Here is a 68,093-nt window from a genome sequence, read left to right as displayed (position 1 = left end):
CCTGCACCTGGGGCCTCCTGGGGATGTGGCCGTGGGGGTGGGCGGTAGCCGAGGAGCAGGGACCTTCTGCCAGCTTGCTTCTGGGGCCTCTCTGACCGCACATGTGGGTGTATTTGGGTGAGGCGGGTCTCAGAGCAACGTCTGTGATGAGAAGAAGTGCCCTTTCCTGTGAGGTCTGGCACTACCTATGGGAGACCACTGGGGTCCCCCCTCCCCGGACCACTCCACCAGCGTGAGCCCCCAGGCCTCACCCAGGACCGGCTCTACTCTCAGGTTCCAGCTTCCTGGGACCTGGGACCTTCCCTGACTCCTACCCGCCCGCCACACCCAGCACCCCGGCCCTTCCTGAGTTCACCGCGGGGCTGCCCCCCAGCTCCTATCAGTCTGACCTTCCCAGCAGCCTCCTGACACCAGAGAAGTCTGCCCCCTGTCTCCCAGGGCAGGTCAGTGCCGGCAGAGGGTCGGGGGGCCAGCTCCCAGGGAGGGGGGCCCAGGGCCATCTGACCAGGTTCTTCTCTCCTTCCTCAGATGGCACCAGCGGGTCACCTGGACCCGTCCCACAACCCCGGGCCACAGGGGCTGCATGCTCCCAGCCTTGGGGGGCCCCCAGGGCCCCAGCTGCACCATCCAAACCCTCCCCCAGCATCCCGGCAGCCCCTGGGCCCAGGGAGCTCGGGCCCCATCGGCGAGCTGGCCTTCAGCGCGGCCACAGGCGTGATGGGGCCCCCCATGTCTGGGGCAGGGGAGGCCCCGGAACCAGCCCTGGACGTGAGTACGGGCCCCATGCTGGGGAGCACGTGGGAGCTGGGGCTGGGGAGGACGGCATGCACATCGTCCCCAGGGTCCACATGCTTCATAGAAGGGAGAACGCCGCCGCCCCAGTGACTTCCAGAGCCAGGAGAGCTGGGCAGGTAGTATCAGCCCCAGCGAGAAGGTCGGGCACCTGCCGTAGCCGCGAGGTTGGCTCTGGGGACTGTCAAGCGCCCAAGAAGACTGGGCTTGGATCTGACCACACCGGCTCGGGGTGCGGGCTGGCCTGTCCAACACCCCTTGCTGGGTGAGCCAGAATCGGTGTGTGAAACGCAGGTAACCAACCATCCTCGACCCGAATAACCCAAACTCCCTGAAGTTTGGGTTATCCCTCATGCTGAGGGAAGTTAGAGCCGCTCCGAATAGTGAGTCGCGGGCGCCAGCGAGCCCACCCCCTGCATTGGCCCTGCCGGCACCACGCGTCCCTGGCTGGCCTTGGACAACCCATGTGCAATGATTCCTGCTCAAAGAACAGCCTCCGGCAGGGGGAGGCCCTGTGCAGGCTGAGGGTCAGGGTCCTATGCAGGGCCGTGGTGGGTCCGAGGCCGGAGCTGCTGATGGCTTTGCTTTGTCCCCAGCTGCTCCCAGAACTGACCAACCCAGAGGAACTGCTGTCCTACCTGGGCCCGCCTGACCTCCCCACAAACAACAATGACGACCTGCTCTCTCTCTTCGAGAACAACTGATCCTGTAGACCCCACCCAGCCAGCGGGGTCGCGCTGGCAGACATCACCGTGCCCCGCCCCTACCCACCTGTGGACCCAGAGCCAGGGCCGGGCCAGCCGCCTGGCCCCTGACACTGGAAGCATCTGCGCTGGGTGGGAGGGGGCCGCTGGTGGACCCCCGAACCCCCTCTCCAGTGCAGAATGGGGTTCTACTAGATGCTCAGCCCTGCCCCAAGCCACCGCCTGGCCCCACCCCCACCCCAGCTTTGCCCCGCCCACACACACCTGCTACCCTGGCCTCACACCTTGCCCCGGTGCCCCCGGTCCTGCCTGCTCCCACCAGCCTGCATCTTGTCCAGCACTGACCCTTCTGTCTCAACAAGCCCTTTGCTCACGGGCGAGGAGCAGGGCTACTCTCTCCTGAGTCCGAGCTCGCAGTGGGAGTGGGACCCTCTTCCCACTGGAGGCTCCAGGCTAAGGCTGCAGGGCGGGGCGCTCGAAAGCACAACGATGTACACAACGCAGGGACACTGCGGGTGTGGACGGCCCGTCCCTCCAGCGGGGGTGGGGTGGCCGCAGGCTTCGGCCCAAAGGGCCGGACGCAGACACCCGCTCTGTGTACAGATTCTCCAGCGGGCTGCTCCTCCGAGGTCCCCTTTTCCGTGAAAGTGAAGAATTAGTCCCGCTGTGTTTTTTAAAACTGCCTTTCCCGTGTCCACCCTGAGGCCAAGCCAGGTGGGGGAGGAGGAGCCACTGGCCCCACTGGCCCAGGGCCGAGTTGTGTCCCCTGTCTGCCCATCTCTATTAAAGGACTCCCTCACCGCGGGCCTGCCGGGTCCCTCCTTCGTGCCGGCCTGCGTTCCCCACGTGGGCGGGGCTCTGTTCCTAGCCCAGACCCAGCTGTTCCCGCCTCATGGTAAATTTCCCTGTCTCTGGAATTTTCCAAGTTGGCTTCTGCCAGAGAACTATTTTGTGACGTGTCACCAGGGCCAGGAGACACATCTGCCACCCTGTCACCTTGTGTGGGTGTGCCTGGGGCAGAGAGCCAGCTGTCGAGTCAGGGGCCTCAGGAGGGACCAAGGCTGAAGGCCGGGCTGGCTCCAGACAGCAGCTCCAGGAGGCCCATGGAGGGTGGCCCTGGGCTCCCAGGCCTGCACAGCCCCCTCCAGCTGTGTACCAGCTGCCTGGGTGGCCTTTCCCTCCTGGCCCAGCAGGAGAGGCTGATGCGCCTTTCAGGGGAGAAAGGGGGGTGCCCATAGAGCACTGGAAGCTCGGGGGGTGGGGTCCAGGGCAGGCAGGCCTGAGTGGCTTTACGCACTGACAACTGGGGACCCCAGATGTGGACCTTTGTGCCTCTGCAGCCTGTTTCTGGCTGAGGGGGCGGAAGCACGCTCTCAGTGCTGGCTGGGATTGGGGGGGGACGGACAAGGAGGCCCAGGGATGAGTAGGGCCTGTCCGGAGTTCTGTCGGTCCTCCAGAGCCAGGCTGGGGTTGGGGGGAAGCCAAGAACGAGTGCCGCACATGCTGTGGTCTGTGGACGTCCTCCTGGGTGCTGCTGGGCTCAACGGAGAAATCCGGAGATGAGCCAGCATTCACCCACAGGAGGGTGGACCCAGGCTACGACAGGACATCAGGGGAACAGGGAGCACAGTGCGGTGGGGAGCACGCAGTGAGGGAGCAGGATGCGGAAGTCCACGCATCTCAGTACAGCTTGACACCAAACACCGGTTTCCCAGGGGTCCCACGTCCGTGCCGCGGGTCAGGAAGAAGGTGGGGTCGTGGGTGGGCTGCACACACCACTTCCCCACGGGGTGGCACAGGGGTGCACTTGGGGACGGGGGAGGTGCCAGTGACGTTCGGCTCCTCAAGGGGAGTGCTGTCTTCTCAGCTGCCACCTTACACCCATCGGTCACATCCTCCCCTGCGTGCCGCGCGCACCACTTCAGACAAGCGGACCGCGGACGCGCTCGGGAGCCGAGCCCCGGCACAGAAATGGAAACCAACCATGTGTCAAGCCCGTCCCTGAGCACGAGGAATGAAGCTCGGGTTTGCTGACAGCGTCTCTGCAACAATGTGTCCCGTTTCAGGGAACAGTAACAGGAAGGTAAAGTTAAGCACTGGACAGCCTGGGGGTGGGAGAAGGAATCGCAGGTGAAATCAGGAGCCACCATGAGACGCAGCGCAGCGGCGCACCTGCCTTCAGAGGTGCTGCGAGTGCAGCGTCACGAGGACATGGGACAGCTGCGAGTGTGTGCGGTCCAGGAGTTCTCTTCACCTCACTGCCCACTGGAAGGAACTAGAAAAAACACATGAGGCAAAGCAGCAGAAGGAATGGATACACGGCAGGTGTGAGACCAGAAATGTGGCAGCGAATCCGGGCAAGCGAAACCTCGGTTTGACAAGTGACTCGGGTCAGAAGTGGGGCCGGAGCAGCTGTCAGAGGGACGAGAAGGGGGTCCCCTGTGAGCTGCCGGCGGTCAGACACGCCCCCCCGACCTCCCCCCCCCCCCCCCCCGACCGTGAGAGCACGGGGCCCCAGAGCACCAGCCCGAGAAGCAGTGGACAGCACGAGGAAGAGGGTAGAGACCCTAGCCCAGGACCAGATGCTACCAGATGTTGGGGCAATGTCTCTGTCCCCACGGCCCCTGCCCGCTGGCATCCTCACCTGGTCACCTCCCAAGCTGGGCCGATCACAGGGACCCATCGGGACCATCAGGTGGGGGACTCTGGACAGGATCAAGATGTGTCCGGGTCCTGGGACTACGGATGCCTTTGTAGTCGGGGTTCATCAGCCACTCGCCCCATCCGTTTGAGCTGAGGAGCAGTGAATCGCCCCGATGCCAAGTGCACTAGGCTCTGTGATGTCATGCGCCCATCCCCGTTCCCTGCAGCCGCCTCTGCCTCTGCCGCCAGGGGCTGGCTTCACGTGGTCTTGAACCCGTGAGTGGAGCTGCAGGGCTGCACCCCACCTTTAGCCATCGGCTACACCGCTGGCTGTGAGCTGTGGTGGGGGGTAGGATTTGTGGATGCCCCTCCGGGCCCCCGCCCCCTGCTCAAACCCTTCCCGTGTCCGCCCGCCTCAGCTCAGGCTGCAAGTGCCCACAGGCCGCTCACTGGGAGGGGAGGATTCAAGACAGCCATCCTGAAAGGGACACGGCCTTGGGGAAGGCCGGACATGGGCAGACACAGCTCCAGAGTGATAGGCCTGTCCCCTTGGAGAGCCTCACTGTCTAGAGCGGCTGTTGCTACGGAGCAGAGACCAGAGCCTCCGAGCCCTGCTCTCGCTGATGCTACCGACCACACACTCTGGTGGCAGCTAGGGGGCCCGCGGCCAGAGTGGGGTCGGGAGCACTCCCCAACACAGGGAACAGCTACCAGAAGGGGGCGGGGGCGGGTGGGCCCTAGGAGCGTTCCCCACCCTGCCCACGGCCCACCTGACCACCCTCTGGCCCTGCACCTGCCACACTGGCCACCCCTGGGGTTTTCCAGGGTCCTCCACATCCTACCCACTGCAGGCTTTGGCTGACTTGCCCCTGCTCCGGGGAGCCCTCTGCTTCTGGAATGAGCGGCTGCTGCTCCCCGCCACCCCTGGCTGCCTCCCTGATCCCCATCGCAGCTGATCAATCACAGCTCAGTAGTGATCATTTTCTGATGTTTTATTTAAAAACACTTGAGCCTTTGCACACAGCACAGGGAGCACCTGCACAAGCCCTGGGTTTGAGGATGGCCGACATTTTGCCAGCCCGGCCAGCTCCTTCCGTCTTCCCACGCGGCTGCACCTTTTACCCCCTGTGGGTTTAGTGGCCGCCGAGTGCCGAGTTGGGAAAGTCCAATGCAGATGAGCTGCTCAGCACGCATCTTGCAAAAGCAAAAACGTCCCCTTATGGGAGCACCCTCCTTACCGGGGCAGGGGAGCCGCGTTGCACGCCGTGCTCCTCCCGGCCTGGCGTCCCAGTGCCTCCCGCAACCGCATCCAACCCCAGACGCAGCCGGATCACACTTGGGGCTGGTTGTCATGTCTCTACTTTTAACGTGGAGAGTCCTTCGTGTTTTTCCCTTACACCGATTTTCCAGACGATTCAGGCGCGTTGCCTCGCAGCAAGTCCAAGTGTCACTTTCTCCTTCACCCCTGTGTGTCCTGTCCCCTGTCCCCTTAGAGCTTGACTAAACATTCTGGGTCAGACGAGCATTGTTACCTGCCTTTCCTACGAGACTATGAGCTCCATGGCAACAGACCTCTTTTGTGTCCTGATTTATTCCAAAACCAGCACGTTTGTCCAGGAGATTAACCTGGGCAGAGAGGGGCAAGTAGGAGTGGGCTGCCTGCGGTCAGCATGCAGGGGGCGCTGAGCACCCAGCACCCTCACAGGCGCCCCCGTCTGCACCTCCCCCCACACTCCCAGCCTACCCCGTTGCTGGCTGAGCACCTGTGCCCTGCATGGTCGCCGTTGGACGGTCAGCAGGTGTCCGGCAAGCATCTGCTGAGATGAGGACTGGCTCCCAGCATGGGCCCCCTGGCCCACTCTTGGAGACCCCGAGCAGGGTACCTCCCATCCGCTCTACGAGCAGTGGCCCTGCTCTTCTGCAGGACTCGCTGAGCAGGGGACAGGCTCCACGCCCAAGGGCCACCTTCCAGTGGAGGGACCCTGGTGGGAGCAGGCAGGATGGTGCTGCCTCTCCTTCCTGAGCACTGACTCTGGAGCACTCCCCTCATGTGCTGAGGTCAGTGGCACCCACACAGCGGGAGCCCGCCAGCCCCATGAGGTGATCTGTCGCAAAGCCAAACCAGGGCCTGAGGTCCTGCTTTACGGCCCTCCACCAGCCTGCTTTTCCAGCTTCCCCTGTCACTGGCCAGTGGGTGGCCGGTGGGTGGCCAATGGCCATCTGCCTGTGTGTCCATTGACCCATCCCCCTGTCCCCCTCTGGGAGCCCAAAGTAAGACGAGCCCACAGTGCCACCCATGGAGCTCACCTGCCAGAGTCATGGTCCCTCAGAGCTCCTTGCGACCAGGAAAGCCTGCTTCTGTACAATAAACACACTCTCATGGCAAAAAAAAAAGTAAAAAATAGAGCCGCCTGGGTGGCTCAGTCAGTTGAGTGTCTGCCTTCAGCTCAGGTTGTGATTCTGGGGTCCTGGAATCAAGTCCCGCATCGGGCTCTCTGCTCAGTGGGGAGCCTGCTCCCCCCATCTCTCTCTGCCTGCCTCTCTGCCTACTTGTGATCTCTCTCTGTCAAATAAATAAATAAAATCTTCAAAAAAAAAAAAAAAAGTAAAGCCCCAGAGCCGCAGGAGCTCTAGGTCAGTGCCGGTGGGAATGCCAGATGGGGCAGCCACTCTGCAGGGCAGTTAGTGTCCAAAAAAACCGCAGCCTCTTCCCATGCGCCTGGCAGTCGGGCTCCTTGGTATTTACCCAAAGCAACCGAGAACTTGTGTCCGCACCGAACCCGAACACAGGTGCTGACAGTGTTGGCAAAACTCGGATGCACGTGACATCCTTCGGCCGGGAGAGGGTAGCCCCTCCGCCCGTCCAGACAGGGGACTCCCAGCAGCGGGAGCACGGGGCGAGCCATCGCGCGGGGAAGTCGTGGAGACGCCGAAGTCCGGCTCCGAGCAACAGCCCCGGTCTGAGGAGGCTCAGCCTGCGGGATCCCAAGTCTGACCTTCTGGAGAACGCACAGATCCGGAGACTGCAGGGATTGGCCGGGGGTGAGCAGGGGCTGGGGGGCACCGAAAGGGCTCTGCGGTGGACACGGGCCAGACGTTCGCCCACACGTTTGTCCACAGGCACAGGGAGCCCTGAGGTGCGCCCCGGGCTCTGGGTGAGGATGACCTGTCCGCACGGCCCGTCCCTTGTCACCAGCGCCTCCTGCTGTGGGGACGTGAGTGGTGGGTGCAGGGGGGGTCTGGGGGAAAATCTCCATCCGAAGCTTCCACCCAGTCTTGCTGTACACGTGAAACTGCTCGAAAAATGTCTATTTAAAGAAATCTGCTCAAAAGTTGGCCTTTTACATATTATTCGTAATTCCCAAATACAATTCTCACGGATCGTCATTGACTTTAAAACCAACCAAATGGCCCCAACAGGCGGCAGTGGAAGGACACGTAGTACGTACCGCAGGGGCCCGGGTTCGCGCCATTGAGCATCTGATAAAGGGTTAATACCCAGAACGTGACCAGAGCCCGACACCTCGACAGTCAGAAAAAGCCCACAGGGCGCCTGGGGGGCTCAGGTGGTGAAGCGTCTGCCTTCGGCTCAGGTCATGATCCCTGGGTCCTGGGATCGAGTCCCGCGTCGGGGGGGGGGTCCCTACTCAGCAGGAAGCCTGCTTCTCTGCCCCTCCCCTGGCCTGCGCGCATTCTCTCTCTCAAATAAATAAGTAAAATCTTTAAAAAAAGAAACAAACAAAGAGCGAGCAAACAACCCAATGACAAAAATGGGCGGAGGACTTGAGCGGACGTTTCTCGGAAGAGGACACAGACGGCCGACCCCCTGAGAGGATGCATGGCGTCTGTGACCATGGGGACAATCCCAAACAAAACCACCACCTCGCCCCTCACAGCCACCAAATCAGAGAAACAAGCAGGACACAGCAGGTGCTGGCGGGACCTGGAGGACCTGGGTGGGTGGCCGTGGCCACGGGGCCACAATGGCAGGAAATAGCATGGCGGTTCCTGACAGAATGAAACCTAGGTTAGGGGCGCCTGGGTGGCTCAGTGGGTTAAAGCCTCTGCTTTCAGCTCGGGTCATGATCCCAGGGTCCTGGGATTGAGCCCCGCATCCATCGGGCTCTCTGCTCAGCAGGGAGCCTGCTTCCTCCTCTCTCTGCCTGCTTGTGATGTCTGTCTAAGTAAATAAATAAATAAATCTTAAAAAAAAACAAAAAAGACCTAGGTTAACTGTGTGGCCCAGTGAGAGCCACTCGGGGTCATGCACCCAGAAGGACCTACAGCAGGGACTCGGCCACGTTCACAGCAACCAGAGGCGGGAAGGGCCCCGAGTGTGCATCCACAGGTGAGCGGATGAACAAAAGAGGGCGTGTCCCTGCTGTGGGACATCACACAGCCACAAAAAGGAAGGACACCTGCGACACTGATTTGTCCCTGGGGACACGACGCAGCGTGAAATAAGCCGGTCACAGAAGGACACAGTCCCACCTACAGGAGGTATCCCAGAAGCTGCAGTAAGAGACAGTGGGCAGAGCGGGGGTGGGGGTGGGGGGCAGGGGATGGGGACTCCGTGTTGAGGGGGCACAGACGGAAAGTTCTGGAGATGGAGGGTGGGTTGGCGGCATGAAATGAACGCGCTCCGTGTGGCGGAGCTGTCCACACCGGCTGAAGCGGCAAATGTCCTATCGTGTGTATGGCACCAGAGCCTTCTGTCTGGTTTACTTCTGGGACCAGGTGTGCCAGCAATAAGCAGGGGACCTGGGGCCCAGGAGACCGGGCGTCACCCACCTCTAGCTCCTGCCAGCCTCTTGGCTTGCTGAGTCTCATCTCCCTGGGGAAATTACCAGCGTCCACTTCGAAGGACTGGTGGGAGAACTCCACACTGACCCCAAGAACGGCACCGGACACTCCCTAGAGCTCTGAATGGACTCAGGCCTCAGTCCCCTGGGTTTGGTTACTGTACCTCCTTCTCTGTTGGAGGGATTCCCCACCTCTTGAGTTCCGGTGGGAGGCCGTGGGAAAGCCCCAGACCCCAGCAGCTTCCGGTGACCTGGGCCATCTGGGATCCACGCAGCGGACACCTGGCTCCGCCTCCAAAACACAGCCCTGTCTGGAGGCTGAAGAAGCAGCTGGAGGGCCTCCCCCAGCCCTGGAGGGGTCTGGTCCTCTCTGTGCCACTTTCCCGGCTCAGGATGCCTAGTCCCTTGTCTGCTGCCAGCCGTCCATCTCCCCGGAGCGCTCCTCTCGCCACCTCATCACCAGCAGAACGCGGGGGGCTCGGTGGTGGTGCGCCCAGGCCCAAATATCCAGTTTCCTGGATTCTTGCACAGAGGGCGACCGCCTCTGGGCGGCTCGGGGGAAGCTGGGAACAGGACTGATAGGCGGCGGTCACTCCCAGCCTGCGATTTCCTTCTCTCCCCTTCCCTGGTCTTCCGGCAGCCCAGCCGGATGAACCAGGACATGAACTTGGGAGATACGGAGCGGGGGAGAGGCGCCATCTGGAGCTCTGAGCTGACCAGCCTGGGGACGGCAGGAGCCGAGTCCCCAGGGCCCTTGTCGTGCCCTTGTGGGCCCTATGGCTTCTCATGTAGGCTTGTGTTATTTTATTTTTACCAGCTGATACTTAATTTATTACATTTGTCTTTCTAAAAACATAAATCTAAAAACAAACTCGTAATTCTTTAGCTTGCAAACCATCTTAGTCTGCTTGTGAGTATAGCAGATTTGAAATTGTTCAAATACACCTTCAAATATTTCAACAGCCTTTCTAAATGTAATCTATCTGGTTTCCTTTTAAAGTCCTTATTTGGCCAAAAATAACAAAGAAAATCTCCCTGAGCATTAAATAAGATTGATGAACTTCTAAATATGTTGAACGTAAAGTTGTCTTAAATGTGAAGACACAATACATAACATTTGCAGGATTTCAATATGCAGGTCTGAACAGGAAATTTCAATCAACTTGTAACTACACATTTGAAAATGCAGTTTGGGGTTGGGGCAGCGAGTTCCTAAAAATGGGCACGAGGTCCTTTGGGGACGCATCCTTGCCTGCACCCCTTTGCTCACGGGCCGGGGGGACACACAGCATGCCATCTCACAGTTCTCTTCCTCTGAACCCCCGTAACCATGGGGCGCCTGGGTGGCTCAGTGAAGCGTCTGCCTTCGGCTCAGGTCATGATCCCAGGGTCCCGGGATCGAGCCCCACATCAGGCGGACTCCCTGCTCAGCAGGAACCTGCTTCTCCCTCTCTCTCTGCAGCTCCCCCTGCTAGTGCTCACTTTCTCTCTCTGTCAAATAAAGAAATCTTTAAAAAATAAATAAATAAGCCTCCTTAACCACGATGCAGTCCTCAGGTCCATAAATGTCTCCTCAGTATCTGGTGGCGTCTGTGCCTGCGGGGCAGCCAGAGGGTCTCCGTCTCCTTTCCAGGCCCACCAGCCCAGGGAGCGGGTGCGGACAGGGGCATTTCCCACGCAGCTCCCTGACTCCGGACTTCCCAGTCAGCTCGATCCCCTGACAGCATGTAGGCCCTGGGCTCTGCCCTAGACCCTCAGTGCCTAGACAAATTCCCCTGGGAGTCACTGTTGTGGGCATCCCCCCCTTGCTGTTGGCCTGCTCTGAACCGAACGGTGGGGTGGTCCCTGCGGCCCCGAGTGGAGGACCCTGCCTCATTCCCGGGGCCGGATGCCAGCCGCCACAAAGCACACAAGTGCGTGGGGCTGGTGAAGCAGAGGTCGGGGGGCCTGGGTGGGAGCAGCTCGAGGGGCAAAGTGAGGCAGGAGTCTGGGACGTGGCAGTGACAGCTAACCCTGCAAGCGAGTTCAGAGCGGTGGGTTGGGAGGAGGCAGGCCACACACGCAGGACGGGCCTGGACAGACAGCGGCCGGGAGAGGACAGACAGGTCAGGAAAGAAAGTGAGGGTGCTGGCGGCTCTCAGCAGCCTGTCGAGGGGGTGGGAGTAGAGGCAAGCCGCCCATCCCTCGACCACGTCCACGGGCACACTGACGGTCCAAAGCTGGGAGAGCTGGCTGACGCCCACGTGGGCGCAGGCCCAGGCCCGGCCGTGGGGGGGACTCACGGACAAGCCCACCGGGAGACGCAGCCAGAGCCAGCTCTTGTGGGCCCTTCCACTCAGCACACGGAACTGTGGGCCTTATCTGGGCATTGATTCAACACACCTTTACTGAGCTCTATTCTGAGGGGTGTTCTCAGGCACCCAACTCCAGGAGAGTTCAGGAAAGCGTCCCAGGGAGGACCCAGCACAAAGTGAGCTTTGCAGGTGGGGAGCAGGGAGGCCCTGTGTAGGCCAAGGGTGAGTCCTGCGCAGCCGGGAGGCGGTGCGGGGAAGCTCAGGGGGCAGGAGGACCGTCCGCCGCCGGCAGAACCGGAGCACAGGCCGGCTGAGATGCGGCCGTGAAGGGCTCCTTCCATCTGTCCTGTGTAGTTTAGCACGGGAGTTACAATTTCAGAGGATTTGAGAATGATCATTCTGGAAGTGTCTGGAAAAACTGGGGCCCAGTCATCAGGCAGGGCGCTGCTGTAGAAGGCCAAGCAGGAGCTGTAGCTGTGGGAAGGCCTGGGGAGGGAGGGAGGGAGGGAGGAGGAGGAGGAGGAGGCGGCGGCAGGGGAGGCAGCCTGGGGAGGGAGCTGTCTGTGAGCGGTTCATCCATGACGAGGAATGGCAGGAGGATCCATGGCATCTCTGGAGGGCGCTGTGGGCTCGGGGGCTGGCCTCGAAGCCTCCCGGTGATCTGAGCCTCGGGAATGGGTGAGACTGACCGGGGTGGGTGTGTAGGGAGCACCACCGAGTGGAACACAGAACTGTGACTCAGGAGCAATCTGAAGGAGTTCATGGGAGAAGGCAGAACTGGAGAGACGGTTGGGGGAGCCAAGGCCTCAGGGAAGCGGTAGGAGCTGTGGGGACATAGCTGACGCAGGGCAGTGTCAGGGAAGGGGGACCCGGGACAAGCCCTGGGACTGTGGACTCTGAAGTCGCAGCAGCAGCAGGAGGACACGGTCCACGCCAGTCCCTGGGCGAGAGGCATACAGGAGACGAGTCACCCTCTTCCAGAGTGGTCTGTTTCCTTAGTTTTCAGTAACCTGGTTTTTCTCCCATTATGTTCTCTGTGGCTCAGAGACATCTTGGGAGACGCATTCGTGCAGAACACGCTATAGGAACAAGGTCACAGAGCCGTGCTGGCAGGTTTAGAGCACCTGGAGCTAGTGGGATCAGGGAGCTGTCGCGGTCGGGTTTGCTTCGACTGTGATTCATCCAAACAAGGCAGGACAGCCCCGCATTCCTGAGGTTCTGGGCCGGCTGATACTTTACTCAGTTAGGAAGTCCAGTTCAGCTGATAATGCTAATTCGGGACTCCCTGCCCCACTGGCTCCTCTAGCACGCTCACCTTCTTGAGTGCACACACTGCACGCTGGTGTGAATGCAGGGGGCAGCTCCGGGACCGTGCTGACCCCGGGGATGTTTAGGAGGAGGCAGGACTTTACTGGGACGTGAGCATGAGCCAGGTCGCTTCTGCATTCGCAGGGTCCTCCCTTTCCTAGGATGGGTCCCTAAGTGCTGCAGGGCTCAGCGTGGAAGCCAGAGGGCCGCCCGGTGCGTTTAGTGCTGAGGGCCTGGGGCACTTTGTTTCAAGCAAAAGGGAACCCACAGCTTCCTCAAGGTCACCAAGCCCCAGGTGATACGGGAGAGAGAGAGAGAGGGGTAAAACGCAGTTTCCAGGTCTGGCTTTGGGAACACTCGCGGGCCGGTGACTCCGAGCAGCTGCTCACAGGGAGGAGCCTCACTTTGCAGCTCTGACAGCGGGGGCCGCGGGGCGGCCGGGCCGGAAAGCAGGGTCTGCCAGCCCAGCACACGCGGGCTCCGCACGCAGCTGCCGGGACGGCGCGGGACGCCCGCGGCGGGGCGCATCGAGCGGCTTCCCGGGCCGGGCGGACGACACACGACAGGACACCGAGACTGCTGCAACTGAGCGGCCGACGAGGACCTGACGACCCCCTTCCAGCCTCCGCGCGGGGGACGGGGTCACCGTCCGCGTCCGAGCCGGGGCGTGGGGGTGGGCGCCTTCTGGGGCGCGGCTCACTCCTGCTCCCCAGGTCGAAAGGGGGCAAGAGCGCGCGCCGCGTCTCTGCAGGTACGCGCCTGCCGGGCCCTCGCGTCAACGTCCCCCTCCCGGAGAAAGCTCGAGCGGACTCTGCAGGATATTTTCGGAAAGTGGGGCATTTGGAGGCATTTCGTAACCTCTGAGACGGGGGCGGCGGCGCCTCCCGTGTGCTGGAGAAGGGGGCAATGCCCGGGGCTACCCGGCGCCCCCAGCCGCGCGCGGGGTCGCGAGGTGCGGGCCTGGTGGGGCGCGGGCGACCTTGGCGGGCGGCGCGACCTTGAGGCCTGCGTTCGCCTCAGTTGCCCCCTCTGCGCAATGGGGACACGCCCTGGCCGCCGGGCTGCATAGGCCCGCCCGCGCCGTCGCCTCCGTCCCCCTCCCGCCCGGCGCCTCCTAGGGCTCCGCTGGCGCGCAGGGCCTCGGTCCCCACGCCCGCACCCCGTCCCCGACCGGGTCCCCACGCCGCAGCGCCGCGACGGAGCCCGCAGGCGGGAACCTGCCTGCGCCGTCAGCGCGCACGCGCGCCCCCATCCCGCCCCTCCGGCGCCGTCTCCGATCATAGGCCAGCCGCACCATCACTCCGGCCAGCTCGCGCTTGCGATTGGCCAGGGTCCGGGCGCGCGACCGGCCGTGGGCGGGGCCCGGCGGGCTATAAAAGGGACGGCGGCGCGGCTCGTGCCGCCTTGCAGACGCCGCCGCTCGGGAGCCGCCCTCGCCGCCCAGCCATGGTCAACCCCACCGTGTTCTTCGACATCGCCGTGGACGGCGAGCCCTTGGGCCGCGTCTCCTTCGAGGTGGGTGGGCGGGTGGGCGGGCGGGCGGGGCGCGCCGCACGGGCGCGGGCGGGAGGGCGGGCGCGGGCGGACGGGGGGCGGCGGCGAGCGGGGGCGCGGGCGGACGGGCGGCCCCGGCCCGAGGAGCGCGGGCGGTGCGGCGCCATTTCCTGACGAGGGGCCATTTTGGGCGGCCGGGGGCGGCGGGGGAGGGGCGGCGGCGGACAAAGGCGGGGCGGCAGGGGACGGGCGGCGCGCACGTGCTCGGGCCGCGCGCTCGGGGCGGGCAACGCCCGCAGGCGGGGCGCCGGGCCCCGAGGGGCGGCCTAGGGGACCGCGGTGCGGGAGCGGGGGGGCGCACTGCGGAAGCGGCCCGGCCCCGCCCGGCGGAAGCGCGCGGCGCCCCCGCCTTGCGCCGACGACGCCGGCCCCGCCCGCCCAACGGTCCCGCGGCGGCTCTGCGGGCGGCGCACGGGGACGCGCCCGGCCGCCCTCCGCACGTGGCGCGGCCTCGGCCCCTCCCGGGGGCCTATCTGCCGGGGGACGTGCGGGATCTCCTGGCGGCCTCCGGGGGCAGATCCCGACCTCCCCCGCCCCGAGGTCGGGCGGGCGGGGCTTGCGGGAGGCGCCTGCACCCCGCGGGTGGAGCTGCGGCGGGGGCTGCGGGGCGGGGGCTTCCTGGCAGGCGCGTCCGGAGCCCTGGCGCGGGCACGCGGCGTCAGTTACGTGTAAAGTGAGCCCCGCGCCCCGCGGGGACTCCCGGTGCAGGGCGGCCCCCGGGAGGCGACGGGGTGAGGCCGCCGCGGGGGTCTGAGCGCTCCGGAGCCGGTGCTCGGGGCCGCTGCGCGCGTTTGGAGGTGTGAGGCCCCCGACGTTGGGGGCAGGGAAGCCTCGCGCGGGCTCCTGGCCGGTGGCGGAGTTTGGCACGTCTGGGTCTCCTGTTGCCCATCCCGGCCCGGCGGGAGCCGTTGGTTGGTGGGATTCGCGGTAGTCACCGAAGAGGCGTTTCCTGTCGCGCTGCGGAGGCCCCGAGACGACCGCAGACGCGCGGACGCTCACCGCGCTCTGTTCTCTTGCAGCTGTTCGCCGACAAGGTGCCGAAGACGGCAGGTGAGTGCCCTCGGTGCGCAGCCCTGGCGTGCGGCCGGTCGCGACCCGGCGCGCCTGCGAGTGCGTCCGTGTACATGCGGGTCTGTGTTTTCTCGCGACAGAGAACTTCCGTGCTCTGAGCACCGGGGAGAAAGGATTCGGTTACAAAGGTTCCTGCTTCCACAGGATCATCCCGGGATTTATGTGCCAGGTACGGGCCGCGCCGCCGCGTCTCCCTGGAGAGCGAGCCACTGCGCACTGTGCTCCCACTTGACCTCGCGAGTCAGCTGGAGCCGCTGTTTCCAGGGTAGAGTTTCGAAGTTTGGGGCATCTTCCGATGGCGCTGCCAGGAGTGATGGGTTTTGCTCCTGTTCACAGGGTGGGGACTTCACGCGCCACAACGGCACTGGTGGCAAGTCCATCTACGGGGAGAAGTTTGACGACGAGAACTTCATCCTGAAGCACACGGGTCCTGGCATCCTGTCCATGGCCAACGCTGGACCCAACACGAACGGCTCCCAGTTCTTCATCTGCACGGCCAAGACCGAGTGGTAAGGGCACAGCAGGGCGAAGGCTGCCGAGGGGCGACAATCCCTCCCTTCCCTGTCTCATTTCCATCGAAAGGGCTGGGGGACGTGGGGAGCCACAGAATTCCGTCCTGTGCCGCAGAAGGCAAGATACTGGGGACGCCTGGCTGGCTCAGTGGGTTGAGCCTCTGCCTTGGGCTCAGGTCATGGTCTCGGGGTCCTGAGATCGAGTCCCGTCTCAGGCTCCTTGCTGGGCAGGGAGCCTGTTACCACCCCCCACCCCCCGCCACCCGACACCCCCATGCATCTCTGCCTACTTGAGATCTCTGTCTAATAAATACAATCTTGAAAGACAGACACTGGAATAGCGAGAGGGTGCTCAGCGGAGTGAACGGTACTTCGCAGGAGGGCCGAGTGCTTGATCTCAGGGTCGTAGGCCCCGTGTCGGGTGTAGAGCTCGCTCACACCAAGGGAAGAGTGGTGCTCTCTGTGGTCAGCGTGTGCTCGTGGGCTCCAGGGCCTGTGGGCGCACACGAGCTGGAGGAGGAGCAGACTCCCCGCTGAGCAGGGACCCCCCCCCCCCGGGCCCCTGAGACGATGACTGGAGCCGAAGGCAGGCGCTTAACCCACTGGGCCGCACGGGCGCGCTTCAGGGTCTGTTTCGAGCAGAGCTCGGTCAGCTGCAGTTGAGAGGATTTTCACCTTCTGAGGCCGATTGGTAGTCACCGTGGAGTTGCCGTTTGTTCAGCTAGACGGATGCGTGTCGGGTCAGCGGGCGCTGGCGCTATAAGGCCGAGTGCGCTCCCTCCTGATGTTCTCGGATGTACTCTGTTGGGGTGTGGGGCCCCCGCTCCCTTACCTGCGCAGTGCGAGCCGCTTGGTCACCGGCCTCGGCGCTGATGCCACCTGTCCTGTTGTAGGTTGGACGGCAAGCACGTGGTCTTTGGCAAGGTCAAAGAGGGCATGAACATCGTGGAGGCCATGGAGCGCTTTGGGTCCAGGAACGGCAAGACCAGCAAGAAGATCACCATTGCTGACTGTGGACAGATCTGATGAGTCTGACTCGTGTTTTATCTTAACTACCCAACCATTCCTTCTGTAGCTCGGGAGAGCGCCCCTCCACCCCTGCCTGCTCGAACTACCCCACAGTCTCCGCTCGCTGCAGTTCTGCGGGTTCCATGGTTCCTTACCCCCAGGCCTAGCTGGATCTCAGAGTTCAGTTTATGATGAAATAAAACCTAAACCATAGCTGTCTGTCCTTGCTTGGGGGGGCGGGGGGTCTGTACAGCTTTCCCTTGCAGCAATGGGGTGGTTTGCTTCCCTGACCCAAGAAATAGCCGTCACGAGGTGTCCTCGGAGTTTGTAGGGGCTGGGGGTCCACAGGCCGCGACTTGAACAGGAGGTGACTCATGGTGGACCAGAGCTCTGGAGCGTGGGTGGGGACCGCTACAGGAAGTGGAATCCTAACTCCTGGAAGCCTACATTTGGATGGAAGTCTGCTGGCATTAAGGGGGTGCTTGGTTTCCCCCATTCGCTATGTGGACTCTGTGCTTTATTTTATTTTATTTTTTTTTTAAGATTTACCAGTGAGACGGAGAGAAGTAGGCTTCCTGCTGAGCAGGGAGCCTGATGTGGGACTTGATGCTAGGACGCTAGGATCATGATCTGAGCCAGAGGCAGACAACACGCCCGGCCCAGGCTCACCCATGCTGAGTCTTCTACAGCAGCTGGTTCTGGTTCTCCTGTGAGGCGACTGCTTTGTAGGCACCCAGTAGTCTGCGGGAATGGGGAAGGTTGTGATTGTGGGGTAGCTGAATCGTTGACTTCAGAAACAGCCTTAGGGGACAAGGTCGGCAACCGTCGAGGACATTGTTAACAAAGGAAAGGAGGGCAGGAGCCCAGGATTCTGCCTGCCCGATGACCTGAATCCCCACCTCTGTCCGGACCCGTCCCACGGCTGCCACCCTGCCATCATGAGAACCTGACCATCCTGAGTCCCCAGGTCTGGTTGAGGCAAGGCCCTTCCCCTTCATGAACTGGGCTTGAGACCAAGTGTGCAAATAAATGTTCAGTGAGAAGCTCGCTGGGCGGGCAGAAGGGAGCTGCTAAGGGTCTGAAATTCAAGCTAGGAGCGCGCTCTGCAACCCGCAGCACCCCTGCCCGCAGGGGCTCTCGAGCCGGGAGCGGTTTCTGAGTGGTGTGAGAGTGTCCAGCTGCTGGCCGGTTCCCCCTGCACAAGGTGCTGGTGCGTCTGCGGCTGTGCCATTTTCTCTTGTCCTCAGGGTGACTGTGGGGACACTGTCCATGTGCGTCTTGTGTCCAGGAGACGCTTTATCAACCCAGTCTCCCTTGTTCCTTTGTTAACAGGTTAGTCCTCGATCATCCACACCTGGTCAGTGATTGTGTCCATTACAGTGATGTAGGGGGTGACGCCGGAGTCGGTGGAAGTCAGTCCCCACAACGTGACGACGCAGTGTCCCGGTTGCCGTGTTTGCGGGGTCCAGCCCACCCTTGGGGAGGGGACCGCACAAGGGCACGCAGAACCAGGGTGGGGATCCTCGCGGGCCACCTTTACAAGTTGCCCAGCATCCGTGCATCGGGAGGGCTGGGAAGGAGAGCGGCTTCCCATCGCCCACGGCATGCTCCTGGTTCCCTCACCACAGGCAGCCATGGTTCTGATCTCTGTCCCTGTCTCTAGCACCCATGTGTCTCCCCAAAACATACTGGGCTTGGTTCTCAAAGTGAGGGCCACAAGCTCAGACCTATGCAAAGTAAGGGTCAATCCGTGCTCCATGATGAAGGCCCCCAGGAGAAGGCAGGATGGGCAGGGTCCACGTTGTGGTGTGGCTACGGTGTCCCCCATGCCCTGGAGAGCTGGCCAGCCACGCTCCCTCGAAGGCAGGCCTCACCCAACGCCTCTTGCACCTCTGAAAATGGGGCAGAATCCATACAATCTGCGGTATCTGGTCCATATTCAGGTTTTCCCCAGGGGGCTTGGGATGAGTTTGTTTCCGCGGGATTCCCCTACAACCAGATGCCTTCCGTGACCCCCTTCGCCCGGCCGGGACCCAGCCCAGGCCCCACATCTTGTTCTTCTGTGTCTCCGGTCTCTTTAAATCCACAACGATCCTTCCACTTTCTTTGCATAGTGGGATTTCTGTTAACTTAAGTACTTTCTTGAGATTATAATCACACATCATAAAATTCACCCTTTTTAAGAGAATAATTGTTGGTGAACTTACTGAGTTGGGCAACTGTCACCATAATCCATCACCCCAGACCCCAGGAAGACCACATGCTCTGACCCATGCGCTGTCACGCCTGCTTCCGGGGGGGGGGGGGGCCAATCCCAGGACCCTGAGATCATGACCTGAGTTGAAGGCAGGCGCCCAGTCGACTGAGCCACCCAGGGGCCCCAGCCTGCACTTTTCTTTATGTCATTGGCTCCCTAAGTAGCGGGGGACGGTGACGTCAGGCAGCTCCCCGATTCTGTGAAGACCCTGTTCCCAGGCCTCCTGTCTCACCTCGGCCTGAATCAATCATTATTCTGAAACCGTGAAAATAGAGTGAATTTTGAATCTCTCTCTTCTTTTTTTTTTTTTTTAAAGATTTTTGTTTATTTATTTGAGAGAGAGGCAGTGAGAGAGAGCATGAGCGAGGAGAAGGTCAGAGGGAGAAGCAGACTCCCCATGGGGCTGGGAGCCCGATGCGGGACTCGATCCCAGGACTCCGGGATCATGACCTGAGCCGAAGGCAGTCGTCCAACCAACTGAGCCACCCAGGCGTCCCAAATCTCTCTCTTCTGATTACTAAGGACTCGTGGACTTTCACTCTCAACCTGTTAGAAACGATACCGTTTGGGACGCTCACACCATCCCCTGTCTGACAGCACGAGCTGTCTGTCTGTGGCTTCGACCTGGTGCCCCCCGCGGTGAGCCTTCCTTGGCCCACTCCCTCGCTACAGTGACATCAGGGTCCACGGAGAGAAGTAGATACTTGCATCCAAGTCACCATCTAGGGGTGCCTGGGGGGCTCAGTCGGTGAAGTGTCTGCCTTCGGCTCAGGTCATGATCCCAGGGTCCCGGGATGGAGCCCCGCATCAGGCTCCCTGCCTAGGAGAGAGACTCTCTGTCCCTCCCTGCTGCTCATTCTCTCTGTCTCTCTCCCAGATAACTAACTAAAAAAAAAAAAAGAAAAAAGATACAAAATACAAAAGTCACCACCTAAACTCAGATGGGTATACTCCTCTTTTCCACAACCCCACAGTTGGTCGGTACGCTCCCACTCCGGGCTCACCGCAGAGAAGCGCGCGGCACGGCGCAGGGACGGTGGGGCTCCGGCTCTCCTCCCCCCTCCTCCCCGTCCTCCAACTGGACTGTTTCGAAGCAAATTCCAGACACATGCACGAATGTCTTAGTACATAGTGTGTCTCCAAAAGATGTGAATTTGCATTTTTAACATAACCAAAGTACTATTTGCATCTAAAATACTGATCCCTTAATGTCATCAACTATCCAATCCCTCTCCTGTGTCTTGTCTCGAAAGTGTTTTTTATTCCCAGTTGGAATAATTTATCCCTGTTTATTGAAAAGCGGATCCAATTAAGATCCATGGAGCTCGCACTGTGAAAGGGTCCCTCTGTGTGCCGAGTGTAGACTGTGGGAGACGGGGGTCCTGGGGCCGCTGTGTCATCTGGGGCAAGTGGTGTGCAGGGACCAGCGGGAGGCGGTCACCAGTGAAAATGAAGTATATGTACTTTTACGGCAAGTGTACCTTTTATTGCTTCATTTTACCCACAAAAGATGAGTTTTTTCAGGAATAAAAAATTGGGTGGCTCAGTCTGTCAAGCGTCTGACTGGATTTTGGCCCAGATTGTGATCTCAGGGTCCTGGGATCGACTTCTACGTTGGGCTTTGGGCTCAGTAGGGAGTTTGCTTGAAATTCTCTCTCTCGGGGCACCTGGGTGACTCAGTGGGTTAAGCCTCTGCCTTCAGCTCAGGTCATGATCTCAGGGTCCTGGGATCGAGACCCGCATCGGGCTCTCTGCTCCGTGGGGAGCCTGCTTCCCCTCTCTCTGCCTGCCTCTCTGCCTACTTGTGATCTCTCTCTCTCTCTGTGTCAAAAAAATAAAATATTAAAAAAAATAAAAATGATTTGCAACCTGGGAAAAACAAACTGTGGCCAAACCCAAGGCAAGTCCTAGCAGATTACTTTTTTTTTCTTTAAGATTTTATTTATATATTTGACAGACACAGAGAGGAAACACAGTGGGGGAGTGGGAAAGGGAGAAGCAGGCTCCAAACAGACTGGCAGGTGTGGCTGTCACTGCACGCAGGGCCTGTCACTGGGGCGTCTGCATGGCCTTCCATGAGGCACGTCCATGCAAAGCCCAGGTCTTTCCCAGCTGCCTCGGGCCTCTCACTTCTCAAACAGGAGTTTGTGCTCCTGGGCCCTTCCCAAACCTACAGGTCATAGATGTTACAACTTACTTCATCATGGAGTTACATAATTGTTAACTGAATTGCATATTTAAAATAGTTACGACTTACTTGCATAACCAGATCTGAGGAGAAATCAAATGGATTTTTGGTAAACCCCGAAAGAAGACAATAGCTTTTTTTTTTTTTTTTTTTTTTTTTAGGATTTTATTTATTTGATAGACAGAGATCACAAGTAGGCAGAGAGAGAGAGAGAGGAAGGGAAGCAGGTTCCCCGTTGAGCAGAGAGCCTGATGCGGGGCTCGATCCCAGGACCCTGGGATCATGACCTGAGCCAAAGGCAGAGGCTTTAACCCACTGAGCCACCCAGGCGCCCTGAGACAACAGCTTCTGACCCGTGAGCCCGCTGTATGAGCGGCTCTGTGCACCTGGCGCGCGGCGACAGATAGGAAGTGATGCGCTCACAGATGCCGGCGCCGCAGTCCCCCACTCCACCTCTTTACCGGAAGTGCTGGTGGGGCCCAGGACCCCTGCCGTGGGTGAGCTCCAGTGCATCACGCTCCCCGCTGGTGAGACATTCTGGCGGTGTTCTGGGCCCCCGAAACCACGCGCCCGCCAGGATGACCACACGGGGTGGGGGGGCATCGTCAAACTCAGCCTATTTCTCGGCTTAGAGCCAGGAGGTCACGGACCTCGCTGGAAAGTACCACGGAGAGCTGAGAAAGTGCGCCCACACTCGGCAAACTGCAGGCCTTTCCTTCCCCTGAAGATCCGCCCTGTCCTTAGCCGATCCCATGCTCCAGAGTGTATGCAGAAGGGACAGGGCTCTTGAGGGCCAAGAGCCTTCCTGAAGCCCCCTCCCTGTCCTGAGGGACGGCTGCGGGGGTGGGGGTGCTGGGAAGGGCCAGAGGGCCGCGAGGACCCGGTGCTGAGGGCCCCACGGTGCAGGCTCAGCCCCGGTGCCCCCTCTGAGGCCTGGGAGTGGAGGCCAGCCCCAGGGCTGGGCACATGCCCCGGGGGCAGAGCGCTCGCCACAGCTGCTCGGATCCCTTGGCATCACGCACTGGGCGTCCCGGGTCCAGAGTGAGCGGTGTCCTGGTCACCAGTCATGTGGCCGTGCCCCGTATCTGCACCTGCATCCCCCAAAGCCATCCCTCTACGTCCAGGGTCAGAGCTTTGCAAAGGGCCATTGCGCCCCGCTCCTGTGGAGGGCTGGCCTCAGCTCCTTCCTCCCCGAGCGGCGGTTCGAGATGATAGATACCGGCTGTCCTGCCGGCAGCAAAGCCCGCAGCGGAGTGCCCGGGCCGGCCTCCGCTAAGCCATGGTCAGGCCGGGAGTAGCCCGGGGCGGACGGAATGTGACAGGCTTGCAGGAAGGACGCAGCGACTCATCATTCAAAACTTGCTCACCTGGATTTTTATTTGTTAAAAAAAGAGCAGGACCGTCGCCTGGGCTCCCTTACGCACGTGTGCAGATGGGGTGAATGTGGGAGCCCGTCTGCGGCTGCACCGGCGCGACCGGGAGTGCCCCTGCTCTCCGTGCCAAGGGAAGGAGGAAGGCAGGAGCCAGGAGGGGACCCGGGTTTCTGTCGAGGGCGACGGGCGAACTGGAAACTGCTCCCTCTCCGGAGGCAGGCACTTGCTACCGGGCCTGGGGCCTCAGGGCCCGCCCGCTTGGTGGTGCAAAGCATGGCTGCCTGGTTTGGGAAGCTCTGACGCTTCTGCCTGGGAGAGGTCCTCCCGCTGGGCCCTTTGTCCTTGGCTGTGCAGGCGCAGACCTCACCTTTCTCTGCAGAATACGGGGCGTCTACATGGACACGCCCACGCCTCCGCAACCTGCGGCTCTCTGCGTTCAGATGATCTGTCCTAAGTTCCCTCTCCCGTCGCCTCGTCCTCTCCCGGGCCACCAGCTCATCATTACGCTCTCAGACCACCTCCTCCCCATCGGGGCCACGCGTGGACACGGGAACACCTCGGAGGCAGAAAGTTATGGAGCGCAACTCGCAAACTACCATCCCCTTCGGTGAGGCCTCCTCCCCAGGGCCATCCTCCCCAGGAATGCGTCCTTCTCTAGCCACCCCACCCCACCGTCCTGTCCGACTTTCCCGGGTTTTCCAGCCCCTCAGCTGAGCTCTGTCTGAACTCGGAGGTGTTCCTACTTGGACCCTTTTGAACATTTCAAAACACTTTTTAAATTTTTAAACACTTGGAACAAATCTTAGAAGGTGATACTTGATAAAACAATCTGTGGACGGTGGGAGGGACGGTGCCAGTCCTCGGGGGGCCACGTCCTATGCAGCACGCGGCCTCACGGCGGTCCTTGAGTGCGGCCGGCGGCCCTCACGCAAAGCTGCTGCGGGGAATGTGGCCGGCTCGCGGCACAGCTAAGGCCCAAATGGGGGCAGCGGATCCTGGCAGCAGGGTCCGGGCAGAGGGAGGGCTTCACAGTGTGCACGGACTCGGCCTAGGAGCTGGCTGTGACACTAAAAGGGACACATCCACGCGTCTGGCAGTGTCGCACGGTGTGGGCTGAAACAGGGAGGCGGGGCTGGAGGTGAGCATGGTGGCCTGGGTGGTGAGCGGGAAGGGTCCAGCATGGGGCATTTTTGGGAAGAATCAGGACGCATGTTCTAGAAAGTATAAACTCGGAACGCACTCCTGTGAAACCTGTGGGAAGTATGGGGGGTGCGCTCACCCCTGCGGCAGAAACCTGGAAGGGAGGGGAGGGAGAGGATGGGACGGCAATTGAGTGAGGGTTGAGGCCACCGATGGAACCGGGAGAAAACGGAAACGCGTCTGGGGGCTGGCAGGGACTCGCGGGGCTGGCTGGACACTGGCCGGCAAGTCTGAGTGCGGGCAGGGTCAGCCGAGCCTCGCCTTCCCGCCTCGAGCTCAGCCGGGAGCCGCTGCTTCGGGGCGAGGTTCGCGTGGATGCCACGCGGGCAGGCTCGAGCTCGCTCTGCAACCCACCAGGCAGGCCCAAGGTGACCTCCGCTCACAAGGCCCCCCGGCTCTCCATGCAGGTGTCAGAAGGAGCTCCTTCGAGTGACGTCCAGACCTGCGTTAATCACATTTTCTAGCCGAAGCTCCAAGCACACGACGAACGGCAGCGCCCGCACTCGTGCCCCGTGGTGGCCTCCGCGCAGCTGGGCCTGGAACCCGCAGTCAGACTGGCCTGAGTTCCAACTCCAGCTGTGCGGCCAGCGGACCAGCTAGCGAACGAACGTGGGCCCGGATTTCTTTGCTTTCTCAGATTTATTTAGGGGTTTAGAGGCAAATCCATATTAGACATGTGGGGAGTTTTCAATGAAAACGTGTAGTGACCTTCCCTACCTCCAGAAGAGAATTCTAAGCTTGGAGCCTCTTCGGATCACATGTTAACTTCCTATTTGTGCACTAAGAAAGGCTGGTCGGCAGGACGCCTGGGTGGCTCAGTGGGTTAAGCCTCTGCCTTTGGCTCAGGTGGTGATCCCAGAGTCCTGGGATCGAGCCCCGCATCGGGCTCTGCTCAGTGGGGAGCCTGCTTCCTCCTCTCTGCCTACTTGTGATCTGTTTGTCAAATAAATAAATAAAATCTTAAAAAAAAAAAAAGAAAGAGGGACGCCTGGGTGGCTCAGTTGGTTAAGCGGCTGCCTTCAGCTCAGGTCATGATCCCAGCGTCCTGATATCGAGTCCCACATCGGGCTCCTTGCTCGGCGGGGAGCCTGCTTCTCTCTCTGCCTCTGCCTGCCATTCTGTCTGCCTGTGCTCGCGCTCTTTCCCTCTCTCTCTGACAAATAAATAAAATCTTAAAAAAAAAGAAAGAAAGAAAGGCTGGTCGGCGACTGCTAAACTGTGCCGAAGCCTGGTTTTGCGGACCGGGGGTGGCCTTCAACTTCGCACATTTCAGGCTGTGCCCTCACCCTCCCCGGTGCCTGCGTGCCTCAAACTCTGACCTCAGCCGGGGAGGCCGTGCGCATCACCCGAAGGCCAAACAGACAGAACATGCCCCACAAAGTGCTTTGAAATTACTTTCAAAGCCCCTCCCAAGCAGATGACAGATCTTGCTCAGAATCGGATTCATGAATCTCAGAGGCAAACGTCCTTATTCAACACACTCAGCCCTCGACTGAACTTAGCACATACCCCAGGGGAAGCTTGTGTCCCCAGATCCTCAAAACCTGTCAGTCATCTGACATAACGACATGATCCGGTCGCACACCTTCCCCTCTCCAACAAGAAAAGACCAGGACAAACAGAGCATAAAAACATCAGGCAAATGAGAGCCATCCCACAGATGAGTACTTACATGATGAACTATTAACTGTAGACTCTAGGAGGTAGGTATGAGAATTATTGACTGCAGGGGGATGTGCGGGGCTCAGTGGGTTAAAGCCTCTGCCTTCGGCTCAGGTCATGATCTCAGGGTCCTGGGATCGAGCCCCGCATCGGGCTCTCTGCTCAGCAGGAGCCTGCTTCCCCCTCTTCCATTCCCCCTGCTTGTACTCCCTCTCTCGCTGTGTCTCTTGCTGTCAAAATCTTTTTTTTTTAAAGGACTTTAAAAATATATATTTTTTATTTATTTGACAGAGAGAGAGAGATCACAACTAGGCAGAGAGGCAGGCGGCGGGTGGGGGGTGCGGCGCAGAGCAGGCTGCCCGCCGAGCAGAGAGCCTGATGCGGGGCTCAATCCCAGGACCCTGAGATCATGACCTGAGCTGAATGCAGACGCTTAACAACTGAGCCCCCCAGGTGCCCCAAATAAATAACATTTTTTTTTTTTTAAGATTTATTTACTTGACAGAGATCACAAGTAGGCAGAGAGGCAGGCAGAGAGAGAGAGGGGAGGAAGCAGGCTCCCCGCGGAGCAGAGAGCCTGATGCAGGGCTCGATCCCAGGACCCTGGGACCATGACCTGAGCCGAAGGCAGACGCTTAACCCACTGAGCCACCCAGGCAACCCCCAAATAAATAAACTCTTAAAGATTGTGATTATGGTCCAAAAAGTGTCCCCTCCTTAGAGCTCAGTAAGTATGCAGGCACTCAAATAGATGACGCCTGAAATGGGGTTTGAAGCAGCCCACTGGGAGCAGGGCCAGGCGGGCGCATGGGTAAGACAGAGCTGAGCACAGGGTAACGTGGAAGCCGGAGGAGCACGCCGGGCTTTACTACACTATTCTCTTTATTTTCGGTATTTTTGAAAGTTTCCAAAATAAAATAAGTTTTTTAAAATGAGTTTTGTCTTGATAGTGCTAGGTTATAAAACATTAAACTTTCTTTTTTAACGAAGAGTCCCTAGCAGAAACAGAGCTTCCTGACGGAGTTGGCAGCCGCGCTGAATCGCACGCGAGCGTGGAAGCGGAGCGAGCCACCGGCGTGCAGAAACACGGCCCGACCTGCCGAGTGCTCTGCTGTGTCCGCGCAAGACAACTGGAAGCTGGAGGCCGAGGCAGAAGCACCGACTCTAAGTTTTAACTCTAATCCCGGGTGCCCGTGCGGGCTCTGGAGCCGGCCAAGTTGAGGCTGTATCCCGGCTCGGCCGCTTTCTGTCTACGAGGGAAGCGCTTCTGGCTAACGGTGACAGCCGCGCGCCTCGGTGTCCGTATGCTCGCGCGTGGGTGCGCACAATTTCCTGATCACGAAAGCGCTTAGCTCGGGGCCTGCCACACAGTAAGGGCTCCGGAGACAACTCCACTAGCCTCTTACATGGGCTCCGAGTGTACGTTTCCGTCCTCGAGTCCCGGCGGAATTGGGACGCGCGTCCTCGCTGCCGGCGCGCCCCGGCCTCCCGCCGGTTCCCTGCCTCGCGCTGTGTAACGGGAGGCTGCGTCCCGAGAGCGGAGGGCGCCTGCGACCCCGTAGGAGGACGTGGTATCGACCCGGGGAAGTCCGTATTCCCAATCCCTGTTCTAAAATTACCGTGAATGTAAGATAACGGATTTGAAATTTTAAAAATTTCAAAGAAGCAAAACAGTTGCAACACCTCACGAACAGAACAGTTCTGAGCCAGGTTAGTTTTGTAAAAAATGGTTTATCGATTCCATTTTTGTATAAAACACACGGGAGAAACCAGCCGACCAACGCCAGGTACTGCCGCGTGGAAAGGGGCTTCGCCACACGGGAGCCTCGGGACACACAGGTCTCTCATCGCGTCTGCAGTAACGGTCTATGCTTTTCCACCCGCCTCTCCGGAAACCTCCACACGCCCCGTGCTTTCTTCGACCCGGTTACAGTACGATGACGGGGGGAAGGGGTTGGTTAAAAGCGTGCTCTAAGCGGTTTTCTGCTGTCCCTTCTTGCCGATCAGAGACTTGTGGATGTGCGGGATCACACCTGCAAGGAAGCGCACAGGATCAGAGGCTGCCGTGCCTCGACGGACGGCGACCGCACAGACTCAAGTCCCCTGTGACAGTACCTGCCCCCAGGGCTCCCTCTCTCGGGCTCCGGGAGCCCCACAGAACCTGTGCAGAACAGCGCTCTTATGGGTTTCGGGGTGTGCGTGTGTCAGCGCGTGTGCGCACACGCGGACCGCACACGCACCGGGGAGCGCCAATCTGACTTTGGCCTTCCTCACCGAGGCCGGCGGGTTAGCATACGTACCGCCCCCGGCGATGGTGGCCTTGATGAGCGAGTCCAACTCCTCATCCCCGCGGATCGCCAGCTGCAAGTGGCGCGGAGTGATCCGTTTTACCTTGAGGTCCTTGGAGGCGTTGCCCGCTAGCTCCAGCACCTACAAAGCGCCCGGGGGACAGCGCGTCAGGGGGCGAAGGCTCTTAGGGTCAGTGTGGACCCATCAGAGCAAGAAAGATCTCCGTGGCGCCCGGACACGACAGACGCGGGAACCGACAACCCGCGCTCACACGTTCCTGATGCTCTCAGAGGACTCTCCTTACTTCGCTGGGCCCTTCCGCAGCCGCCTGCTGCAGGGACAGGAGACGCCCGGGCAAGCACCCGCTTCTACGGGAAGAAGGCGAGGGAGAGACTGTCCCTTCACCACCATGTTCAATACGAACGCCTCAGAAAAGCGTTCTTTCTCCATGTCCCTGTAGTCTAGTTGTGCCCGGCCCTTAGCGGCTGCAGTTTATTTCTTAGTACTCGTAGAAAAGTTTAAAAACCTAATGAAAATAATTTCTCACTCAGAGATTTTAACATCACTGGCCCTATAATCCGCAAGCAGCATGCTTTATTCTAGAATGGGAATTTTCAACTAAAAGAACTTCAAAGCCCCAGCTAGCCATAAAACCACATTTTTGTGTTTTTTTGCCTCCCCAGACTATACCAGCATTGTACAACCTACAAAAGCAAGTCCCCGGAGCCACATGGAGACAGCGCAGCCGGAAGCCTTGGTGTGCACCAGAAGCCACGGGCACACTTTACAAGCCACTGGGACCCCGCTCCGTTCTTTCCTAAACTGGCGGCTCTGGTGGGAGGCAGGGTACCAGCATCTTTGGAGAGTTCACCAAGTGATCCTAGTGCAAAACCAAGGCTGAAAAGTGATTATCCCTGACTTTAGATTCCAGTATTTTCTTTACTTCTACTAATGACTAACTTCCCCAACTTAAGTATCTGGAACATTCTGAGCCATCATCCTAAAGTGTCAAACTGACCAAGATACGGCATTTTATGCATACAACCCCATCACCATCGTGTACCTGTGGTTTTTAAAAATGCGTCCTCACACTGGCAAACCTCTACCCGCCCCAAATCCTCACTCGCCAGATTGCGGTCTAACCTCACAAAGATCACGGAACAGCGACACCTACAGTCATGGTTTCCTGCGTTACTAGCAGAGCACTGAGAGTATGTGACACTCCTTTGTCACATCGCTTAAAGGTATGGACTGCAGACCTCATGTGGACTTCAGACAAGAGCTCATCAAGGTTCCGCTCAACGCCGGCACCAGTAAGACGCATCTCGAAGCACCCGCGTTTTTTTGTCTTGAGCCCCGACTCCGCGGGCTCCAGTCCTTCAGAGCACCGCCCCCGCCAGACCCCACACGAGCCCGTCCCGCACACCTCCGCAGTGAGGTACTCCAGGATCGCGGCACTGTACACGGCAGCCGTGGCACCGACCCTTCCGTGGCTCGTAGTGCGAGTCTTCAGATGTCTGTGGATGCGGCCCACAGGAAACTGAAAGACAAACCATCGGGGTGGGAAGCATCTGAGAGTCTCACCGTCACACCACCGTGTGTGACCAAAGGCTGAGCGACAGGGGTGACGCAGGACAGAAGATGAATTTGGTTGTGCGTGTCAGAAGTCACACCGATCTGGGTGGCTCAGTGGTTTAAGCCTCTGCCTTCGGCTCAGGTCACGATCCCAGGGTCCTGGGATCGAGCCCCGCATCGGGCTCTCTGCTCGGCGGGGAGCCTGCCTCCCTCTCTCTCTCTCTCTGCCTGCCTCTCTGCCTACTTGTGATCTATCAAATAAATAAATAAAATCTTAAAAAAAAAGAAGTCACACCGATCTAGCAACAGAGAGGTCCCGGGACCTGTGCTCATGTCCTAGTAAGGAGCCCACCCTGCATGCCAGTTACTGTCCTGCGGAGAGAAGAAAAGGCAAAACAGCACTCGCTCCGAACGCAGACGGTCGCAGCCTCGCGCAGAGAAAGCTCGCGGCGCCACAGCCCGTGCACGCCCCACAGGGCCTCGCGTCGTGTGGGGATCATTAGTCCCTCCACGGAACAGCCCCGTGGGACCTCCTCTCCCGCCACCTTCCTTGGGCCCGGCCACCCTTCCGTGCTCGGTTTTAAGAGGTGATCTGACGGCTAAGAGAAACCAACACCATTTTCTCACTGGGACTCTTCCTGAGACGAGGCACTTCCTCAGCTCCAAGGGGTCCTTGTTCCGCACCCCTGCGCCCGACCGCCCCAGCCCTACATTGCTCTGGCGCTGCAGCAGCTCCACCAGCCCCCGCGCGGCCTCTCATCTGCACCTCGCGCAGAATGCCTCCACGCCTCTGGCAAAGCTCCTGCTTGTCTGCGCATCTCCTTTCCAAAGGCCCGGACGCACGGACGGACAGACTGATGTTTAAGCAGGTGCCACGCCCAGCCTGGAGCCCAGCTGGGGACCTGACCTCGCCTGACGTGAGCTGATCTCGAACCTGACACCTAACTGGTTCACTGAGCCACCAGGTGAGCCTCCAAAGGCAAAACTTAAAAGGAAATCCCAACCCCTAACTTTCCTGTCACCTCTTTTATTCCAATCCAAACCTGGCTTTTGCCGAACATCATTCTTGAAGGTCAGCGGTAACACCCGAACTGCCAAATCTAGCGGCCATTTCTAGATCCCATCCTTGAGGAGGAAGGCATGGCCTTCTGCTCAATTACAGTCCTTCACTAAGTAACCCCGGGCCCCCCCGGAGCAGGCAGGCTGTCTAACGACACACTAGGACGCGGAACCCCATTCCTCCGTCGGCTGCAGGGACAACACAGAGCTCTAACGGTCTTCCAGGCGGGCTGGTCTTCAGGCCTTTCTTTCTCTGACTCAGATCCCATGTGTTTCTGAGGGTCCGCCCGGGTCCCCGTGTTCCGTTCTCATGCTCTAACAGCAAACATCTGTAGCATCAACAATCTATCTGACACACGGGAACTTAAATCTGTCATTCTTTTGATCGCTCCCTCCTGGAACGGGGGCTCCAATCTACTACGGGCTGGTCCCTTCCTGCCGGTGTTCCGGGGAACTTCAAGTTACCCACCTGACACCGATTATGTCATAACCTGTTTCTGCCTCAAGACAAACTCCTCTGACCCGAAGGTTCTGAGCCTTAGGGAGACCTTTCTCGCCTTGCCTGTCAACCCTCCACCGGCGGATCGCACACGCGCCAGCGCAGGTGCACGGTGCCTGCTACAGCACCAAGGCCAGCGTGTCTGGCTCTCACCCAACGCGTCAGGTTCACGCGATGCTCTGCGATACAGAAGGCACCATCGGGTAACTTCTATCCCCTTCCTTCAGTTCCCACGGGTCATGCCAAGCTCCTGCTCCAAAGCTTTCAGTGGCTCACCACAGCCGAGAGGCTGAAAATCCAAACCTTACAGTCTGGCCTTCACACCTTCCTTTGAAAGGGTGTCTTACACGCAGGGAGCAATTCTTACTTATTCAGAATATTCTGAGTTTGTGGATTACAGTCGCAACCACTGAAATATAAGAAGTTTGAAGGTACCGAGTGTTTCGGGTACATCAGTGCAGTCTAGAGCTGAAGCTACTGGGGACAGTCAAAGAACTAACGAACCACCCGTCATTCTGCCCCAAATTCCTGTCATCTCAGAGTTACCCCCTACCACACACACCTCCCCCAGAAGAAAGCCCACAGCGGACTTACTTTAACGTGACTCAATTTATAAGAGAACCAAGAACATACTTACAATCCAGAAATAACAGATTTTAAGAGAGCAAAATCAGAGTTCATTTAAGGTCATTTCATGACTTGTTCTTATTTAGAAAAATACAAATTAAAACACTGTTGTTTTAGTATTTAAATTTCGAGCAATTAATCTCATTAAAAGGCCAACAATACATTTCCATAATTAATGAAACATCTCTGGGTCCTGGATCATAACAGTAAAGAAACTAATTTAATAGCGAATTAGGAGAACATCAATTACCTGTAGCCCGGCTCTCTGGGAGCGAGACACGGCCTTAGCCTTGGCTTTCCCACTGTCCTTTCCAGCTTTGCCTCCAGCCTAAGTGAAAAAAAGCTCCAGATGAAGACTTGAAAATGCTATTTCAAAAAGATATGGGAAACAAGTTCTTCCAGTTTTACCTCAGGTAGTTAAAAAAATTCTAGGTGATCTCCTTCCTCAAGTTCAGACATACAGGTGTTATGCCACCATTTATTAGTTTATATAAACATGACGTTGAATCTTAAATACTTATTTAAAATGAGATTCCCGAACTTTGGACATTTTTTCTCAAATTTCACCCCGAAGGACCTTCAACAGGTCAATATAACTTTTATGCTGGAAATATTTCATAATGAAATAATATTTTAAAAATATTTTTTAAAAAACCAGTTAACATATATCATTTCCACAGAAATAGTCAGAAGTCCGCTGTTTGGAGGGAGAGGGAAAAAGCACCTTATAAAAACCAAACCCTCAAGAACGCGCCCATGGAAGTAGCACGTGCCCCAGCGGTCCCACCCGGGGCTCTACCACGGAACTGAGGTTGCGACCAGCGCGCAGGTCCCCAGCAGCGCAGAGGCACAAGCGGCCGGCGTTCTGGGGCAGAGATGCGCTGCGCACGTCCCCCGGACGAGCACTGGGTTAGGAGGAGGGCACTGTGGCACCTGCCGGACACGACCTTCACAGGCAGATACTGTTGGTGCATCTTACAGGAGGCACCTGTCAAAACCAGAGGGACAGAGAGAAACATGGGTGCCAGAGGCTGCAGGGGGCCGGAAGCAGGGTGAGTGCCTCACAGGTGCGGAGTGTCACTCTGGAAGAAAGGAGCGGCCTGAAGACGACCGGAAGTGCTGGCTGCGGAGCGAGGAGACTGGACTTCATGCCACGGATGGGACACTGAAGAACGGCTCCAAGGGCCAACTTTGTTAGGTATGTTTGAAAACCAAAGACCTTCCAGCTTACACAGAAACGGTTAAACGAATCCTACTATCAACAGCCAGTAAAAGAAGGGCTGGAGTCTTACCGTTCACAAACAGGACCTGCTACAGGGAAGCAAGGGAGACTTTCGCAGCCGTTTCAACAACCGAGGTGCAGGTACGCGCCACCGAACCCCCACGAAACTACTTCTTGGAGAAAAAGACAAAGGCCGTGGGCTTTTCCCCGGTAAAGCCGGGCTGCTCGCCGCAGGCGAGCGCACACACCACCGGGACATCACTGGGTAAGTCAGACACGTTCGGGCCTCGGGGAGGGAACACCAAGGACCCGAGCTAAGACAGAACCCGAGGTCCTCGGCCGACGGTTTCATCCGTACCATTCGAGTATACCGCGGCGTCACGGTTTAAAAAAAAAAGGCCCGTCAACATTAAATCCGTTTACAAGACGGACCGGCTGTTCCAGCGAGTGGACGCTAAGCTCTGAAACCGCGCGTCCCCTCTGCAGCGCGCAGCTCTTCAAAGAACTTGTAGACCACGGGGGCGCCTGGGGGGCTCAGTGGGTGAAGCCTCTGCTTTCGGCTCGGGTCATGATCCCTGGGTCCTGGGATCGAGCCCCGCGTCGGGCGCTCTGCTCGGCAGAGACCTGCTTCCCCCCATCTCTGCCTGCTTGTGATCTCTGTCACGTCAATAAAAACACAAAACGAAGCACCCGGAGGCTACAGCGTCCACCGCACACATCTCAGCCGCTCTAACGTTCGGCACTAAACGCGCGGGCGGCGGCAGCACGTACGAGCCGCCCCGAGCCTCCCGCACGCCGTCCTTCCGCAGGACGGGACCCTCCCCGTCCGCCCCGCGCCAAAGGCTCCGGCGGCTCCGGCAGTCCGCAGCGCCGAGTCCGGAAACACCGACCCGCTCTCAGCGGCCAGCCGCGCCGGGCGGGCCCGAAGTCACTCGCGTCCCACCCGCTCCGCAGGCAGCGGCATTAAGGCGCGGGCTTTCCGAGCCGCAGGGGGCAACGGCCCACGCAGGTCCGCCGCCGGCCGCACATCTGCCCGCGGGGCCCGGGAGCCACGGCTCCGCAGCAAGCCGACAGCCCGCCGCCGCCCGGACTTTTGGCTCCCGAGACCCGCCCGAGCGTCCATCCGCCGGCGGAGGCCCGCAGGTCGGCGGCGCTGCCCAGGGGACACCGGGGGACAGCACGGAGAGCCCGCCCTCCCGCCCGGGACGCAGGCCGGCCTCACGGCCCGCTCCCCTCGCTGCGAGCCGACGCCACGGCGGGCGGGGCGACCTCGGGCTGCCTCAACAGGTATCCGCGCCGCCAGCCGCCCGGCCACCCGGCCGCCCCCTCACCATGGTCTCGGCCGCTCCCGCCCTCGCTCCCGCCGAGCCGCCGCCGAGCCGCCGCTCCGGAGCACCGACCGCCGCCGCCGCCGCCGCCGCTACCGCTGCCGCCGGAGCCCGGACAATAACCGGGGCCCGCTTCGGGCCGCCCCGGCCAATCCTCGCTCCCGTTGCTGGTTTGAACCCCTGCTGCTGCCCAATCGCGCGGCCTCTTCTAACCAGGCCCCGCCCCTGGCACCTCCTCCCTAACGGCTGTTTGTTTTTGCACACGGCACGGGGGGGCGGGGCCTCCAGCCCCAACACCGACGCGCCTCTGTGCGAGCGGGGGCGGGGCCACGCGCGGCTCTCGGCCTGTCGCCACCGCTCCAGCCCGACGAACGGAGGGGCGGGCCAATGAGGGCGGACGGCTGGTGGTAGTTAGCCAATGAGAACATCGCCCGCGAGCAGGAGAGGCGGGCCGCCGTGAACGACGGCAGGGTTAGCCAATGGGAGAGGTGACCGGAGGCGGTGGCGGCTTTCCCGCGCGTTCTCCTCACCCGCTCTGTGGCCTGTGAGGAATGTTTGTGACGCTTGCGACGGCGGGTGTAGCTTGTGCGTGTGGCGTCCCGCAGGCCGAGGGTACATTTTGTCCGAGCGCGGACAGAACGCGGACACCCGGGGTGCGGCCGGCCTCCCTAGGACCCGCCCCGCCGAGGTTCTCCCGTCTTTACCTTTTACCGCGCGCGGCGCGCTGCGTAGGCCTTTGTCCCTGCGGTCGCCTGCTGCCCTCCTCCCGCGTCCGCGCCGGGGGTTCGCTCATGCGCCCCGGGGCAGGGACGGAGGGGGGCGCCCGCACCGCCGGCGGGGACCCCGGAGGTATTCGTGGGGGCTACTGTGGGGTGCGGATGGCCAGGTGCGTGGGCTCCCTCGGACCGCAGGGGTTAGGGAGGGGACAGGGGAAGAGCGGGGTTCGGGTCCAGCATCCCCGAGGCCGGCCCTGGAGCAAGTGACTTCGGTATCCCCGGCGCGCACGGCGGCACCTCCCTCCGCGCACCTGCAGACCCCGCCCCTCCCCCCGCACCTGCAGGCCGCTCCCCTCCCCGCGCCTCCTCGTGCACCTGTGACCTGCACTCCCCGCGCCCCACCCCGCGCGCCTGCACGCCCCGCCCCTGCCCGCGTCCCCCACCCCTCACCTGCAGATCCCCGCCATTCCCCCGACGTCCCTAGCGCACCTGCAGACCCCGTCCCCGGACACCTGACCTGTTGCCCTCGCTCTCTGGGCGTGTGATCGAGTAGGGCACCGAGTCTTCCCACGCCGGGCCCACCGTGCGGAGTTTGGGCGAGCGCCAAGTCTGCAACCCAAAGCAAGCACCCGCCGGCACCAACGCGGGTTTAACAGCCGATACACTTTCCTCCCCAGCAGGTCGGTTCCCTCTCCCCGGCCTCAGATGCGGGGGTGGGCGGGGTGGGGGCAATGGAGTTAGGCGCGCGGACCTGGCGCGCATCGCAGGCAGGACTGACCCCTGGCTTCCGCGCCCTGCGGAGAGCCGAGAGCCAGGCTGAGGCCCCCAGGTCGAGGAACGCGGGGGGCTCTCGGGCACTGTGAGCACTGCCTGCAGCCCCGCAGCCAGCACGAGTGTTAGCCAGCCCGGTCCAGTTCCCCCGGAGCTGCAGCTGCGGAGGAGGTGGCCTGCGCCCACAGGGACCGCCGTCGGAACAGGGAGTTTTGGGATTAGCATCCCCAAGCGATGAACTCCCGCGCGTTAGCATTCAACCTGGGTGGGTTTAACCGGATCAGGTCCAGGGTGACGGTTCTCGTGGTGCGGGCCCTAGACGCTACCAGCACCATCTCCTGGAATCGTTGCAAGAGCGGATTCGGATCCCCGCCACCCGACCGGATCAGGAGCTGTGGGCGGGTCCAGCAGGCCTTGCGGTGTGCACCAAACTTTGAGAAGCTCGGGGTCGTGGAAGCTGTGATGCTCCACCCAGAGCCAATTTAAAACAGAGGCACGAGGGGCGCCTGGGAGGCTCAGTGGGTTAAAGCCTCTGCCTTCCGCTCAGGTCATGATCTCAGGATCCTGGGATCGAGCCCCGCAACGGGCTCTCTGCTCCGTGGGGAGCCTGCTTCCTCCTCTCTCTCTGCCTGCCTCTCTGCCTGCCTCTCTGCCTGCTTGTGATCTCTGTCAAATAAATAAATAAAATCTTAAAAAATAAATAAATAAAACAAATACAGGCACGGGCTCCCTCAGCCGCCTGGTCTGCCTGGTCATTGGTCAGGGGTCTTCCCGGGAATTGTGCTTGGCCTAAGGGAGCAGCCCGCCTCCCCACAGCTGCTGGATGTGGGGTAATAGTGAGAGATGCCGCTCCCTCCTGCTCTTGTGCCTTGATCTGAAATGACTGCAGTCTCCCGTGTGTCATTAACCCCCATTTGCTTGCACTGCTGTTCAACTTGTCCCCTCTCCTTCGCACGGCTGATCATGATGTCGCTAGGAGCACTCCGCAGCTGTGGCCCCATGAGGGCAAGTCCCCACCTTACAGTCTGCTTCCTGGGAAGCCTGACCTGGCACGATGGTCTTTCTTTCTTTTCTTTTTAAAATATTTTATTTATTTATTTGACAGAAAGAGACACAGCGAGGGAGGGAACACAAGCAGGGGGAGAGAAGGAGAAGCAGGCTCCTCACTGAGTAGGGAGCAGAATGAGGGGCTCCATCCCAGGACCCTGAGATGATGACCTGAGCTGAAGGCAGACGTTTAACCCACGGAGCCCCCCAGGCGTCCCGGAGAGGGATTTGCTTTGCAAAGTTGTATTAAGTTCTTGAGTGTGCCGTATATTCACGTGCAGAATTGTAAAGATACAAAGAGTAGAGGATGGCCGTTTACTGTCATCCGTCTTCCTGGGGTTGCCAGTGTGAGAAGACAGCCTTAACGATTACAGGATTACTACATAGATTCCCCAAGCTTTTACCCCTGTGTTGAGTTTTAAATTCCCTTTAACACCGAGGCATTCTCCAAAACATCATAAAGCCTTTAAGAGAGAGACATTTTCTTGGGGCCGCTCTTGGAAAGGACAGCCACATTCTCTTTTTATTTTTTAATTAAAAAAAAAAAAAATCCCTGGGGGTTTAGGTCAGCCCCTGGCGGCAGGTCGCAGCTTCCATGAACAGGAACCTGCCTGGTTTGGATGAGGTCCGTCAGGAGGCAGGATCCTCACGACCTGGGCGGAAGGCGCAGGCAGAGGCTTAACCGACGGAGCCACCCCGGGTGTTCCTCGGGTGCCTTTCCGCCTGCTTCCCTGCTAGGTTTTGCCAACAGGGAGTTCTGGAGGGAAACCCCAAGAAGGGGGAGAGGCCGGCATGTCTGTCTGCTGGCTCCCAGCATCACCCAAGCAAGGCTTCACTCCTTGCACAGCAGCGACTGAATCTGTTGTCCCCACGCCGGCAAAACCAGACTGGCCACTCCCTCCCTCTCAGCAGCCCAGCCAGCTCTCCCCTCAGGGGTGAGCTCCGGGCCACAGGCCCTTCCCTTAGGGTTCTGAGGTTTTCCTTTTGTTTCTTTGAGGTAGCTAGCTGCCAGCTGTCAACAGCTTAGAGCACTCGTTTATCCAGTATCAGTTAACAACCCTGTATCCAGTTAGCAACCTTTACATCCTCTCTGTTCGGACAACAGGTGTGTTTTCTGGAACCAGAACAGACCTTGACTGACAGGCACAGGATATGTATATTTGTAATTGTTTAAAAATTGTTTAAAAACAATTGTAAAATTGTTTAAAAATTTGTTATTTGGGGCGCCTGGGTGGCTCAGAGGGTTAAGCCTCTGCCTTCTGCTCAGGTCATGATCCCAGGGTCCTGGGATCGAGCCCCACATCGGGCTCTCTGCTCTCTCTCTCTGCCTGCTTCTCTGCCTACTTGTGATCTCTGTCTGTCAAAGAAATAAAATATTTTTAAAAAGCATTTAAAAATGTTTCAATTTTACATGGGGGAGAAAATTTAAAAAATTAATGTGATAAAAGGACAAATGACTACATTTTTCAAGTGTTAAAGCTCATACAGCCTTAGACTCTGAGGGCCCCTGCTCTGTCCTAGATGCCGTCGTTAAGTGTAAAGTGCCTTCCATACATGCTTTTTGATCCTTAAAATAAAAAGCAAAGTACAATCTATGATCCTCATTTTCCACACCAGAAAGATCCAGAACGGCCACATGAGTGACGTCGAGTCATTTGTAAGCTGTCTCTGATTCTTTCAAAAAATTCTCTGCACCAAATTTCGATGCTACCACACGGGAGACCATCTCAATTTCAATCCACTGCAGGGCAGACTGTACATTTGTCCGGTTTAACATAGGAATTCCACTACAAGAGTCTGTTCACGAGCTGACACATTCCAGAATGCTCTGCCATTATTTGGTCTGACCACACTTCCCTTCCTTCTGAAGGGCCCACATTCACCGCTTCCCTGTTTGGTTTCCGATAGCTGCAACTAAGAGTTTCAAATGCTTAAGTGTCCTCCCCCCCGCCTTTTTTTTTTACCAGCTAAAATGGATTTATTTGGGAATAATGGAGAATGATGATTCAGGACACATCAAAAGCTGAAGTTTCTTACCAGTTCATGCATCAGACGCTTGGATGAGTGATTTCCAACTGAGTTTGAACAAAATACCACCAAAATTTAGAGGCCTCGTTTACAAGAAAAAAAATGTCAATTCAGTGTATGTTGATTTTCTTTCTTTTTAAAAAAAATATATTTATTTATTTATGTGACAGAAAGAGACACAGTGAGAGAGGGGACACAAGCAGAGGGAGTGGGAGGGAGAAGCAGGCTTCCCGCCGAACAGGGAGCCCGATGTGGGGCTCGATGCCAGGACCCTGGGGTCATGACTGGAGCTGAAAGCAGACGCTTGATGACTGAGCCACCCAGGAGCCCCTATGTTGATTTTCACAGGCTCAAACATTTCTAAAATAGGATGTTGAACAACAAAGAGTGAAAACCCACAGCGCTGTGCTCGAGGACTTGCTAGGTTCGACACTCATTGTCTCACGGCTATTTTGTTGTTTAGCTGCTCTGAAACCTGTGAAAAGTTGATGACGATGCCATATGATTTTTTGTTTTAGATTTTGTTTGTTTATTAGAGAGAGAGAGAGCAAAAGCAGGGGGAGCAGCAGGCAGAGGGAAAGGGGGAAGCAGACTCCCCACTGAGCAGAGAGCCTGATGCGGGGCTCGATCCCAGGACCCTGGGGTTATGACCTGACCTGAAGGTAGATGCTTAACAGCCTGAGCCACCCAGGCGCCCCAGCCACAGATTTCTACCACACGCTGAATTGATGAAGCCACTGTAGCCGGAGCATTTGGGTCCCTCTGTACGCAGCTCAAACACCCAACACCAGGGATTTCCCCTGATCCCAGACAGCAGCCTCCACACCTCCCACCACCACCTGACAAAGCAGCCCCTGTTCGCAGCCACCCCAGGGGCGAGACCGGTCCCCACGGGCTTGACAGGAATGTGATCTGTTGGCTTTGGAAAGGGTCAGCACAGAGAAGGTCATTGCTGGTCTCTTATCAACTTTAATGACATGATCAAGTGTGTGTTCTGCTGCCGCACTCCGAACCAAACTCAGACCGGCTAGAGGTCCCTGAAACGTGCAACGTCGTGTTCTAATAAAAGTGGAAATGGTATCCTGTAACGCATGACAACTGGTGGGAAACACGTGGGGGGTGGGCGCTGAGGCGGCAGGCAGCACGGGACAGTCCAGTCTAGGGCAAGCGTCACCACGGGAGGATGGGGACCGATGGGGACAATAGGCAGCAAGACTTCAATCTCCTTTTTATATTGTTTTGATTTTGAAACACGTTATCTATTTGAAAAGGTAGAGTCAAAGAAGAAAAAAGAGATTAGGGGTGCCTGGGGGCCTCAGTGGGTGAAGCCTCTGCCTTCGACTCAGGTCGTGATCCCAGGGTCCTGGGATCGAGCCCTGCATCCGGGCTCCCTGCTCAGCAGGCAGTCTGCTTCTCCCTCTCCCTCTCCCTCTGCCCCTCCTCCTGCTTGTGTTCTCTCCCTCTCTCTCTAACAAAGAAAGAAATAAAATACTAAAAAAAAAAAAAAAGCTAGATGTTAAACTGTTATCAAATGCCAACATCTGTTTATTTAAAAAAAAATTGGGGCACCCGGGTGGCTCAGTGCGTTAAAGCCTCTGCCTTCGGCTCAGGTCGTGATCCCAGGGTCCTGGGATCGAGCCCCACATCGGGCTCTCTGCTCAGCGGGGAGCCTGCTTCCTCCTCTCTCTCCCTGCCTGCCTCTGCCTACTTGTGATCTCTGTCAAATAAATAAAATCTTTAAAAAAAATAAAACAATCAACAATCTGAGGCTCTGCGAATTTGACTTGTAGTCAGTGAAAAGACAAAAAGAAAAAAAAGGAAATTGTTTTATTATTCCAAATAAAATATTCTCCAGTTTGCCATAAAAGAAAAGGTTAGGAATACGGTATATTTAAAATAGTTCAACGGACATTTGGCCAAAAGTGAGTAGCGAACGTAGATGTTAGGACCATAAAAATTCCTGTCAGACCTCACTGCGAAGAGCGCAGTGGCCAAGGGGCTCAGGGGTCATGTACTTGCCACAGTGTTGCCAGGATGTCTTTGGGGGTAGATTCCTAGAATTTGGACTGCTTGGCCAAAGACCCGCTTCTCAGGTCATTGTGCTGGATCTTGCCAGACCCTTCCCGGGGGCTGTGCGCTCCCGCAGCAACGCATGAGAACTTGTGGACCCACAGAATTACCAGCGGAGTCTGCTGTCTGACCAGAGCTGAGAAACAGCTTCTCGGTCAGTTTAACGTTGCATTTCTCTTGTGATGAGGGAGATCCTTCTCACACAACTAGGAACCGCTGTGGGGTAAGGGCCCTGCCATGCCCCAGTCCTGCTCTAGGATGTCTGCTCGCCACCAGTTCAGGCCTGGCCCTTGGAGGGCAGGTGAGAGCAGCTTCCCGGGGAAGCCAAAGGGCTGGCCCCTCTAGGTGTGGGCTTTGAAGGCAAGTGGCAGGGGCATGTAGAAACCCACAGTGAAAAGCCCTGGCGTCCCCTCCAGATTTGTTTTATCCTAAGTCCCATGCACAGAAGAGAAAACCTTCAGCTGCCAGAGGTCTGGAAGTCGTCAGCAGGTGTATCCAAAGCGAGCTCGTGGCCCCCAGGAAAGGCGTGGTGTCTGCTGAGCAGACAAATGGGACCCCCCCCCAACCCTGTCCGGATGAGTCACTTGCCTGAGTGACGTCCCCAGCTGGGTTTTCACAGCCAGGAAACAGCAGCTGCTGCACTAGAACATTCCACACCGCTGACAGCAGCTCTCCTGCCCACCCCCCCGCACACTGTTTTCTGCCATTCTTCCTGAGAACCAAACATGCTCTTTTTGCATTATTTATACTTGAGGCTGCCTTAATGTTCTGAACTCGGCATTACTGGGGACACGATATGCATATTCATAAAGGCTCTCTCTGAATTCTAAGCCAAAGCTTCAAGGTCAGAAGCAGCGAGACGTAGGTACGGTCTCGGGAAACACTGTCGGTCCCACAATTAAAAAAAAAGAAAGAAAGAACAGATTTTCATGTTCCTAAACTGCACAATCCTCTCGTGACACAGAGCACAGGTGGCGTCACTCCATTTCACAACCTCTCAACTATGAGTGCAGGTTGTTTGCCTGAAATACACAAAGGTTGATCGGAAACGCAACCAGCAAACCATCACTCCGTTCTTCAGAGCTCACGAAATAAAGACACTTTTTTCTCAACTCAGAGGCTCAAAAGTTTTTGTTTTGCCACTAGAGAAGATGGAAAGGCCCGTGCTTGACGCAAAGGAACCTAAAATCATGAAAAAAATAGGTTGTTTTTCGATTCAGTTCCTACATCAGAGTTGGCTTTGTAGCCCAGAGTGAAACACAAGGAATAGCCACTAATGTACCTAATGAGGGTTCTGCTTCATTTCACCTGGTGAGCTACTCCGACATGTTTTCAATATGTATCAATACATTCAGGGCCACCTGGGGGGCTCAGTGGGGGTAAGCGTCTGCCTTCGGCTCAGGTCGTGATTCCGGGGTCCTGGGATCGAGCCCCGCTCAGTGGGGAGTCTGCTTCTTCCTCTCCCTTTGCCCTCCTCCCTGCTTGTGCAAGTTCTCTCTCTCTCTCTCTCTCGCTCTCTCTCAAAATAAATAGATAAATAATCTTTAAAAAATACATAAATGTGGTAGGCACTTACCACTGCTGAGATTTTAAAAAATTATCAACATTTTTTAAAAGGACACATGCTGAACGGTTTACCAGTAATAGTTACCTTTAAGGAGTGGGTTTGGAGAAAGAGAGAACAATCATTATTTATTTATTTATTTGACATAGAGAGATCACAAGTAGGCAGAGAGCCAGACAGAGAGAGGGGGAAGCAGGCTCCCCGCTGAGCAGAGAGCCCGATGTGGGGCTCGATCCCAGGACCCTGGGATCATGACCTGAGCCGAAGGCAGAGGCTTTAACCCACTGAGCCACCCAGGCGCCCCTGCATTTATATTTGTAATAGGGGCACCTGGCTGGGTCAGTTGTTAAGCATCTGCTTCTGCGCAGGGCTTGATCCCAGGACTCTGGGATCATGACCCTGGGGTCCTGGGATCGAGCCTTGCATTGTGCTCCCTAGTCGGCGAGAAGCCTGCTTCTCCCTCTCCCACTGCCCCTGCTTGTGTTCCCTCTCTCGCAGTGTCTCTCTCTGTGAAATAAATACAGTCTTTTTAAAAGTTTATAATAAAAGAAAGTTTGGAGATTTTAATTGCCAAAAAGATGCCACCAGTTATGAGGGGTGCCGAATAAATGAGCAAAGGACAGGACAGTTTTGAGGGTGGGACAGTCTAGGAGGGCTTCCTGGCAGAGCCTTGGGAGGGAGAAGTTGCGGAAGCCGGAGGGAGGCTGAGTCTGGGTCAGGCCGCGACCCACGGCTTCCGTGCACGCCCCCAGCTTCTGGCCTGTGGCCCAGCCCTGGGAAGCCCGTTGTGCACTCGAGTAACTGACCACTGCCCCTTCTTACTTACTCCCTTGGCGGTCTCCTGGCTTGACACCTAGGATGGGAGAAAATATAACTAAGAAGGGGTCATTGTCGGGTTCACTTGCACTTCCCACTGGCTTCATGTGAACTGCCTGTCTGGCTCCAATCCACTCCTGCAATGGGACTTTGGAACCATTTGTGTTCTGGGAGGGAAACCATGATTATAAGGTCTAGAGCGAGCTGGGGGTGCTTTCGGTTGAGCTGGGCTCACCCGGATACAAGCCTAGCCTTTTCCTTCTGGGTCACTGATACAGAGGAGCCCCTCAGAATGGTTTTAGCTCTGGGGACTGTTCTGATTTTGTTCTCCAACACCACACCCTGAGGACATTGATGAGTGGGATCCACGGTTCCTAGTCGGCTGCTTTTCCTGGGGCCCTAGGAGGTCCCGCAGACCTTTGTGGGGCACCCGGGGCTCCCAGCATGGAAGCGGAGCCCTGGCTTACAAGTGTGCCCACTCCCCGCCACTGAGGAGCTGGGACGCCTGAACTGGGGCCCCAGAGGTCTGCACAGAGTGCTGCGGAGGTCAGAGAGAAGTCCCCTCCCGCGTGGGGAGCACCTTCTAGCTTCAGCGGCGGTGTTTCCTGCAAGGCGTGAAGGCCGGGCCTCATCTTGCTGGCTTGGGCTGATGTCTGCTTCCCAGCTGCTAAGACTGGGTCTGTCGGACCCCGGGGGAGTCCCTCAGTCCCCGACTCGATTGGGGGTGGAGCGTGGGCGGGTAGCAGAGGCACCTCTCGCATCGCGTGGAGCGCCCCCCCACCGCTGGAGCACCTCCCTGGGTCCCCGCTGCTTCCCGCCTCTGCTGCCCACTCTGGGCCCCCGGCCCCCACTGGGGGTCTGCAGAGGGTCGTCTGGGGATCTGAGATCTCGCACAGATGGTCCCTAAGGAGGGAGATGCGCTGGTGCAGCCAGTCCTGGCCTCCAGGGACCCAGCGCGGGACTCGGCTCCCTCCTCCCCTCGTCTGGTTCTCCCCAAAGCCCCTGCCTGTTCCCACTGTGCCCCGGACCTCGTGTTCTGCTACGCCTGCACGTAGGGGCTCCAACGAGTGACCGAGCAAACTCAGTGCCGTACAGATTCCAGCAGCGGCCACCAGGTGGCTTCTCCCGACACCAGACCAGCAGGGGACCCCAAGGTTTTTCGTGTTAGATACTTGCCCTGAGCCACACTGCTAGTGTGTGACAGAGCCAGGGACAAGCTAGCTCATGGTACCCAAAAGGCCCGCGGGCCAGAAAAGCAACCCTGCAGTCCCTGTGGGCTCGGAGCTCCCAGCAGGTCACAGTGCGGTCCCGTCCCTGCCCCTGCCCCTGGTAGTTCGCCCTGGGGGTGCAGCGTCCCAGGACCCACTTGGGGAGCGAGCAGGAGCCCCGGCCTCCCTGGGGAGGGCCGCCCCTGCAAGCCCTCCCGAGGAGCCGTGGCTTGGGACCTGGGTGGACGTGCCCGACCCGCTCCCTGGGCGATCAGCTGTGATGGTGGAGGGGGGACCCTGGGGAGCAGGTTCTCGCCACCACTGGGAATGACGGGGCCTGACAGCCAGGGGCCAGGAACAAAAACGCCATGGGGCCTGTCTGGCCCTGGACCGCAGCAGGAGACGAACGTGCAGCCCCAACTTCCTCCAGATGCTTCTGAACGCGCAAAGGGTCCTGGGGCTTGCCGGCTACTACCCCTGTCTTCCCCCCGGGGGCTGAGATGGCTCCGCCAGACGGGACTCGCCCCGTCCCAGACCCACTCTGGAGGCCGGCATGCCGAGTGGTCCTTCCCTCCCCGTCCCCACCCGGCTCCTGAAATCAGAGACACCAGCACACGGTGGCCATTCACTTTTCCGCATACTTTATTTGTTACAAACATACAATTTTTAAATATAGACTGTAAAACTCCATTTGCGGAATCCGCTATGGTGAGGAGTGCACACCAGCAGTAAGGGCTCTTCAGCTCTTGTCTGTGTTTCTGTCAGTTGTGCTAGTTAGTGGTCAGCACGGGACCCGCCGGTCACAGGCCCGTCGGAAGCTTCCGGCCGTGCCCACATGGCAGCCTCGCTGGCGTCCACACCGGCAGGCGCCCGAGCTTCCGCCTCCAGGCCGTGAGCGCAACAGCCCGTCTACACTCTGCTTCTGAACGGTTTCCAGGAAGTGTGATTTCTGAACGGCACTGCACCTCACGGGCTCTGAACTGCCCATGCAGCTGTTAAAGTGCATTCTTCTTTTAAAAAATAAGAGGAATAATCTTTACTCTTTAACCAAGGTACTTAAAAAAATGAACTTTTTGGTCTCTCAGCAGATATTCCCAAGTTGATCCTATCGCTACAAATTTCAATGTTCTATTTACAAGTATTTATAGGGTCACGGGTGGAAGGGGCCTTACAAAATTAAAGGTGCAGCTTCTCTTGAAGCAGAAATCAGTTCTATAAATTCACACACGGGAACACACACTTGGTTTACGACGCACAAGCATGTGGGTATTTACAGAGACTGAAGACGCCCCCAGACCCCTTTTTAAGTACCTAGTTGTCTGTCTAGATCAGGAAGCTCGGTCTCCTGCCATCAAGATTTGGTTTTACATCATTCTGAACGACTTCTGCAGAGTCCCTGCGGGCAGGACCCCAGCCCCGACTTCCGAGTGAACCGTCTAGCGGAGGAGGCCGGGGGCTGCGCCTCTGGGAACAGAGCAGGGGACAGACGGACTCAGGAATGATCCCGGGGAAACATTCGCATGAAGGAGCAAAAGGAAGAATCAATCCCCACCAGCCGTTCAACGACACCGGCGGTCTCGGAGATCCCCGCGGCACCGAGGGTCGCTGCGGAAGACCCCGGGAACAGCCTCCTGCTACCGCAGCCGGTGGGGCGAGGCTCGAGAAGCGCCCCCCGTGCTCAGGCCTGCGCAGCCCCCGTGAGCCCCCCCGGGCCGGAAAGCCTTGGTGCGCGGGGTGCCCTGCGGGTCTAGGCCTCGCGTCCCAGCAATGAACAGCGAAACCCCCCGACGCCTACGACACACGTGGCTCGTGAGAGTCTGGTCCTGCAGTGTTCTGGGGCCTCTCCCTGCAGCTGTGTCCCTGAAAAGGGAATTTAAAAAGAGAAGGAATATCCCACTGCCATTGCTTCCAGCCAGGCCGTCCTGAACAGCCAGATCTCCCGACGCCAAGACCGGGGATGCAATCTGCCGCTGGACCTCCCGGAGGCAGGACAGACAGACACGCTCGTGCACAGGCGGCATGAAGGGGCTCTCCCGCTTGCCCCCAGGTCACCCCCGACGGACACAGTGGACCCTCCCTTGTCGGGGTCCGCAGACCTCACACACAGGGCCCCCGAGATCTGCTCCTGGACTCCCGACCTCAAGCTCGCCAAAGTACAGCCAGGCCCCCTCATCAGACCGTCTGCTGGAACCCCCCACGGGGGAGAACCCCCTCTTGGCTTCAAACGAAGCTCCGTCCCCCCACGACGAGGGGCCTGCGGAGCAGGGGACGACCCACGCAGCAGCTGCGCCGTTTGAGCGCGGCCTGGCCAGTCCCACCCGCACATCTGACTCGAGAGGCAGGAGCCAGAATTGCAACACAAGGGAGATGGTGAACAAGGGTGGTCACGCTGACGGCACAGTCCCTATTTCCTCAGGGAACACAGAATACATTCATCGAAGTCTGACTTGGGTCAAAGGGAAGGGGCATCACCCAGAACGTGCCAGAGTGCTCAGTCTTCGCGATACGCCTTTACCATGTTTTCACTTTCCCAATCAGATTTTCATCCTGACAACTGGACATTTATTGAAAGAACGGTCTGCTGAAGCCATCAGTAAAGAAACTTCATTTTAAGACCAAGGGCCGGGAACAGTGACTTTACCTCGGGAACTGGGATAAAGGAACTCGCTGTCCCCCAGTGAGCTCTGGAAACTTTGCCGGGGGGTGGGGTAGGATTTGAAAATCAATGACTTTGCTTTCCTAGATTTAGAAACTGGGCAAGTGAAGTTCTAGTTTGCATTTCCGCCCTCTATCTGCAATTTCGAAAACGGGGCGCCGACGCGCACTTTTTAATTTTGTGTATTTTTCTTAAAGTAAATGTGGTTTTCCTTCTTTTTTCTTGTTTACAACCTATCCCCCAGGCTGCCCATGTGCCCATTATCCAGGTTACTCAAGGGGGACAGCGTATGTTTCGGAAGACAGCTCGTGGATTTACAGTACTCTAAAACCAACCCTGAAAACTGATCATCTCGTTCACTTACTCTAACTTCAGTGCTGTTGTTGGCAGGGAAAAAAAAGTTACCTTAAGGCTTAAGGGAAAGTAACTTATTAAATTGTGAATGCAGCATTGTTTACTCTCCCAGCGACTGGAAGCTAGCAGAATGCTTCTGGATCAGTAATACAAACTTCCTAACACTAGCAAAGACTCACTCTTCTTACACAGAACAATATCCGTAAGATTATCTAAGGGAGCCTGAGAAACCATGTTCTACATCACATGAAGATCCCATGAATTTCATTATCAAAAAGTGCTTTATCTTTGAGAAATATGTCGGGGTTCCAATGGAAATATACAATGTAAGATCACTCGACACTTTCTCAAGTGAAGTACAAAGTAGAAAAGGAGCAAAACGGCGGGAGGCTCTGCTCTCTGAACAGGCCTCATGCATGTGACTTTTAGGGTGTACTACATTAAAACTGTTTTCAGAGTCAACAGTGGGACTTTACACCACTCTCCCTATTCTAAAACCTGAGATTGGACACCAAAGCAGTCAACTTTGTTACTTATCAGAGCAATTCTGATCCTTCCTAAAAATAGAAGACAACTCAATTGAATTGAAACTCCAGGGTCGAACCAGGAACCAGGAACGTTCCCCAGGCGGGAAGGAGCCGGACCACGCGCGCATCCAACGCCAAGAGTGGCCCGAGCAAGGCCTCTCGGTGAGCCCCCTTCTGAGCCCCCTTCGCACCCCCACCGGAGGTCACTTCCCTCCTTCCCTCTCACTGATCAAGGCCACGCTATTTGCAAATGAATATCTACTGAGAGATCAGTTGTGCATTGGTCAAAGTACCGCAAAGTGGGTTAAAATGAAAACAAAATTTACAGTGAAGAATTCTGTGCGTGGCTGACACACTCAAGCTTCCCCCAAGGCCGCCCGCCTCCAGAGCAAGGCGGACGCCCAGCGATAGCTCCGCCTCATGACACCTTGTGCGGGTCACGCTACCGCCCCCCGCCCACCGAGGGCTGGTCAAGGTCACACGGAACAAAGCATCCTCAACAACTAGCCTGAAGTGTGCAGCCGTTTTCAGACCACTCAATATGAGGGCACTATAACCGGCCTCTTCTGCCCACGACCCTGCATCAGATAAGACAGGACAACTGTTTTGTTTTGAGAAAAGTGAAGCTTGCGTCTCTTTGAAAGACCTGCAATTGACTGCCAGGCGAGGGAGGGGCCGGGCCGCCCGCACCCCCTGCAGCACCCCCAGCCCCTCCCCCGGCAGGCAGGCGGCAAACCGTTGTGTAAAGTGACCTGACAAGCAGCCGTGTGTGTGTCACGGCCACAGCCCTCCTGACCGACTCCACGCCTCCCACGGCAGCTCAGGGTGTCTGCGCTTCCCGTTGGGCGTCCACTGTGAGTTCTGGGTGCCATGGAGAGTCCCGTGGCGCTCCGTGCAGCATATGCGCTGAAGGCTTTCTCCGCGGACCAGGACCGCCCCGCTACTCAAACCAGAGTGGGGACCATAAACCACGAGGCGACGGCGGGATCTCGCCACGGAGTTTCACTCTTTTGATTCGACCGTTCCTGCGACTGGACCGCTCGGGCCCGACACGGCACCGGCTTGAGAAGCGTTCTGCCCACAGCCGCAGAAGGGATCCTCGTTCCCGCTTCTTAGAAACCGGACTGTTTTGAACATGTGATCAGCTGGGAGGTTTGCCAAGGTGGAAGGACGAGCTCTACATCACTGTTCGTAGTAGAGGATGAAAACCAGAATGACAAAAATCTGGTTGTTTCCCAGAGTCTGTAATGCCATTTTCTAACCGGAATGAACAGATTTCCTTTGCTAAGCGCTGCTTCTGAACGAGTTCTGAAATCCGGCCTCGGTGACCGGCCACACATCAAAAAGAGCAGTCTCTCTGACCCGCGGACTTCTACTGCCCCAGAACAGTGCGTGCAGTGAGGGTCAGCGAAACGCTACAACCGACCCACACCCTTCTGTCATCTCCCTGCAGTGAGGAGAGAGGCCGGGAGCCACCCCTGCAGGACAAACGAACCTCAGAGATCGGTTAAGACTTACAAACCCACCACTGTGACGTTTACCACTTAATCTTACATAGGCAGGTCAAAATTTTAATATAAATTACTTTTTCCAACACATAGCTTATGCATTCTTTGCTCCTTTTTTTGGAGGATTCTCAAATTGGTATCTAAAGATTTACATATGATATGTTACTGTTACATGGTCTAATGACTAAGAAAATTTCTCTGGTAACCAAAGCTGATGCCATATATGGTAGTGTTCTTGGCATATGCTCTATACGCCTCAGACCACTTCCACATTCTTTCTATTCAGCTAATTATAGCTTAGGAGCCACTGGTGAAGGACTGTGAAGACCCTGTCACTTCTACGGACCAGAAGGGCAAGGCCAGTTGCTGCAATTCAGCCAAACAAAAAGAAAAGGAAAAATGCGCCAGCCCCTTGCAAAGGGGAGGTACCGCACCTTAGCAAAATCGACCAGGCTCGCTGCCACTGCGCAACGGAGCCACCACCGAAGCAAAACAAGTCGGTCTGAACGGGAACTGTACACGGTGTGAGAATGACCCAGTCACAGCAGCGAGCGGAGGGCTGCAACCTGGTTTCTCCCTGCTGCCTCCCGGCTGGAAACCGCAACAGCTTCTCGGGATCGAACGCCGGCTTCGCGGCACGCCCTTCCTAAAACGGCTTAGGGATCTGTTCTCCGCAGCAAAGAAATCAACACTCAAAACACACAGGTCAATACAGCAGGACATTATTGAAAACAGCTGCCTTGTGGTACAAAATACAGTACGAGTATATACGGATGTCCTTAAAACATCAAAAATACTATTGCTCCCATACAATTTAGGAAACATTCTTTGCGACGGAGAAAGTTTTTTTAAAAAAAGGAAAAGCTTTAAAAAAAATCCGTTTAAAAAGTCTACTGTGGAGGATGAGAGTAGAGAAATAGTCTGAAAAGGGCACCAAAGTTTGTGGCTCTTCCACTTTTTTTTTTTTTTTTTTTTAAAAACCTAAGATCAACAGTATTCTGAATCAGTCTAATTTTTTTAAAAAAGCCTAATTTTATGTACAGTTCTTTCCCTCCCTCTCGGCCACGATGCATGAAGATGACCTTTTTGTAGATTACTTATTTCCCAATAAATACAAAAAGATTGTATAGATTGAATAATACCAAACTCATATAATAAAGGGTATGCAATAAATTAAATGGCAGCTCAGATAAAGGGCAGGCATGCAGTTAAAAAAGAAAAATACTAAGATTGTGGAGGTGGGGTTACTTGCCTCCTGGTTGAGAAGGTGTTACCCAAAGAACAGCTACAAACTTGGGAAAGAACGTTAGCTCCCGTTCAATTCCAAGTCGCCTAGGTCTGTGCCACTTCTAGGAATACCTTGGTGATGGGGAGGGATGTACTTGATTAGTAAAAATCATTTCTACTGAAAATCCATTTAAAATATAGAAGAGGCGATCCTTGAAAACCCCAACTTTTATTCTTGAGAAAAACAGCTGGATAAACTGGTGAAGGCCAGTCTGTTGAAATTTCAAGATGGTAGAAAAATGCTTCCGGGACACGGTCAGCATTGCACGTTCCCTTCATCTCCACCCCGATGGATTTCAGCTTCTAAAGGGCACACTGCTCCAATCACTCACCCATCATTTGCCAACTTTGACCGGGAGGTACTGAAACAATGGATCGAGTTCTTAAAAATTTACTTTAAAAAGAAAAAAATGATGCTGGAATTCTGGACCTGAGGATCTTTAGTATTTCAACAAATCCACAGACGGAACTGAAGGTAGGTGAAGACTTCAGTTTTGGTTATATCCAACTTTTCTGTGAGGACGTATATTCCATTAAAGCTGAGGCTTGCAGCCACACTGTTCCTTTTGTAGGTTATCTTCAAGTTTTACGGTTGAAAATCCAGTCAACCAGTGGCCCAAACAGCTGAATTAGCCGTAATTCAGTGGCTCAGGTTAAAGAGCCACAGGGATCTGGCTCTCATTCACCCCTAAGCCATCTCATGGTGAGGACCTCCGTGCCTGGAAACCAGGGGAAGGACTTCAGTGAGCAGCAACTAAGCCACTCATGACAGTCCTTGTGCTTGATGTCACATTTCTTCCCGTGCCCACCTCAGCAACCCCCAATGTAAAACGACCCTTATCTCTGAAAAAAAAACCTTGGCCAACTTCTAAAATCCTTTAGTAACAGATTCCAGTTGAAGAACTGACATCTGAATCCCTTGGCATCCAGGAAAACAAAGCCACAAAGAGACAAGGACACTGGTCCAGGTTCCACGCAAAACCATTTTAGACAAAATGGACCCAGTTTCTTTCTATATTCCCTGGTGGGTTCCTGAATTCTCATTCTGCCCTCTCCATGATTATTGTAAGTCGCACTCCTTTTCACAAAACCTGCACCCTCAGAACAGGGCAGAAACCAAGGCCTCTCTCTTCTCAAGAATTCCACGAAGACCTAGATATGCATGCTGATCTCAATGGAGGTGGAGACCCACCCCACAGCACTGAGGTCAGGAGAGCTCAACAGGCCAGGACCCCCGGGTAGAACACAAATGCAGCTGTCACGGATGGGTCTGGGGAACCCGAGCGTTCCCTGGCCCGGGGCACGAGGGGATCTGCGCCCCTGCAGGGCTGCCCTGACCGGGTCACGAGCCCCGGCTGGAAACGACGGAAACGGAGAAGCCTTCGCTCAGGCCGTCTGCCTCCGCTCTGCAGGCTGGTCGGTGTCAGTTCCTCGGAACTTTGCTGCTTTCCTTGAATTGTCCGCGACGGTTCTCTTGTGGTTATTTCTCGCAATGAATTGTTCTGTTTTTGAACTTTGTGAGCTTCCGACGGGGCCCCCTCGCCCCGCTTCCACTAGCCCCCTGGGGAAGAGCAGGAAGGGGGCTCTCCAGCCAAGGGGACGGTGGGGGGACGGGACGGGGGGGGGGCATCGGGGAAGCGGCGGCCTCAGTCCTCGTCCACCTCCTCGCCCTCCGACTCGTCGCCGCCGCGCCTCTCGTACAGCTTATCCCTCTGCCGCTCCTGGATCTCCTTCATCTCGTCCGCGTACCGGCAAAAGGCGCCCCCGAACTTGCCCCAGGCCTTGAAGGGGACGGTGATGGCGTTGCGGTAGGACGGCTTCACCTCGCTCACGCGCAGGAACACGCCGTACTTGTTGCAGCCCACGTCGAAGAAGAAGCGCTTGGAGTCCACGGTGATGGACGTGCCTTCCGGGAGCTCGCCGTACAGGCCGCCGCCCGCGCCCCCCGCGCCGCCGCCCGGGCCGCCCGCCAGCTCGTCGTCGTCGCCGCCGTAGTCGTCGATGAGCTTCGCCAGCGCGTCCCGGAACTCGATGAGGCCCTGCGCGGGCAGCGCGATGGTCTGGCCGCTCTGCAGGCCGCCGGGCCCAGGGCCGCCGCCGCCGCGGTTGACCGTCTGGCGGATGCGCAGGAAGCGGCCGCGCTGGTTCTCCTTGAGGTCCAGGTAGTACTTGCGGTTCTCGCGCACCAGGAACTCGCTCTTGAGCGCGCGCCGCGGCCCGCCGCCCTCCTCGGCGCCCGCCGCCGCCGCCGCCACCTGCTCCGGGCTGCTGGGGCCCAGCTGCGCGTAGTGCTCGATGAAGTCGCCCAGGTAGTCGCGGAACTCGGCGGCCACCGCCATGGACAGCGTCAGGCGGCTCTTGGAGCCCCCCGCGCCCACCTCGGCGATCTTCAGGAAGCGGCCCTTGGCGTTCTGCTTCACGTCCAGGTAGAAGCGCTTGTTCTGGATGTCCAGCCGCTTCGAGGCCAGCTCCTGCGTCTCCTGCTCGCCGCCGCGCGCCGCGGGCTGGAAGCCGCCGGGCCCGCCGCCGCCGCCGCGTTCGCTGCCACTGTCGCCGTCCGCCATCTTCTCGGCCGCCGCCGCCGCCGCGCTTCGGCCGCCGCCGCCGCCCGCCGCGCTCGCGCCCGCCCTCCGCCCTGTGGCTCGCTCTCCGGGGCCCCCAGCCTCGCCCGCCGGCCGCTCACGCGCTCCCGCCGCTCATCGCCGGCCGCCGCCGCCCCCCATCGCCCCGCGCTCCGCCCCGCCACTTCCGTCCGGTTCGCGCCAGCTTCCGGCGCGTGCCCCTGACGACACCCGCCCCGCCGACACGCCCTCGCGGCCGGAAGCGCCAGGCGCCGCGGCGGCGGTGGGGCGCAGGACAGTGACGTCACGGCGCGCGGCGCCCTGGGAAGCGGAGAGAGTCCCGGGAGGGGGAGAACGTCCAAGAATGGGGAGGGCGCGGGAGGGCTAGGGGCGGAGACGGTGTGCGTCCGGTTTGCGGTCGCGTGTCTCCCGGGTGCCAGACCCGTCGAGATAACTGCGGTCCTTGTAGGAACAGCCGTTACAACTGTGGCGACCTCTAGAGGGAGAGTCATTAATGGAGGGAGGAGGCCGGGGTCGTCCGCGCTCAGAACAAAGCTGACCCGGTAGCGTTGCTGGGCAACGGCCCGGGAGCGGCGGGCGTTGCGCGTCACGTGGGCGCGGTGACGTTATCGCTGCGGGCGGGAGGGGAGGGGTGCGCATCTTCCGTCCGCCGCCGTGTGGGCGCGGGCGGGCGGGGCGGAAAAGCGTCGGGGCCGGGGAGGACGTGGGACCCTCCCGGCGCCGCAGCCCGTTCGGCCTCCGCGAAGGGTGTCCCCGCGGCCGGGCGCAGCTCGGAACGACCCGCCGCCCCTCTGCTCTCGCGGGGCAGCCCGGCTCTGCCGGGCGGGTAGCATCTTGGGCTTGGGTTCGGAGCCGGGGTCTCGCCCCTTGCGTGTATTTGGTGATCACGTGTTTCTCAGACCCTTTACAGTTCGTGTTTAAACTTGTGATGACGTCATGCCTCAGGGTTTTTCTCGGTGACATTTGGCTACACCCTGTGGAGCAGAGAATCTGAGCCGTGTCCGTCAGACGGCCAGCTGTCCCCTGCCGTTTGGTGGACGGGGACGGATCCCGGCAGGTGGGGGTGGGGGTGGTGATCTCGGGCGGACGGAGCACCTGTTCCCAGACGGCAGGAAGTCTGGTTTGGCTGGAGCCCAGGGTCTGCGCGGAGGGGGCGGGGAACACCGCCGCGGGAGGGCCTTGACCTCTAGGCAGGGGGTGGGGGCAGAGCTGTGTGAGCGGCCGAGTGACATGTGTCTGCTCTGTAGTTGGAGGAGGTGACCGCGGGCACGGGACAGCATGGCGGGGTCCGTTAGCGGCGACAGCTGTGTTGTAGCCCCAAGGGAGCAGGGACTGGATGTGGCTGGTGCCGAGGGAGGGAGCATGTGAGGCCTTTGGGGCAAGAGAAGCTTCAAGATTTAAAAACCCGATGTCGGGGGAGGCAAGAGGAGTCGGCGTTGATGTTAGACGGCCCAAGGCTGCTGGGGAGGACCAGCCCTGGAGATGATGGGGAGCACTGAGCGGAGACCTCCGGGTCCCATCCCTGAGGTGCGCCTCCCCCATGCAACTCACAGAGAATGGAGCACAGCGGGATGAGCTTTGGTGCATTTTTGTGGTATCACATTCCTTGTCCCGAGGTTTATTTCTTCTCAATGGCCTTAAACACCTGCTGTGGCTGCCTTATGGCAAATCCAGCACAGATGCGCGGGGTGCGAGTGTCAGGTGGCGTGTTAAATTTAAAGAGCTGGCTGGCTGCCAAGAAGAGACAGGGTCTGTGGGACGCAGACAAACTCAGTGGAGGAGAGGGGCAGCAGGTTTGGGAACCACACATGGGATGGATCTGACCTTAGCTCCCAGGAGACAGTGTCGAGGGATCAGGGAGGCAGACAAGATGGGAGGACAAAGACTGAGGAGTCGGTGGTACAGTTCGTACTGACTCTGCATATCCACTGCCCACAGGTCCCGGGGATGGGCAAAAGTCACCCAGCTCCAAGAGGTGGAGTGGAGATCCCCGATCGCGTCGCAATTCTAAGTTCTCTTTCTTACGCCGCCATTTGGGAGTACGGAAGCCAGATGTCCCGGTGGTACAGAGTGAATGTGGGTGGGGAAGGACGCACCCAGCAAACAGGCGTCCAGCTGCCTTCCGCAGGCCTGAGCCGGCTCTGAAGCTGGGGAGCACAGAGGGGGGTGGTCATTCAGTGAGGGCCTGCAGTGGCCAGGAGATGGGCTCGGAGGGAAGGGCTCGGCCCTGGCAGGTGAGCGGGGAGCGTAGACAAGAGACAGGAGCTCCTGGTGCGGAGGCGAGAAGATGGGGCTTTCTGCCAAAGGCCGAGTTGGCACCAGGGCCTGAGTGAGGCCTCCTGCCGAGGAGGAGGCTTGGGCACGACTAGAATCTCCCTGAGCAGCTGGTCTGGCCGAGGCTGGGGCCAAAGCTTGCTGTTTCCTGCAGCTGCCGTGAGCAGCTGGTGCTGGGCGGGAGATGCAGACGGCGGTGGGCCTTGCCAGGGCTGAGGAGACACACGAGGGACTGGGGTCGGTGGCCTCATATGACCAGCCCTTCTCCCAGTTCTTGCTCCACACCCCTGTTGTTCCTATTAAGCTTAAAATGGAAACTGAGCGGTTCAAGAGTAGCACTCTTGACCCACATCCCCCAAAGAGCACGTTTGTTCTCTCTCTCCTTTTTCTTCCCCCAGAACTATCTGAGAATGAGCGGCAGACAGGATGCCATGGTGTCCGGGGGCGCCCTCGTCGCAGGCACTGGCACGGAGACTCCCGGCTGCACCCCGTTTGCGGATCTGTCTCAGCGTGACGCTCTGGTCACGATTCCCAGCTGGCGTGCATCAGTACCTCCAGCGACATCTTGGTTTGCTCATGCACAGGCTGAAGAGATTGCCTCATCCAGGCTGGCAGAAGGCCCACACTGCTGTCGTTCTGGGCGTTTTTGTCTCCTGTGAGGTAGAAAATCAATTCCTTGCTCCGGTGTGGAGTTCCAGGCACAGTTTCTAGCCTTGGGGCTTCTCAGTCAATGCCCTAGCTCTCCAGGATTCGAAGCTGCTCTTGGCCTTAAAACAAGCTCTTGGGCACTCCCAGAGGCTGCAGACAGCTTCACTTGTCAGCCCCGTGTAGCCTGTGCTCACCAGCACTGCCTGGGGCCTTGGGAGCCCCAGGAGAGGTGGAGTCCCTCTTGGAAAGACCCCAGCCTCCACTGCCCAGCACTTGGTGACGGTGAGCGGCTTCCCTCCAGCTTCCCAGCCCTCAGCGTGCTCCCTGGGCGGCCCATGAGCTCCAGAGCAGCTTTCCCCCTCCTTGCCGATGTTTGTCCTGGGTGTGTGGATGTCTCCCTCAGGCACACGCGCATCAAACCCAGAAGTACTTTTTGTCTTTGGGGGAAAGTATGTTTGTCAGACGAGAGGGATGAAACCCGCAACAGAACAACCTTGAAAGAAACAGGATCCCAGGGTGCCTGGCTGTCTTGGTCGGTAGAGCATGTGACTCTTGGCCTTACGAGTTGTAAGTTCAAGCCCCGTGTTGGCCCTGGAGCCTACTTAAAAAAAAATAAAATTGGGGCGCCTGGGTGGCTCAGTGGGTTAAGTGTCTGACTCTGATTTCAGATCAGGTCTTGATCTCAGGGTTGGGAGTTCAAGCCCTGCAGTGGGCTCCACGGTGGGCGTAGAGTGTACTTAAAAAATTAAATTAAAAATAAAATTCATAAAAGGGAACAGGATTCCTAGAAATGGAACAGTCAGAAGTTGTAGTCGCTGGTTATGCATAAGCAGGTCTGGGGAGGCCATGACTAGGGTCACTCGTGCCTCGAATGGAGGTCAGCCTCTCCTGGGGGACAGCAGGGCGTGAGGAGCCCCCTCCCAGCTGCTCGGGGACATGTTTGACCTTTCCCAGTGACCCTGCCTGACCTGAGGTCTCCACAGAGCCGGACAGCAGCCGTCTTTTCTGGCTGCTTGTTCGATCCAGAATATCTTAGGGTTTTGCCCTCACCCCAGAGCTTCCTGGGAAGTTTGCTTCTGCCTCTCTTGGCCCTTCCAGAAGGCCGTCTGGCTCAGCCCTGGTCCCCTGCCCGGTGAGTCCTTGTGCCCTTGCTCAGGCAGCCTCCCTTAGGCTGGTGACGCCCAGGCCTCCGCTGCGCACAGAGCAAGGCCACATGGTTGAGAGACCCAGGGGTGGAGATGGAGACCAACCCTGTGACCTGGGGTTACAGTCTGAGGTGCCCGTTCGAGCTGACGGTTTCAGTCCACGAACTGGCGCGTGCACTTGCACAGAGACGTGGGAAGATGCAGAAGCATATGCCCGCGGACACACAGACGTGGGCGCGCGTCTGCATTTCCTCAAAGCAGCGGCACGCCAGCCGCAGCAGGCACACAGCACCACATCGTGGTCTCTAAGTTCTGTTCTCTGCTGGGAGGAACCAGAGCTGCTCCAAGAAAGGCCTGACTCCGGGACGGGGCGGAGTGAGCGCAGGCTGAGCCTGGAGAACTGGTGGCGGCAAGTGCTCAGAATGCGAGGGGGATGCCCCAAAAGGTCCCTCGGGCTGGCTAGGTCTGGGACCACATAAACATCAGAGAACGACAGCCACAGACTATAGCCGGTGACGAAGATCAGAATCCTCTGTGCACCTCCTGAGGCGAATGAGAGAAGGAAAGCCTGCCCGTACCGGAAAAAGGCCGACAATAAGGAAGAGAAGATGAAATTTGAGAAACATTTAGCGGCCAGCAGAGTAACAATGGACAAAAAGATCTCCAGGAGATGTTGAGCCTGGCGGGTAGAGCTTGCTGAGTGAGGCAGGTGTGTGCCTGGTCCCAGTGCAGGTCCACGCGGGACACACCCGCTGCCCCGCTGCGTCCCCAGGGCTTCCCGCCGTGGTTCCCCTGAGCGTTCCCGCCAAGAATGTCCATCATGTAATGATACTGTGTGAATTTTCTGGCTGTGACTGTGAACAATGGCTGTAGCCACACGGAAACATTGGAAAGTGCAAAGGGCTTTGGGGCTGCAGTTTATAGAAAGACGTGCACGTGTGCAGAGTGACGGAGCATGAAGGGACAGTGTCAGCTGTGGGACAGTGGGTGGGGCCTGTGCAGGAATTCTCACTCACCTGGCTTCTCTCCTAGAGCTCTGCAGGTATAGCTGAATAATTCAGTTGGCAATGTGTTTTTTTTTTTAAGATTTTATTTACTCATTTGAGAGGGAGTGTGCAAGCAGGGGGAGCAGCAGAAGGAGAAGGAGAAGCAGACTCCCTGCCAAGCAGGGAGCCGGATGCGGGACTCGATCCCAGGACCCTGAGATCATGACCTGAGCCGAATGCAGACACTGAACCCACTGAGCTCCCCAGCATCCCGGGTTTTATTACAATAGTATTAAGAACAAACAAATGATAAAAAGAGAACCTGGTATATGAACTAATGTTAAGAATACTTGATAGGGGCACCTGGGTGGCTCAGTGGGTTAAGCCTCTGCCTCCGGCTCCAGTCGTGATCTCAGGGTCCTGGGATCGAGCCCCGCTGCTCAGCGGGGACCCTGCCCCCCCCACCCGCCTGCCTCTCTGTCTACTTGTGATCTCTCTCTGTCAAATAGATAAATAAAATCTTAAAAAAAAAAAAAGCCAAACATCACAATAAAGCGGGTCAGATGAATTTTTTTGGTTTCCCAGTGCATATGAAAATTAGATTTGGGGCGCCTGGGTGGCTCAGTGGCTTAAAGCCTCTGCCTTCGGCTCGGGTCATGATCCCAGGGTCCTGGGATCGATCCCCGCATCGGTCTCTCTGCTCAGTGGGGAGCCTGCTTCCTCTTCTCTCTCTCTGCCTACTTGTGATCTCTGTCTGTCAAATAAATAAATAAAATCTTTAAAAAAAAAAAAAAGAAAATTAGATTTACCCTGTGGGTTCTGTGTGCAGTAGCATGACCTTTAGAAAGAACCTACAAGCCTTAATTAAAACATCCTTTTTTGCTGAAGTAAACTATATTATCACGTGAGCTGTCCATGAATCATCATCACTGACCAGAGATCACCATAATGGGTAAAATAGTAATGAAAAAGCTTAAAATCTTACAAGAATCACCAAAATGGGCTGCAGATATTAAATGAGCAAATGCTGCTGGAAAAAATGGTGCCCATAGACGTGCTCAACCAGGTTTGCCAGAAATCTAAAATTTGTAAAAAAAAAAAACAAAAAACCCCAAAAAAACCAAAATCCATGAAATACAATAAAGCAAAGTGAAATTCAATGAAGTGTGCCTGTGCATGTATATAGAGAGCGTGAGAAAGCGAGAGAGAAATTAATTTTAAGGAATTGCTCATACTGTTGTGGGCACTGGCAGCAGCTGGAGACCCAGCAAGGAACTGATGTTGCATCTGGAGGCAGAGTTACCCCTTCTCCCCCTGGGGGGAGCCTCAAACTTTTTCTCTTAAGGCCTTCAACTGATTGGATGAGGCCCACCCGCGTAATGGAGGGTGTTCCGCTTTAACCAGAGTCTGCTGATGTAAATGTTGACCTCACCTAAACCAAACTTTCACCCTGACATCTGGATTGGTGTTTGACCAAATATCTGGGTGCTGGGGCCTGGCCAAGCTTTTACCCCCCATCATGGTGTGAAGACGTGCACATTTCTTTGTCTAGCTGGAGTGAATCGTGTTCACTGCTGTATAAGACACTCTGGGGGCACCTGGGTGGCTCCGTCGTTAGGTGTCCTGCCTTTGGCTCAGGTCATGATCCCAGGGTCCTGGGATGGAGCCCCAAGTCAGGTTCCCTGCTTGGCGGGAAGCCTGCTTTCCCTCTTCCACTCCCCCAGCTGGTGGTCCTGCTCTCACTGTGTCTCTCTGTCAAATAAATAAATAAAATCTTAAAAAAAAAAAAAAAAAGACGCTATAGGGAAATGCCACCAGCTTGCGGCTTCAGGGTCATGGCTGCTGCCACCAACAGGCCGGGGGACTCTGGAACTTGTTTTCTGGGGCACACAGGTGGGGCTTGGCTTGGGTGAACACCCAGGAGCCCTTTCCCGAGCTGTTGGGCCTGTGAGTGGCTGCTTTCATGCTCGCTGTTGGAGGCTTTCAGCTGCATTCCGCGCAGACGGGGAGCTGTGTGCGTGCTCAGTGCAACCACGCTGCCTTCTCTGTCCCGTCTGCGCCAGTGGCTTGTCCTTCCCTTTCTTCAGGGCGGTCTTGGTGGCGGCCCGTGTGCAGGCTCGTCAGTGCGTGGCAAACACTGCAGTGTGTCCCCAGCTGCCAGCCTGACCCCTTGCTCCAGTCCAGCAGCTGGCTCACGTCTGATGGCATTGTTCCGGGGTGAGGTCCCCCACGGATTCTAACGGAGCGGCTGAGAACCCGGGTCACGCCCCAGTGCGTTGAGGCTGCTGGGTTTGAGTGGGGAGTAAAGAAAGCGCGCGTTTATTAGACAGGATGGCGCAGCCCCAGCCCCGCAGGTGGAGCAAGAGTAGAGGATGAGCCCGGGGAAGCTTCCAGGCTTCCAAACACACTGCCCTGGGAGCTGAGGGCCGCCCACTTGGGGAAAGCAGGCCTGGGGACCCCCTCTGTGTGTGCAGTGCCTTGGGGTCTGGCCGTCCCTGCATGGCCCCCTAGACAGCTTGCAGGCCTTGTGGCTGCTTTGGTTCCCGCTGAGCCATCCCCTCAGCCCAGCCTGCCCTGTCATCTTCCCCGGACGTCCCCTGGGGGTCCCGGTGGCCCTTCACACCAGCCCATGGGCATTGACGGCTCTCTGAGCTCAGAACACCTTTGTCCCGGGCTGGTCCTTCTGTCACTGTTGGATGCCCTCATGCACTCTGTGGCTCTAGCTGGCTGTCCTGCTTCCACCTCAGACTCCATGTGGCTGAGACCAGCCCCCAGCTCCCCCCAGGCCCAGCCCTGCTGTTCCCACTGTTGGAGGCTTGGCCATGCCATCTGCTCCCGAGGCACCTGCCATGGCTGAATTTACCTAAAAATGGAACTCAACGCCGGGGGTCCGAGCAGGAACCAGAGCCTTGAACATGCCCTCATTGCCAAAGCCTGGCCTTCTTCTGTCTTCACAAAAGGGTAAACTCCCCCGGGTCCAGGGACCATATTTTCCCTCTCCCTCTTTCCAATCAGTTCACATTTTCACACCTGCCCGTGGGGGAAGCAGCCAGAAGCCACCCCCCACCCTCACCCCATGGAGTTGCTTCTCTACTTGAGCCAAGTTTCAAGTCAGGAGATGGAAAGACAGTCTTTTTCAATTATCATTGATTAAAACCTCACTAAAATATAGAAGGAAATTTAAAAACCAACAAATTCATGGGGCACTTGGGTGGTTCAGTGGGTTAAGCCTCTACCTTGGGCTCAGGTCATGATCCCAGGGTCCTGGGATCGAGCCCCACATCGGCTCCCTGCTCAGCGGGGAGCCTGCTTCTTCCTCTCCCTCTGCCCCTCCCCCTGCTTGTGTTCCTTCTCCCACTGTGTTTTTCTCTGTCGCATAAATAAAATCTTTTAAAAATAAAAAAATAAAATACAATTCCCAGGAATGCCTGGCGGACTCAGTTGGTGGAGCGTACGACTCTTGATCTCATGAGTTCGAGCCTTATGTTGGACGTGGAGCCAACTTAATAAATAAATAAATACAGATTTTTATTTTCTTTTAAGTAAGCTTGATGCCCACTGTGGGGCTCAATATACGGCCGTGCGATCAAGAGTTACATGCTGTACCAACTGAGCCAGCCAGGCGCCCCCCCAAAATAAACTCTTTAAATAAAATAAAATGAAATGAAATTTCCATAACCATTTCTCAGCGCATCTACTCCGCAAACAATAACAATGATAGGATCCTTTACAAAAGGCAAGCGCTCAGAGCACATTGGGGAAGACAAGACCCGGCACACGAAATAGAAAATAGATCGGTCGCACATCTTTAAAATTAAAAATTTTCATGCATCAAAGGGCACTGTTAAGAGAAGGAAAAGACAGCTCAAAGAATGGGAGGCAATATTTGCAAATCGTGTGTCAGATACGGTATTAATATCCAGAGTAGGTAAACAATTAAAACTCAACATCAGAGAAACAGCCAGCCCAATTCAAGAACGGGCAGAGGACTGGAACGGACGTTTCTCCAAGGAAGACAGCGAACGGCCAAGGAGCACGTGAAGAGAAGCTCGGCATCACGGCTCCTCAGGGAAACGCAAATCAAAACCACACCGAGATGCCCCTTCACACCCGTCAGGATGGTTACTGCAACGGGAGAACAGGTGTCGGGAGGATGTGAGGATCTGGAACGCGCCGCACAGCTGGTGGGAACGCAGTGGTGCAGCCGCCACGGACAGCAGCGCGTGGGGTCTGCAGAGTTACCATGTGACCCAGCAATTCCACTCCAAGGTAGGTACCCCAAAACACTGAGGTATTTGCACACCCATATTCATGTCATCATATTCACAACAGCCCAGAAGCGGGACCAACCCAGTGTCCTTTGATGGGTGAGTGGCTAAGAGAACTGTGGTCTGTCCACACTGTGGCTCCACTGCAGGGCCCACCCCACTGGAGAGAAGCCCCTGCCCGCCACCAGTGCCTTCCCCTGGACAAGAAGGCCTGAGGTCCCTTCTGGCGCTGATGTCAGCTGCGCTGGATTCCCCGGTGACCGCAGGGCCTTGGCACCTCCCAGCAGGGGGCTTCAAGTCTGAGGGTGGCCTCAGCGAAGAGTCTCATCTCCTTTTCTGTCTCCCTAGGGTCTCGGGCAGAAAGAGGCCATTTCCCCAAGTTGAGAAATGAGGGTCACCTTATTTCTGATGAGGGTTAAGTGTGGGGAGCCAAAGAGGTGTGTTGAACACAGCAGGGGGGCACTTGTGCTAAGCCCCAGGCCAGCACTCCAAGACCCATTACCCACCCAAACCACAGTTTCGCTCCCCTCCAAATGTGACTTTGTCCAGCTGACCCGGGCCTGCCTTGTCAGCACTAGGTGCTAATCTGCGGATAGAACCTTTATGTACCCCGGAGGAGTGTAACCTTGCTGGAAACGCTGCCTCCTTGCTAATGATTTCCTTCTTTCCGCCCCCACTCAGCCCCTGAATACCTTGCCTTTCCTACAGCTCCTTGGGGCTCCTTTGTACTTGCCGGATGGGATGTGGCCTGATTCCTAAATCGTTAAATAAAGCCGATTAGATCTTTAAGCCCCCTTGACTGATTTTTTGCTAATTAACAAGAGTGTGTCAAACAGCTCTGAAAATATCTGGGATGATTTCTCAGTCTGCATTGCGGTCCAATCCTCAGAGTGGGCCCCAGGTCGGGGGTGTGGGAGGAGCTGGCCCAGGCTCACTCCTTCCCTTCAGGGGTGCCTCTGGCCTGCCCTGGAGCGTGGCCTCCTTAGGTCATAAACGTTTACCAGCAACCTGCTGAGTGTGGTTTCAGAAAGGTCCATGATGTTTAGCAGGGGATCTCGGGGCAGGAAGGTGGGGGCTGCCTCCAGGAGTCTGGTTGGACTCGGGACCAAGGCCCCCAAGGGCTGGGCTGTAGGGAGGTGAGGCCGGCAGCCAGGGTGGGCTGAGGAGGAAACGGAGAAGCCAGGCTCGGTCAGCAGGGCATCCTGCCTACCCCTGGTGGCCTCATGGGGTTCTCTCAGGCAGGATCCAAGGCCAGGCTGCGGGGTGAGGGTGTGGGGGCTCCATTCCCGCACGCGGCCCTCCTGACTCCCCTGCCGGCTGTCCGAGGCCTCCCGGAGCCCAGAGCTCCGCAGCTGGGCCTCCTCCACCCGCCACAGTGCTCTGGGCGTCCAGCCTGCCACCTGCGCTCAGTGGAAAACCCGGTGGGTGTCAAAGACGGCACCAAAGCAGGTAAAATGGAATATTAATCGTGTTTACATTGGTCACCCGTTGAAATGATAATGTTTTGGACAAATTGTGTGGAATAAAACATGGTTAGGATCCAGTGCACCTGTTTCCTATTTCTCTTCACCCTTCTTCTTTTTTTTTTTTTTCCAAGACGCGGGGCTCCATCTCAGGACCCTGAGATCACACATAGCCTGAGCCGGAACCGAGCTGGGTGCTGAACCGACAGCCGTCCAGGCGCCCCTCTCTTCCCTGTCTAGCGTGGCTGCCGGGAGGATTTGGATGCCGTCTGTGGGGGGGACCCTGTGGCTGTTGGCCACAGCTCTTCTGGACCAGCGGTCCAGGCATTGGGACTTCCAGGACGAGCAGGGTTCCCCAAGTCTGACTACCAGCCCTTTGCCCTGCTAAATGAGCACATCCCCCTGAAGACGGGTGTTCTGACTGCGGCAGAAGGAGGCACCGCCCAAGCAGCCCGGAGCCCCTCCCTACCGCCCGTGGATTCTCTTCCTCGCAGACTGTGGGTGCTGCGGGCTGGGCCCAGGGCAGGGCGGGCTTCCAGAGGAGCTTCTCTTGCGAACACACCCTAGTTGGGCTCTCTTCTCGCTGAGTCCTTGTCCTTGTGCCCTGCAGCTGCCCTCGCAGGTGCCCTGCACAGAGCCGTGGCCCCGGGGCAGGTGCAGAACCCAGTGGACACCCGGGCGGCTGGAATCGGTGCTGGGCGCAAACGACAAGCTCGGTCCCCAGACCTGGGCCAGGGAGTCTGGTCATGGACCCCTGACGCCTGCGGCGCCGGCGCTTCCAGACCCACCGCCAGAGGCTCCCTGGCCGAGTTCCGGTCAAGGGTACGGTGTGGGCAGAGGTGAGTAAAAGCGGAACAGCAGCCACCATCCGAAAGGCAGCTCTGGCACTGGGGAGGTCTCTGTCCCCCCCGTTTCCGTCCTCGCACGTCTGTATGCGTTCCCAAACCGACCCGAAGCTCTGCTGCCCCGTAACTGCTTCGTGCTGCCCCGGAGAACGCCTTCTTGCGACATCCCATCGATGCCAACGGCGGTCATGCCAACGGCGGTCACGGCGGCTTCGCATCCCTCGTCGGATCGCCTGCGGTACACGGAGCTCCTGTTGGAACATTCTGAAGTTTTCCAAGGTCTTCAACACAATCTTGATATTTCTGCTGGGCCCACTTGGGAGCAAATGTGTGGTTCTTCCCCGAGCCCCGCTGCTGGCCCTCAGCCAGCCAAGGGCGTCCCCACTGCCCTGCCTCAGCTGGTCGCATGCCCTACCCGCACTTCCACGTGGGGAAGGTACTGACCCAGTGCGTCTCTTCCCCGTGGGCGTGGGCGTGGGCGTGTGTTCTTTATTCAGAGTCCCAGAAGTCTGCTGTCACATGGGCCCGTACGAACATCCCATGTCAGTATAAAAGTGTCCCTCTGGGACGCCTGGCTGGCTCAGTCGCTGGAGCACGCGACTCTTGATCTTGGGGTTGTGAGTTCAAGTCCCACGCTGGGTAGAGAGATGACTTATTAAATAAAATAAATTAAAAAAAAAAACTTGGGGGCGCCTGGGTGGCTCAGTGGGTTAAAGTCTCGGCCTTCGGCTCAGGTCATGTTCCCAGGGTCCTGGGATCAAGACCTGCATCAGGCTCTCTGCTCAGCAGGGAGCCTTCTTCCCCCTCTCTCTCTGCCTGCCCCTCTGCCTACTTGTGATCTCTGTCTGTTAAATAAATAAATAAAATCTTAAAAAAAAACAAAACTTTTCCTGTATGCTACGATTTCCCATTTCATTGTTTGCCACACCCTTTCACTTACGGGTGGGTTTTTTTTTTTTTATGAGAGAATTTTGCTTTTTATGTCGCTCTCTGTATATATAAACACATATATATCCACGTGATACATTTTGCCCTTATATTTTATGCTTTGCCCTTATGCTTCAAAAACTTTCCCATATATATAGTAATATAATAATATATAATATACTATATATATAATATATATATAGTGCTATATATTACTAAGGTAATATAAATATTTAGATATACATTATTTAATGGTTTTCTTTTACATTGACTACTTTTATCAACCTAGATTAATTTTGGTAACATAATTAATTTGCCAAGTAGCTGGCAATGTATCCCAGAAACATTTATGGGGAGAGAAGCATTTTTTTGAAGACTTTATTTATTTATTTTTAAAGATTTTATTCATTTATTTGACAGAGAGAGACACAACAAGAGAGGGAACACAAGCAGGGGGAGTGGGAGAGGGAGAAGCAGGCTTCCCGCTGAGCAGGGAGCCCGATGTGGTGCTCGATCCCAGGACCCTGGGATCATGACTTGAGCCGAAGGCAGACACCTGACTGAGCCACCCAGGAGCTCCAGATTTTATTTCCTGATTAGAGGAGGAGCGCTCGTGACAGAGAGATCAGGAGCAGGGGTGCCCAGCTGCAGGCGCACATGGCAGGAGCTCGAGGCCCTACCGAAAGAACGATGAATGGATAGTGACATCATGCTCTCGGCAGGATGGGGGTGGGAGGATGTTACCTCCATAAACAAGAAAGTCTGAAACCGTAAGAGACTCTTAACTCCAGGGAACAAACTGAGGGTTGCTGGAGGGGTGTGGGGTGGGGGGCTGGGGTTACTGGGTGGTGGTCATGAAGGAGGTCCCGTGATGTAACGAGCACTGGGTATTATATGCAGTTGATGAATCGCTGAACTTGACCTCTGAAACCAATAATACCCGGTATGTTAATTAATTGGATTGATACTAAATTATATTAAATTTTAAAAGAAGAGGAAGAAAATTTGTGAATGGATCCTGAGCTCAGTCAATGACGTGGGTGCGGGGGGCGCTAGGGAACGTGTTTCTAGAGGACGAGGGGAGATGGGCTTCCCGCTGGGGATCCAGCAGGGCTGGTGCACTCCAGGCAGGGTTCGAAGGCGTCCACGTGAAATCCTATTGGCTTTGCTGTAGGGGTGAGCATTTCCCAGGGTGAGGGGCAGTGGGAGACCCACTCGCGTCTGGTGACAAACGTGAGTGAAGATGGTGGGATCCGGAGGTGCCCACGGCAGGAGGCCAGGAGCTCACTGCCCATCGGAAGGGGGACGCCCCCATGGAGGTGGTCACCGGTGGGAGCAGGTGAGCAGGCCTGTACCTGCCCAGTAAGTGTCCTTGGAAATACCTACTCAGGGCATCCTGCCAACTGACAGAATGCAGGTCAGTTATGGAAATGTGACCTTCTCCCCAAGGGCAGTCTCTACAGGCACATGCTTCCAGTGGGCTGGCTTCCCTATGTGCTTGGAAGTCTGGCTGTGGGCTCCACACTGGGCAGGTTTGATGTTGCTGTGGGAGCCCCTGCAGGGACAGCCCGAGCCCTCAGGCTCCCATGCTCAGGGCTGGTGGGTCTGCCGGTGCCCTTGACCCTTCCGGACTGGGCATCCTGGCCCCATCGGCTGGACAAGGGCCTGCCAGTGGCTGGGTGGGGGGCACTGTGGGGAGCCACAGGGAGAAGCAAGCAGTTCCTGCTTTCAACTCAGCTCAGTGCTGGGCAGGAGCAGCTGGCCCTGGTGTTGCTGAGCCCTTAGGCCACCTGCTGGGGCCCCTCCTTGGAGAGAGGCTCTAACACGGGGTGGGGGTGTGGCGGTTCTACAGCAAATTATTATTATTGTGATTACTATTTGCAGGTTCCCGGAGGCGGAACTGGCCCAAGGCTGTTTGGGGACGCGGTGTCTGCCGTGTCTCTTGGCTCAGCTGGGAGCTGCCCCGCGAGTCACAGTTCAGTGTACTACAGCAAAGCCCTCCCTGATGCCCCTGAGCTCTGTCGAGGTTTGGAAGTTTCATGAGCGTCGTGTCTTGGCAGGCAACTGCCCTTGCAATTAAAAATAGATTACTGCAAAAAATAAGTGACTGGATTGAGTCTAGGAATAACCAAGAGAACGTCACGATCTTGCTGTAAAACATGTGACAGCTGGCTGGGATTCTGAATGCGGATGGCGGGCAGCCTCCCCGGCAGCTCGGTGTGGCCCGGTCCACGGAGGCCACGGCGACAACTCAAGGCAGCAAGTGTCTGTGTGCTGACGGAGCTTGTCAGTATCTTGACTGTGGTGACAGATGCGTGGACTGACATAGAGGACAAACTGTCAAGAACCACACACACACATACACGTACATACACATGCAAACACACATCACCACACATGAGCACAGAAACACACCTGTAAACACGTCCACACTCT

The 68,093-nt window shown here is 57.3% G+C and overlaps 4 protein-coding genes across 7 annotated transcripts in view; 2 read left to right on the top strand and 2 right to left on the bottom strand.

Annotated features, from left to right (window-relative positions):
* The window catches only part of ZMIZ2 (zinc finger MIZ-type containing 2), a 14,167-nt gene extending 11,865 nt beyond the window's left edge, over positions 1 to 2,302 (top strand). For all 4 annotated transcript variants that reach the window (XM_032875045.1, XM_032875044.1, XM_032875046.1 and 1 more), the window contains 3 exons: positions 274 to 443; positions 529 to 768; positions 1,389 to 2,302. In XM_032875045.1, the coding sequence (XP_032730936.1) occupies positions 274 to 443; positions 529 to 768; positions 1,389 to 1,496 (518 nt within the window). In that variant the 3' untranslated portion in view covers positions 1,497 to 2,302. The remainder of the gene's footprint in view (positions 1 to 273; positions 444 to 528; positions 769 to 1,388) is intronic.
* Positions 2,303 to 13,940: 11,638 nt separating this feature from the next.
* PPIA (peptidylprolyl isomerase A) lies at positions 13,941 to 16,899 on the top strand. The gene is made up of 5 exons (XM_032875042.1): positions 13,941 to 14,058; positions 15,117 to 15,147; positions 15,249 to 15,337; positions 15,505 to 15,677; positions 16,574 to 16,899. The coding sequence occupies exons 1-5, from the start codon at positions 13,990 to 13,992 to the stop codon at positions 16,704 to 16,706; spliced, it is 495 nt and encodes a 164-aa protein (XP_032730933.1). The 5' UTR covers positions 13,941 to 13,989; the 3' UTR covers positions 16,707 to 16,899.
* Positions 16,900 to 27,079: 10,180 nt separating this feature from the next.
* LOC116877950 (histone H2A.V) lies at positions 27,080 to 34,048 on the bottom strand. Its single transcript, XM_032875041.1, has 5 exons — positions 33,971 to 34,048; positions 31,668 to 31,745; positions 29,084 to 29,197; positions 27,669 to 27,798; positions 27,080 to 27,401 (listed from the first exon to the last, which is right to left on the bottom strand). The coding sequence occupies exons 1-5, from the start codon at positions 33,971 to 33,973 to the stop codon at positions 27,340 to 27,342; spliced, it is 387 nt and encodes a 128-aa protein (XP_032730932.1). The 5' UTR covers positions 33,974 to 34,048; the 3' UTR covers positions 27,080 to 27,339.
* A 17,639-nt stretch (positions 34,049 to 51,687) lies between these two features.
* On the bottom strand, positions 51,688 to 53,204 carry PURB (purine rich element binding protein B). The gene has a single exon (XM_032875040.1). It carries the CDS (start codon positions 53,081 to 53,083, stop codon positions 52,166 to 52,168), a length of 918 nt encoding a protein of 305 aa, XP_032730931.1. The 5' UTR covers positions 53,084 to 53,204; the 3' UTR covers positions 51,688 to 52,165.
* Positions 53,205 to 68,093: the final 14,889 nt, after the last annotated feature.

The sequence above is a fragment of the Lontra canadensis genome, unplaced genomic scaffold (assembly GCF_010015895.1).
Source record: "Lontra canadensis isolate GAN:19392208 unplaced genomic scaffold, GSC_riverotter_1.0 scaffold54, whole genome shotgun sequence".
Taxonomy (NCBI): domain Eukaryota; kingdom Metazoa; phylum Chordata; class Mammalia; order Carnivora; family Mustelidae; genus Lontra; species Lontra canadensis.
The sequence above is the reverse complement of the archived record's forward strand: the minus strand, read 5'-3'. Positions and strand labels throughout refer to the sequence as shown.

What these genes read in the sequence shown, in the direction of transcription:
- PPIA (XM_032875042.1), top strand. Translation starts at nt 13,990, where the DNA reads ATGGTCAACCCCACCGTGTTCTTCGACATCGCCGTGGACGGCGAGCCC. An exon ending in TCCCGGGATTTATGTGCCAG is followed by an intron (nt 15,338 to 15,504) that starts GTACGGGCCGCG and finishes TCCTGTTCACAG; the next exon opens with GGTGGGGACTTCACGCGCCA. An exon ending in TGCACGGCCAAGACCGAGTG is followed by an intron (nt 15,678 to 16,573) that starts GTAAGGGCACAG and finishes GTCCTGTTGTAG; the next exon opens with GTTGGACGGCAAGCACGTGG.
- LOC116877950 (XM_032875041.1), bottom strand. An exon ending in CCCAGAGAGCCGGGCTACAG is followed by an intron (nt 29,198 to 31,667) that starts GTAATTGATGTT and finishes TTTGTCTTTCAG; the next exon opens with TTTCCTGTGGGCCGCATCCA. An exon ending in TGGAGTACCTCACTGCGGAG is followed by an intron (nt 27,799 to 29,083) that starts GTGTGCGGGACG and finishes GGCGCTTTGTAG; the next exon opens with GTGCTGGAGCTAGCGGGCAA.
- PURB (XM_032875040.1), bottom strand. Translation starts at nt 53,083, where the DNA reads ATGGCGGACGGCGACAGTGGCAGCGAACGCGGCGGCGGCGGCGGGCCC.